Source organism: Ailuropoda melanoleuca, chromosome 8 (genome assembly GCF_002007445.2).
Source record: "Ailuropoda melanoleuca isolate Jingjing chromosome 8, ASM200744v2, whole genome shotgun sequence".
NCBI lineage: Eukaryota > Metazoa > Chordata > Mammalia > Carnivora > Ursidae > Ailuropoda > Ailuropoda melanoleuca.
Genome location: NC_048225.1, coordinates 104,853,416 through 104,923,849, shown reverse-complemented (window position 1 = coordinate 104,923,849; position 70,434 = coordinate 104,853,416). Strand labels below are relative to the sequence as shown.

The 70,434-nt window shown below is 44.0% G+C and overlaps 3 protein-coding genes across 7 annotated transcripts in view; all 3 read left to right on the top strand.

The window, feature by feature from the left end:
- SLC41A1 (solute carrier family 41 member 1) overlaps positions 1-8,903 on the top strand; it is a 21,705-nt gene extending 12,802 nt beyond the window's left edge. Inside the window, exons 5-11 of the mRNA XM_002928431.4 lie at positions 42-186; positions 330-476; positions 1,074-1,221; positions 2,051-2,130; positions 2,776-2,910; positions 3,240-3,388; positions 6,774-8,903. Of these exons, the coding sequence (XP_002928477.1) occupies positions 42-186; positions 330-476; positions 1,074-1,221; positions 2,051-2,130; positions 2,776-2,910; positions 3,240-3,388; positions 6,774-6,959 (990 nt within the window). The 3' untranslated portion in view covers positions 6,960-8,903. The remainder of the gene's footprint in view (positions 1-41; positions 187-329; positions 477-1,073; positions 1,222-2,050; positions 2,131-2,775; positions 2,911-3,239; positions 3,389-6,773) is intronic.
- A 12,219-nt stretch (positions 8,904-21,122) lies between these two features.
- On the top strand, positions 21,123-27,735 carry RAB29 (RAB29, member RAS oncogene family). Of its 4 annotated transcripts, none has more exons than XM_019809183.2 (6): positions 21,123-21,225; positions 21,534-21,793; positions 24,067-24,138; positions 25,037-25,218; positions 25,510-25,631; positions 25,879-27,735. In XM_019809183.2, the coding sequence occupies exons 2-6, from the start codon at positions 21,670-21,672 to the stop codon at positions 25,988-25,990; spliced, it is 612 nt and encodes a 203-aa protein (XP_019664742.1). In that variant the 5' UTR covers positions 21,123-21,225; positions 21,534-21,669; the 3' UTR covers positions 25,991-27,735. The 4 variants fall into 4 exon arrangements, with proteins under 4 accessions (XP_019664742.1, XP_002928478.1, XP_019664746.1 ...); XM_002928432.4 differs by having other exon boundaries at positions 21,129-21,251; XM_034667131.1 differs by lacking the exon at positions 21,123-21,225 and having other exon boundaries at positions 21,334-21,793.
- Positions 27,736-35,642: 7,907 nt separating this feature from the next.
- NUCKS1 (nuclear casein kinase and cyclin dependent kinase substrate 1) lies at positions 35,643-62,877 on the top strand. Of its 2 annotated transcripts, none has more exons than XM_034667130.1 (7): positions 35,643-35,871; positions 52,190-52,239; positions 54,674-54,779; positions 57,445-57,500; positions 59,180-59,332; positions 60,145-60,291; positions 61,602-62,877. In XM_034667130.1, the coding sequence occupies exons 1-7, from the start codon at positions 35,855-35,857 to the stop codon at positions 61,799-61,801; spliced, it is 729 nt and encodes a 242-aa protein (XP_034523021.1). In that variant the 5' UTR covers positions 35,643-35,854; the 3' UTR covers positions 61,802-62,877. The 2 variants fall into 2 exon arrangements, with proteins under 2 accessions (XP_034523021.1, XP_034523020.1); XM_034667129.1 differs by having other exon boundaries at positions 35,652-35,871; positions 60,142-60,291.
- Positions 62,878-70,434: the final 7,557 nt, after the last annotated feature.

Below are 70,434 nucleotides of genomic sequence, written 5' to 3'. Positions count from 1 at the left end.
CCCCTGCCCCCAGGCTCTCTGAGTTACCACTCCCGCATCAGGTGCAGGCCACGGTTGTGGGCTTCCTGGCGTCCATCGCAGCCGTGGTCTTTGGCTGGATCCCTGACGGCCACTTCAGTATCCCGCACGCATTCCTGCTCTGTGCCAGCAGCGTGGCCACGGCCTTCATCGCCTCCCTGGTACTGGGTAAGGAAGGAAGGGAGGGGCAAGGAAGTAGGGAGGGCTGCCCCAGAGGTGTCAGCTGGGCCTGGCACCTCCAGTCTCTCCTTTCGTTTGTTGATACCCCTCTATCTGTTCTCCCCTGCCCGGCCCCTCTGCTTCCTCCCCAGGTATGATCATGATCGGAGTCATCATTGGCTCTCGAAAGATTGGAATCAACCCAGACAACGTGGCCACGCCCATTGCCGCCAGCCTGGGTGACCTCATCACCTTGGCACTGCTCTCAGGCATCAGCTGGGGACTCTACCTGGAGCGGGGTGAGGCTGAGGCCACTGAGGGCGTGACCAGGGTGGACCCCCGGGTGGGACTGGGAGAGAGGGCAGTGGGTTTGCAAATGTGTAAGGATTTCCTCTATGTTCTTAACCATCTGGTTGGAGCACAATGTTGTACTACCCACCCCCCACCCACACCCCCAGCTAGGAGGCGTGAGGCTAAGTACTCTTCAAAGTCACGCAGGCAGCAGAGGCACAGGGGAAAGTATCTGAGAAATATATTCCTGCCTAGTCCTGCAGACTCCTACTTGCCTTGGAGGAGTAAAGGGGAAAGGCTGAAGGAGAGAAGCCTGGGATCTGCTCACAGCATGGAGAAGGGGAGGGGAGACAGTGATTTCTGGGGCTCCAAGCAAGGACACATTAGTCTCTGCCGCTAATTAGCCCCAGGCCTGGGGAGCTCTCTGCTTGGTTTCCTCATCTACCTGGACAAGGCTGGCTCTCCCTTTCTGCTGGGCTTGCAGTGAGGGTCAATGAGGTCATGTGTTTCCAGGCACCTAGAATGGCGTTGGCGGGCCGAGCCACAGGCAGCCTGAGCAGGGAGCCGCAGTGCTCACCTCCCTACCCCGTCTCTGCCTCTCTCAGATGACTGGCAATACATCTACCCCCTGGTGTGTGCCTTCTTCGTGGCCCTGCTGCCTGTCTGGGTGGTGCTGGCCCGGCGGAGCCCAGCCACAAGGGAGGTGTTGTACTCGGGCTGGGAGCCTGTCATCATTGCCATGGCCATCAGCAGGTAGGCCCCGGCCCTCAGGACACACCCTCGCCCCCCTCTCACCCCGCTGCAGACTGCCTATTGAGCCCTAGAGAGAGGAAATGTGGTACAGAGCCTAGAAAGCTCCATGCCCTTCTGTTATATGTGACAGAAACCACCTGACGCAGGTTTCCTTGAAAAGCAGAATGCGCTGGATTAGGGCACTAGAAAGGCAGCTGGATTCAGGGGCATCGGTGACAGCATTGGGGCTCTGGTGTTCTGTATCTCTCAGCTCTGCTTTTCCCCGTGGTGGCCTGTGGCTCCAAGTCCCTACTAATTCCGGTAGGAAGAAGTCTCTCCGCAGTTCCACAAGGTTCCACCAGAGAGTTTCCCTGGCTGTCATCCAGTCACATGGCTGTCCCTGACTCACTGCGGCCTAAGGGGTGTGATGCTCTGGTTGGATGGGGCTGGGGCCTGGTCACCCTTGCAGCAATGTCGCCTGAACCGTAGTGACTGAGTTTGAGAGAGGTAGTTCCTGAGGAAGAGCCAGTGCTGTGACCACAGGGGGAAATAAATACCGAGGGGGCAGAGCAATAGCGGCTCTCCCTGGGCTCCTCTAGCCAGCCCAGGGGCAGGTCCAGGAGGCGGGGGCCTGACCCCACGCCACCAGTTTGCTCTGGGGGGGCGCTGTGCCAAGTCTGAATGTTATAAGCAGCAACCGGTTCTGGCAAAGGAGGCAAGGACTAAGAGACAAGGGACCTCTGGGAGCCCCTTGCCCCCCAAGGCCAGATGGGCCTGTAGCCCCTGGAACTGAAATACTGAAATACAGCCTGTCGGTGATCTTTGTGTCACGTTGTCTTTGTCTGTGTAGTGTGGGAGGCCTCATCTTGGACAAGACTGTCTCCGACCCCAACTTTGCAGGGATGGCTGTCTTCACGCCTGTGATTAACGGTGAGGGCTTGGCATCAGCTGCCAGGGGAAAGGAGAGGGGCAGGAGAAGAGGACGTGGGGGCCTTTGTATCAGTCAGGACTCCGGCAGCAAGAGCATCCGGCTCAGACAGTTCAGTCTTGAACCAAGGGGCTGCTCACAGAGCGAGGAGGCGGGGAGGGATCCAGAGATGAGCAAAACCGGAAGCCCTCATCCACCAGGGTCAAGGGGAGAAAATAATGTTATAGGAGCCTAGAGAGAACACTTCTCTGCCCCCAACAGGGGTAAGCCACTGCCAAAAAGAGAGGGATAAGGAAAAAAAAAACACCTGAGCTCTCCTTCCACCCTCTGAGTGTGTCCTGTTGGCTCCTGTGGAACAGACCCAATGAGAAGCGGCCAGCAAGGGAGCTGGGTGACATGGTCTGTAGGTCAGCCGCTCAGAGCTCAAGGAAGGCTGAGCAGAGCAGGGAAGAGGTCGGGGGTGGGAGGGCAGATGACAACAAGCACGGTGCCTAGGAGAGGCACCAGAGTCCAGAGCTCAAACCTGACACTTGAACTTGGTTCCTGGATCCAGCACCAGGGGCACCAGTCCTGGGGACTGGTGAATGTGTCAGGCCCTCCCCACTCCTCACTCCACACGCCGTCTCGGCGCTTCTGTCTCTCCGCAGGTGTTGGGGGCAATCTAGTGGCAGTGCAGGCCAGCCGCATCTCCACCTTCCTGCACATGAACGGGATGCCAGGGGAGAACTCTGAGCAAGCCCCTCGCCGCTGCCCCAGTCCTTGTACCACCTTCTTCAGTCCTGGTAATGGCAGAGTCCCAGCCTCCTGATCCTTTCCAGCCCTGGAGGGAGGGGGCCAACAATGAGGGAACTCTCTTCAGAAACAGCTGGGTCCTGGCTAGGCAGCTTCTCCCTCTCCGCTGGGCCGCACCAGCTATCTAGACAGCAGATCCCAGGCAGGAAGACTGTCCTTTCTGGGGATGCCATGGGGACGGGGGACCTTGGAGTGGAAAGGTAGAGACCATCAGCCGCCCGCCGTCCTGGACTGTAGTGGGGCACCACCGGCCTAAAAGGCCTTCTGGGGCCAGGGCTCCTCTTCCTCACTCCTGCCCCCCTCTGTCCCCTGGTCCCAGATGTGAATTCTCGCTCGGCCCGAGTCCTCTTCCTGCTTGTGGCTCCAGGACACCTGGTGTTCCTCTATACCATCAGCTGTATGCAGGGCGGGCACACCACGCTCACACTCATCTTCATCGTCTTCTACATGACAGCCGCGCTGCTCCAGGTACGGAAGGGCAGGGGCTTGGGGAGGGCCTGCCGCAGGTACGGACGGGCAGGGGCTCAGGGAGGGCCTGCCCCAGGTACGGACGGGCAGGGGCTCGGGGAGGGTCTGCCGCAGGTACGGACGGGCAGGGGCTCGGGGAGGGCCTGCCGCAGGTACGGACGGGCAGGGGCTCGGGGAGGGCCTGCTCCAGGTATGGATGGGCAGGGGCTCGGGGAGGGCCTGCCGCATGCTCTGCCACCCCTTCCTCTGGGACTGGGTGGCCAAGAAGCACCAGACAGGGGCTCCAGAGAACAGTCCATGATTCCAGCAGAGTCACTAACATGCTGTGTGACGCTGGCCCAGTCGCTTTACTCCTCTGAGCCTCCGAGATACATTCGCCCATTGAGAGAAATGGCCCTGAGGTGGTGGTTTGTAGGCTGGTTGTAGGGTGCTGAGCAGGCGGGCCTGGGGTACCATCCCCGCTGGCCTGGCCACAGAGCTCCTCTCAGCTGCTTTGCATGCTGGGGCTTCCTTAGAAGATGTCATTTGAATGAAGGGTTTCGCAGATTGAAAAAGTGTCGAAACCACCACACTAGGTCCCCTGGACGATCCTGTCCAGCCTTGCCATTCTCGGATACAACACGCTCTCTCCCTTGTAGTGGTGGCCCGTGTTTTTTTTCAACTTCTTATTTTGGAGGAATTATATTCACAAGAAGTTGCAAAAAATATGTACACAGAGGCCCCATGTACTCTTCAGCCAGTTTCCCCCACTGCTAACGTCTCACACAACGCAGTACAATCACCAAACCAGCCAGTCAGCATCGGAACAATCCATGGGGCTTACTCCGATTACACCGGCTTTATACACACCCGTGTGTGTGTGTGTGTGTGTGTGTGTGTGTGTGTGTGTGTGTTTAATTCTGTGCGGTTCTGTCCCCTGTGTCGATCCGTCCATCCAGCACCACCGTCAAGACAGAACTGTTCCCCCATCACAAGCCCCCCTCACGCGCTCCCCTTGGAGCCCCACTCGCCCTAGTAGACATTGTCAATTTTCGTAGACTTGACTTTTGAGTGGTAGTAACAGTCCCATCATTCAAAACTTTTTAAAGATTCACAGCGAAAGCTCTTCTTTCCCACCCTCTTTCTGCCACCCAGCACCTTCCTCCCGGCCGCCCATGTAGTCCATTCCTTGTATATCCTTCAAGCTGCTTCTATATTTATACAAGCAAACGTATAATTTTTCTTGTTTCCCTCCCTTTTTTCTACACATATGTAGCGTACTCTAGTACTGTCCACACCCTGTGTTTTCACAGCACCGTTTATCTCAGAGTTCATTCCACATCAACACACAGAGAAGAGCACCCTGATTTGTTACGGCTGCATTCTTCTATCCTATACATGTACAGAATTACATTCAACTAGGCCCCTCTGGGTGACCGCTCGTCCTCCAGCCCCTCACCCCAAACCTTAGTCTGTGTGTTGGGACAGCGTAGTGAAGGCTGGGCTGAGAACCTTCCATATGCTCTTGCCCTACAGCCACACTCCCCTGCAAGTTGGAGTTAAGTGCACTCGGTGGGGGAAGCGGGGCAAGGATGCCAAGGGCCTGCGGCTGGGGCTTAGCCCTGGGCTCCCACTCTCACCTTTGCGGCCTTCTCTAGGCCTGTGGAGGGCCAGAGCAGGGCACTGAGCCCCCTGGAGAGGGTCTTCCTGATCGCTTTGCTCCCTCCGCTCAGCCATGTGTCCCTGGAACGAGGCTGGAATGAGGGGACAGCTGCTGCCATGCGCTTCCTGGGGCATGTCCCGAAGTCCTCCTGGGCACACTATTTGGGACTCTCTTGCAGCTGCTGGAAAGGGCGCAAAGTGATGGGGGCCTGGCTCTCACGCAGGCCAGGGGCAGGCCACGGGAGCACCAGGCAGCTGCGTGCAAGGCAAGGGGCAGCATGAAGGGTGCTGGAGCCATGACCTCTGGTGGCCTCGGAGGGAAGACAGGAGAACAACCAAGTTGGCCTAAAATTAGCTATCACTTCTGGCTTCAGGATCCCCCAAGGTCTCCATTTCCTGCACCTGAGCCCCTTAGGGCAGAATTTACATACCACAGTTTTTGCAAAGTACAGTCAAGAGTAAAACCCACCTCCCAAATGACTGTGTTGGAGATTTACCGGTAGAAAGCATTTCATTCTCACACAGATGCGGTCATTTAGGGAGCCCAGGTGTCGGAGTGGTGCTGAGTGTAGAGAAGATGCAGGCCTGCCTGCTCTCCCCTGGTTTTCCAGATCAAGTGCTTTGCCAACTTCAAAGTGTATGTGAGTCTTGCTAAAGTGCAGACTCTGATTTAAGAGATCGAGAACGGGCCTTGAGCTTCTGCATTTCCTTTTTTTTTTTTTTTTAGGACTTCATTCATTTATTTGAGAGAAAGAGAGACACCGAGAAAGAGCATGAGCATGAGCTGGGGAGGGGCAGAGGCAGAGGGAGAAGCAGACTCCCCGCCGAGCAGGGAGCCCGACATGGGGCTGGATCTCAGGACCCCGGGATCATGAGCTGAGCCGGAGGCAGAGGTCCAACTGACCAAGCCACCCAGGAGCCCTGAGATTCTGCATTTCTAACGAGCTTCCAGCTGTTGTTGGTGCCACTGGTCCTGGGCCCACTAGCAAAGGTCTAATGGGGATCGTTCTTGATCAGTAGACATGGAAGGGAAGCGAGGGCACAGATAAATCCAAGCAGCAGATACCCCACAATGTCTTTTGAGTTGATATGCACTCTCTGCTCTATATTCAGCTGACTTACTCGTAATTCTATTTTGCCAGGGCTCACGTTAAACGAGGCTTGCATTGTCTGGGCCCACAACAGCAGAATGGGGGGGGTCAGGAGGAAGCTAGCTTGGGATAATCAACTGTTAGTCAGGCAGCTGTGCCGGTAGCAGCCTCAAACACTGTCCTTATTCCGCTCGGCTCCACGGAGAAATCCCTGTTTGAAAAGCAAGCTCCAGGCCCCAGCCCCCTGCCAGGCTCCCGGAGAGGCCGACGTGGTGGGCACTGGAGTGACCCAAGAATAGGATGACCCAGAATTCGAGGCAAGAGGGCTGACGTGCTGCAATAAGCAGGACTTAGATGAGGAAGTCCCCTGTTTCATCAGTTCGGGAGCAGAATGTCATGCCGATGGGGGGAGGTCCAGGCAGTAGAAGCATCTTCCTCCACGAAGAGCTCTCAGGGCGCTGATTGGCTGCCCCAGGCGGTGACTGCACGGTTGATGAGCGTAAAGGGGTGGCTGGGGTGGCGAGATGAACTATCCCCGCAAGTGGACTGTGGCTCGCCAAGGCCGGGGATGCAGTGAATTGCTCTACCGTGTGGCCTCTGGCTCCCCCTGGAGAGAGGCGATGGCTATAGGCCGGGCCCTTCTGTCTCCCCAGGTGCTGATTCTCCTATACATCGCAGACTGGATGGTGCACTGGATGTGGGGCCGGGGCCTGGACCCGGACAACTTCTCCATCCCGTACTTGACAGCTCTGGGGGATCTGCTTGGCACTGGGCTCCTAGCCCTCAGCTTCCATGTCCTCTGGCTCATTGGGGACCGAGACACAGATGTCGGGGACTAGCCTGGTCACTCAGCCTTGCCCCCCACCCCCTGCACTTTCTGTTCGAATTTTTTCTTTTGTTCCCCTTCCCCCACCCCACTCCACACTCCCACCTCTTTCTAGGACTTCGCTTTGATACCGAATTCTCATTATTTTCAATGGGAATTTTTATACATTGAGCCAAGTTTGTATAGCAAGAATTCCGACAGGACAGATGGACTGAGATAAGCAGTACAAGTAGATTTTTGAGACAATCACCAAGTGCAATTTCATGGTAGGTGCCTCCAGGTGAGGTGGGTTGGGGCAGGGGTTCCATCTGGGATCTGGGGACATTGGTTAACTTCAGCAAACTCAGTCATGGCCCTAATGAGAAACCCTTTGTGATTGGGCTCTGGTTTTTTCTGTTTGTTTCTGTTTTCTCTCTTCTTTTTTTTTTTCCTTTTTGATTGAACAGAGAGATAAATATCATTCCCCCCCTCCACCATCCCCTTAAAACACACACACTCTTTTTCTAGAAATGGACCAACTTCAAAGCTCTAGTAAGGAGAGATAGTTGCTCCTGGCCCCTTGGAACCCTAGCCCTATCCTCGGTCCTCTGTCCCGAAAAGAGTGAGGTGGACTAACCATTCAAACTATACACATACCCCTGACCCAGTCGCCTGATAAACACCACCAACCCTGCCCTTTGATCTTTTTCCCATTGATCGTCACATCCAGGAAGAAATGAGCAGCGGCCTGGTCTCTCTGTGGACCCATGTCCACCAACAGGTTTACCAAGATCTACATCCTCCCTGGGCCCAGAGGACCGATTGTTTATCTCTGTTCAATCTTCAGGTCTCCTTGTCTCTCAACACTACCTTTCCCAGAGCTTGGCGGGTTGGGTTCCGAGATGAGGGACAGGGAGCGAGTACGTGGAGCATGGTTGGGAGGCGGAGGGCAACCAGGGGCGTTTCACTGCTGCCGAGGACATTTCCTGTGGTCACCTTAGCCTCCGTCACTTCCTGAGATTGCTCCTGCCGTCACGCTGTGGAGGTCAGGGTTCCTCTGTCTCGGCTTCTGCCCTCATCCATCATGCCCTCCTTCACCCATTCAGCAAATACACAGCGTCCCCAAGAGGAGCTCTTGCGGGCCTGGTGTGAAGCTTCCGCCGAACGGTAGTGACTGGGTACCCACCATGTGGCAGGTACCGTGCCAATGGTCAGGGAGACAGCCCTCAGCTCGCCTCGTTCCCCAGATACAAAGGCCTTGTGCCCCTTGCCATCTGACGGAGTGAGTGTCCTTGCTAGAACTGTTCGTGTCTGGGTCATCAGGCCGGGTTCTGCCCCTCGATGATCTCACCTCTGTGCCGTGCCGACCCCAGCGAGAGCCCCCAGCCCTCTCACTCCACCAGCAGCCCGTGTCCCTGAACTACCCTTCCTCACCTTCCCTCCACCTCTCCTCACCAGCCACCCAAAAGAGGATTCAGACCCGGTAGGCTGGACATCACGGGCTGCTGCTGCTCTTCTCTGCCCCGTACAAGCTTTGGGAAACACTGGAGCCCCTGCATCCGCCCCACCCGTTGCTCTGATCAGATCGGAAATCTGTCCACACTCGAGTGTGTGCAAATCTGCACGTTCGGATGCAGGTTTTCTCCTAGCCTCTCCATCCATGGCCTCCCCATCGGCCCTCCTCTCTGTAGCAGAAAGGACCCACCTCCAGGGGCAAGCTAGGCAGTGACCCTGGCTCCTCCCGACCCCATGCCTCCTCCTGAGAACTTGGCCGGTACCTCCAGAGACTGTCTTTCCTTTCCCTCCATTTCCACCCACGCCACCTTCTGGAGTCTTCAAATTGGAAGGAATCGTAGAGGCTATATAGCTGAGGCTGGGGCTGGCAGAGCTCATTAACACCAGCCCAGGCTTGTTTCCATGCTTCCCTCAGGCCCTCTTTTGGCCTGCCCGCCACCTCTGAACACATCTGCACACACACTGTTCTTGTACAGGCACCAAAACCAGCTCCTCCACCGCTGAGGCTGTGCCCCTGTGTTCTCCTGTCACCCCTGCCCCAGTCTCTCACCTCTTCCTCGTCTCTGGAGTTCAGCCAGGCCACCCTGGAGACCCTGGAGCCTCCTCCTTTGCCGAAAAAGCAGAAAGGTGGGCATGCCCCAAGCCCCGAGTGCGTGCGCAGAGGGAGGACCACAGGGTGTGCGGGAAAGAAAAAGAAGTGGACTTTTGTGGAAGATTCTTTTCTTCTCCCCTGATTGCACAAACTGCATGTACTTTGGGCCTGGCTGCAAGGAGCAGCGTTGGTTTACTCTTGTACCCTTCAAAAGTTACAGAACTGTGTCTTAAGAGAATTATTTATAGTTACTATAACTGAATTGACAAATGTCAACGTAACTGATAAATTATATTTGGTAAAATAAAGAGAACGTTTATTTAGGTGGTTGGTGGTTCCTGTGTGTCTCACCTGAAAGCAACCTCAGTGGTTCTGCACCCCCTCTGGAGTCCCCCCCCTCTGGAAAGGGGCCAGAGCATGACCAGAAACAAAACAGCTCTTAAAGACAGAGATGTGTGATTTAAAAAAAAACAAAACTAATAACAACACACATCAGTCATTTATTGAGAAACAATGAGTGGTGCTCTGGGACACAGACCAGAAGCCAGTGCAGGGTCCTTGCTTTCCGCACACTGAGCCCGCTCCAGTCGGGGTACCATGCTGAGGGGCACAAGCATCTGTGGGGTAAGATTCCTTCCCTGCAGAGGCTTGCCCTCTGGTTGGGTCAAAATTAGAACAGCTCTGATTTATTGAGTACTTGCAACCTGCCTTCCCTGTGCTCAGCCCTGTAAGGCCCTGGAAATGTACAGTGGACTACAAAAAGTTTGCCATCAGACCAGCCCGGGGTTCCGATCCCAGATCTTCCGCTTGCGATGTTAGGGAATCCTGTACCCTCTCTGAGCCCTGCTTTCCTTCTCTGCACTAACACCTCTTTCCTACAATTGCTAGGAGACGTCAGTGAGGTAATGCACATACAGCACAAATCTCGGTGCCTAGCACCCACTAAACCCCAAGGTACTAGTCAGTATTAAAAAGGTGGGGGATAGGTCAATGACAAGGCAATGTCAACGTGGTGACCATAGGGGTGAACGGAGGGTGGCTACAGGAGCGGGCAGGTGGAAAAGACAGCTAACCCAGTCTTGAGGGGTTAGGGAAGTCTGGGAAGAAGCCAAGGGGAATAGGAGTTAGCAGAAAGTGGGCAGAGGGAACCATACGCTAAGCAGGGAAGTGAGCTGGAGCTTTGGGGAGCCATAAGTAGTTCCACGTGGCTGGATTTTGGAGGGCAGAGAGTGACAACACAGCCTCATGGGACACACACAAACACACGTTTGTGACAAAGCAGGTACTCTGAGATGGCAGATATGGAAGAGCAGGGGCCCCGTGCAACACCCCCAGGTCTGTCTGACTCCAAAGCCTCTGTTGCGAACCCCTGCCCACCCAGGACACTTCCCCCGCCCCCAGCACGTGTGACGACCTTGCCGAGCGAATACTAAATCCTGAGCATTACTCATCTCGGTTATCAGCCTTTTTTTCTTTCAGCTTTATGGAGGCATAATTGACAAATAAAATTGTAAAATATTTAAAATAGAACATGATGATTTGATACATGTATATGTTGTGGAAGGATCCCCCCCTTCGAGTTAATGAATACACCCATCACTTCACATATTTACCCTCTTTCTTTTCTTTTCTTTTTTTTTTTTTTTGGTGAGAACATTTAAGAAATCAGTGTTTTCTAACAGGCCGGGGCTCTCGGACTAACTCTTCAAAGAAGCAATATGTTAATAAGATTTATTAAGGGCTAACAGAAAGAGGATAATTGCCTGTTATTATTTGTATGTTTGCCCACAGTATATTATACTATACCATATACTTTTAAATAATAATGGCCTCATTTGCAACTTCAATATTATTTCTAATAACTCTGCAAAATTGATGTTATCATCCTTTTACAAGAGAGAAACTGAGTCTCAGAGGAGTTAAGTGTCTTGTCCAAGGTCATATATTCACACCCAGGTTTCTCTCAGCCCACCTTCCTACCACGCCTAGAGCCAGATGGAACAGCTGGCCAAGGTGCCCTATATAGAGAACACAAAGGCATTGCTGAAATGATCAGAAATATGGTGCCTGTTATCTCAATTTTGCCCATGAGACACCTTACATTACCGCCCAATGTTAATTGTCTACTGAAATAGATAATATCTTCCAGTGGACATTTAAAAACATGCCTCCCAGGCGCCAGTCTATCCCTGATGGTATCTTTGCAACATAATTACAGGCAACACCAACCCTGACATCCGCCAGCGCCAGAGGACAGTCTCCTGAAATCCGCTCTCCTTCAGCTAAAATCCAGAAACTGACTAATGGACAGTATCATGCTGCTGACTGCACTATACTGCATTTTATTATGTTATCTAGATATAAAATCTTTTCATGTGGTTCCCAAGAAAATGACCGGCTTCGGGAAATTAAAAACAAACAAACAAATTGAAAGAAAACAGAAATTGCAGAAAAGTGAGAACAGTTTGGCCAGCCAGAAAATATTTTTTTAACCATAATTTGAAAGACTTTATGGCAATATTCATGTTTAGCTAAGTGTGGGTGACTAATACTGCCGAGCTATTGGTGACTTTTTTAAAAAAGTTAAAATAATTCCAAATGAGTTTAAATGTTATGTCATACTCAGTGCATGGCAAAAAAAAAAAATCCCTTATTTTGAACATTATAGAAATTATTTTCTCTTAACTCCTATCAAAGGAATGATGAGGAAGTAGATAAAGACCATTGCTTTAAGGGAGCTCCAGACGGCCATCGGCTGGGACTACCGCATGTTTTTCTGTCCTTGACTCTGCCACGGACTGTCACGTGTGTGAGTTTCAAGTACATTACTGAAGTTGTTGACTACCTCACAGATTATTCAGAAATAAAGTGTTTGGTTTTTAAGAGCTAGAAACCTGTGGAAAGAAGCGAAATAGTCAGAGAAAGACAAATAACATGTAATTTCACTCGTATGTGGAATTTAAGAAACAAAACAGATGAACATCAGGGAAGGGAAGGGAAAACAAAACAAGATAAAAACAGAGAGGGAGGCAAAGCATAGGAGACTCAACTGTGGGAACAAACTGAGGGTTGCCGGAGGGGAGTTGGTGGGGCAATGGGGTCACCGGGGGACGGGCATCAATGGGCACTGGGTGTTGTATGTAAGTGATGAATCACTAAATTCTACTCCTGAAACCCAATACTACACTGTATGTTAACTAACTTGAATTTGAATTTTAAAAAATATATAGGGGCGCCTGGGTGGCGCAGCGGTTAAGCCTCTGCCTTCGGCTCAGGGCCTGATCCCGGTGTTATGGGATCGAGCCCCACAATCAGGCTCCTCTGCTATGAGCCTGCTTCTTCCTCTCCCACTCCCCCTGCTTGTGTTCCCTCTCTCGCTGGCTGTCTCTATCTCTGTCAAATAAATAAATAAATAAATCTTTAAAAAATAATAATAATAAAAATAAAAATAAAAAAATAAAAAATATATAAAAGAAAACAAAAAAGAAAACTCTGTGGAAAGAAAAACTAAAGTTTCAAAAGAATAAATACCCTGTTAAATATGAAATATTTACTAAGATCTCCTGATTGTCAAGCCAAGATCCAAACCGTCCTTCTGTCTAGGTTCAGGAAGGTTGGGGTGGAAGAATGTCCCCAAGGCCCGAGGTACTCCTGGGGGAAGCTTGGAGCGCAGGAGCCACTGATCCTTCTCCCTGGTAATTCCCAAGCTGTGGAGGACAGAACAAGGCATCGTGTGCCCACCTGTGCTTCTACATTCCGTACGTCTTGCTCTGCTTAGAATCTGGGTTATCTTCTTCCTGTATCCGGGTCAAAGATGGCGGTCAGGATCACTTGGGACGTCCTAGGGCATCACTGGAATTCTCCTGCTCCCACTGGGCATGATCGCCAGGCTGCTTCTCCAAGCAAGGCAGATTCTTCCTCTTTGACCTCAATAAGTAAGAATCCTCATGTCCACTTTCAGAATGAGGCAACTTAGAAAACTCTTCTTCTGGGAAGTCTCCCTAAGTCTCCTCATGGAGCTTAATTATTAAAATAACAACAATTAAGGCGCCTGGGTGGCTCAGTTGGTTAAGCATCTGCCTTCGGTTCAGGTCATGATCCCAGGGTTGTGGGATTGAGTCCCGCATCCCTGGCTCCCTGCTCAGTAGGGAGTCTCCTTCTCCTTCTGCCTCTCTCCCTGCTCATTCACACACACGCACACTCTCTCTCTCTCAAAAATAAATAAATAAAATATTTAAAATAATAATAATAATAATTAAGCACAAGCTTTAGAGATACACAGACATAGATTTGAATCCCACCTCTTTCAGCTGGCGGTCATAATTAGCCTCTTCTGATCCCCCAATTGTCCCATTTATAGAATAGGACAATAATGCCTTCTTTGTGGGGCTGTTGGGCACACAGAAGATTCAATAAACAGAAGCTTTTATTATTATTATCTAATGTTGATTGAATTGGTGGTATAGCAAAATGAGAAGAGAAATACTCAGAATACAGCATTTGGGATGATAGGAAGGAACTAGTGAATCAAGAAGTTAACAGACCCAGATCTGTCCTGAGTATCACTCATCAGTGACACGGGTGCAGCTGAAGTTGGACAAAGCTATGCAGTGAGGAAGACCCGCTGGCTTCACAGATAGGTCTCCACTGGGTGAACACACCTGCCCCTGAGCCTGGCTTCATCCTCAGAGGCTCAGAAACTCACTCCCGGGGTGCCTGGGTGGCACAGCGGTTAAGCATCTGCCTTCGGCTCAGGGCGTGATCCTGGCGTTATGGGATCGAGCCCCACATCAGGCTCCTCCACTATGAGCCTGATTCTTCCTCTCCCACTCCCCCTGTGTTCCCTCTCTTGCTGGCTATCTCTATCTCTGTCAAATAAATAAATAAAATCTTTAAAAAAAAAAAAAAGAAACTCACTCCCTTCCAGAAATCATCTCAGGGAGGTTGACTTGGACCCACAGACTCATTCAGGCCTGTGCCTAAGACCAAATGGGCCCGACAGACATGTCAGCCTACCCAGCACATTCGCTCCCTGGGGCAAGCTACGTGGGAAGCCAGGTGATAAGAAGGTACCCAGGGAGGTTAGAATCCTAACAGAGAAGTTAGTTTTATAACTTGAAGATATAATGGTACCAGGTCTAGTTATTCAGTGGCACGAGTCTCCATAATAGGGATACCTGGCAGACAACCAGATATTCCCCGAAGATTCTGGTGTCCACCAGACCGAGCCCAAAGAGGTGGGGCCGGCATACTGTCCGAGTCTCCTCTCTCTGCCTCTGAGGTTGACCCACTTCCCTGCAGATGCCTTCAGTCAGTCTCCTGCCTGGGGACTTCTCATTAATGATCATGTTAGAGTTTAACTCCGAGAGAGCTAGGGACACAGTAGTATTTCCAAGTCTCGGTGGAGAGGCAAGGGATTGTTGGTGGGCAACTAAGGATGGCCTCTGGGTACAATCATCTCTGCCTTCCTCCCCTCTCGCAGAGCTAAAAAGACACAGAAAATTAGAACAGAATCATTTGTGTTGGAAGGCAACACCTTTATTTTACCTAAGCGACTTCCCCAGAGCCACATGGACAGTTGGGACCACACCCTCAGTTCTTTAAACCAAAATTTCCCTTCTGGCTTCTGCCCTTTTTCTATCTTCTTTCCCTGGTCCTTATTTGCAGTGGAAGGGAGGGGATCCTTCCAAGGAGGCAAATGTGGCAACAAAACTGTAAAAACTATAGTTTGGTGTTTTCCCTTGATGCACCCAGGTGCAAAGTTAACCCCAGACTCAGGGCACAAGCCCGTGGAGGAATGAGTGGCACATTGCTCTTTGAGCCTGCCAGCCTCTCTCTAGAGGGTTCCCTAGGGAACCTCGGTGTGAAGCCTTCCGGCTGAATGCTTAGCTGGGTCACAGGCACCTCACCAAGCTGTTTCCTATGCCCAAAGCAATCACCAAAAAGTTAGGATTATTTATTTCTTTTTAAGATTTATTTCTTTGAGAGAGAGTGCGTGCACAAGCAGGGGGAGGGGCAGAGAGAGAGAGAATCCTCAAGCAGACTCCCCACTGAGCGTGGAGCCCTGGGGGGGGGGGCCGGGCTCAATCCCAGGACCCGTTCCCCACGGAGATCAGGACCTGAGGTGAAATCAAGAGTCGGCTGCTTGGGGCGCCTGGGTGGCACAGCGGTTAAAGCGTCTGCCTTCGGCTCAGGGCGTGATCCCTGCGTCATGGGATCGAGCCCCACATCAGGCTCCTCCACTATGAGCCTGCTTCTTCCTCTCCCACTCCCCCTGCTTGTGTTCCCTCTCTCTCTGGCTGTCTCTATCTCTATCGAATAAATAAATAAAATCTTTAAAAAAAAAAAAAAGAGTCGGCTGCTTAACCAACTGAGCCACCCAGGTGTCCCCTAAGTTATGATTATTTAAAGGATCATGGAGTTTGGGGCCGAGGAACAGCCAGAGCCCCATGGCCTCACCTTTCCCTGGGTCTGTACACCCCTCCCCCTCTCCCCCTGCCGGGCCACTTGCTGTGTCACTTCAGGCTGCATTTTAGGTCACAAAGCATTTTTCCTCTCTATCCTGGCACAGCGGTGGAGGCTCTGGAGACCATATAAACCCTTTGCTCTTTTTTTTTTTTTTTTTTTTTTTTAGGATTTTATGTATTTGACAGAGAGAGCACAAGCAGAGGGAGGGGCAGGCAGAGGGAGAAGCAGGCTCCCCACTGAGCAGGGAGCCCAATGTGGGGTTTGATCCCAGGACCCTGGGATCATGACCTGAGCTTCACCGGCTGAGCCACGCAGGTGTCAGAACCCTTTGCTCTTCTATTTGAAGTCAAGCTCCCAAGTCCTCAGGTGATTGCCTGGTGCTGGGTCACCTCTTTCGCAAGTACTTACCAATTCATACCATAGGTGTCCCCAGCAGGCACCTGCAAGTAGTGATGGAATACATCCTCTGTGTAGGGCTCTGGCCAAAAAATGTTCTTCCAGAATCTAACCTTGAAAAAACAGACAATCCACACTGTGAGATTGTGTACAAGACAATGGCCTGGACTCTTTAAAAAGAAAGTCAATGTTATGAAAAGCAAAAAAAGATTACAGACTGATGCTGTCTGACAGAGCTGTCTGGGATGGTGGAAACGGTTACCTCTAGGCTCTTCGCTAGCCACGTGTGGCACCTGAGCACCTCGAAATCGGGCCAGGATGACTGATGAGCTGATTTTTAAATGTACGTAATTTTAATTAACTTATATGTAAATAACCACACATTGTTACTGGGTCCTATACTGGACACAGCATAGTTCTACGTTAAAAAAAGATGAAAGAGGGGCACCTGGGTGCCTCAGTCGGTGAAGCTTCTGCCTTTGGCTCAGGTCTTGATCCCAGAGTCCTGGGATCGAGTCTCACATCGAGCTCCCTGCTCAGCGGGGAGCCTGCTTCTCCCTCTCCCTCTGCCCGCCGCTCCCCCTGCTTGTGCTCTCTCTCTCTCTCTGACACATAAATAAATAAAATCTTTTTAAAAAAAAATGAAAGAAAACAACCAACCACAATGCATGAACTTTGTATTCTAGATGAGAGGCAGGAAAAAATATTTCAATGGCCGTAGAAATACGTAAAAGTACACTGTGTGTGAGATTCCTGAACTAAGGTTAATTTTCTTAGGTGTGATCATGGTATTTGGGTTTTGTAAGAAGACGTCATTCTTAGGAGCTGTGGGCTGAAGTATTTAGGGATGAAGTGTGTACTACTTCCTTCCCCATGGCTCCATACACACGAAGAGATAAAGCAGATGGGGCACGATGTTAGTCACTGAAATCCAGCTGAAGGGCGGACGGGTAGGCATTGTACTCCGTTTTTAACTTTTCTGTGGGTTTGAACATTTTCAAAATAAAAAGTGAGAAGTAAAAAGTAAAAAGGAGGGAGGCAGACAGCCATAGGAAGTGTGATAGTAACAAAGCAAGGCTTACCACTTTCCCCAGCTTCCAAACAACCGTGTTCCCAACACGTATATGCAAATCAGTTGCTTGGCACTCTGAATGGGCTTTCCCTGCCTCTCATTTCTAACTGCCTCTCTGGGAAACTGCAACTTACTGTCGAAGAAATGCTCCCGGCCCCCAACAAGGGAACTGTCTCTCCTTGGATAGAAACTCTGTGATTTGGGGGGACACCAGGAACTTGCTAATCTTCACTCTTACATCTTTGCTCCTCACATTTCTGATTTGGGAAACTTCGGGGAAGTTCTCTCACGGACAACAGGGCCCCAAAGCAAAACTTTGTATTTGAAGTCCTTGTTTACTTTGCAACATGCTGCTTGTTGTAAGTTGGATCATGATAATCGGTCACATACGGGACTACAAGTCAAGCAGATCATAATGCTACAGGTTTTGAGGGCTGCAGTGATAAAGGAAATGTTCACGGATGAGTTGACCCTTAAGTCAGGCGTTCACAGCATTTCTCAAAGTGTAATCTGGTCTAGGAATCCCGTTGGTACTACACAAAAAAACAGATTCCCCTGGATCAGAATGTCCGTATTTAACAAGTGCGTCGGGTGATTCTTACACACGCAGAAGTTTGGGAACTTGACTCCAGGGAAGAGAGGTGTGTGAGGAGCAGCCTGCAGGGTGCTCTGGCCGGCAAGGCACCCCGGGCAAAGGTGCAAAGTCAGAAACGAAACAGGGCTCTTAAAGAGTGGAAGGAACCCGGCACTGTTGAAGGGGGAAATTCCCATCTGAGATCCGGTGAGATCACGTTGGTTAGGTAGGGTGGCGCTGGCGCATACAGGGTTTTGGACAGCAGCTCAGGGAGGCTGCCAAGTGTCTGGATACTTGCAAGGCCATTGAAGGAACAAACAATGATGTTTTAGGGAACTCATTCTGGCCAGTGTGTAAGATAAACTGAAGATAAAAGGAACTTGAATCAGGGAGACCAATAAACGAGTTATTGAAGATGATCCAGGTGTGAGATAATGAAAGCTAAGCCAGGAAAGGGACACTGAATATGAAGCAGAAAGGCCGGGTGGAGAAACGTTTTTGAAAGGAGAATCAGAAGATGTGGTGACCAACTTTTTTCAAAAGGAGGGGGCTGTAAAGTGATGTGTGTAAAGTAACTGTTCATAATGCTCGAGGCCCGCAATAGCGAAAAACAAAAATAAAATGAATGACGTGATTAAAAAATGGGCTAAGGATTTGAACAGACATTTCTCCAAAGAAGACATACAGATGGCCAACAGGTAGATAAAAGAATGTTCAATGTCACTCATCATCAGGGAAATGCAAGTCAAAACCACAGTGTGATATTATTTCATACCTGTCGAGATGGCTATTATCCAAAAAAAAAAAAAGACAACTGTTGGCAAGGATGTGGAGAAATTGGAACCCTTGCACATTGTTGGTGGGAATGCAAAATGGTGCAGCCACCCTGGAAAATGGCATGGAAGTTCCTCAAAAAATTAACAACAGAACTGTCATATGATCCAGCAATGCCACTTCTGAAGGATAATTATGCAAAAGAACTGAAATCAGAATCTCAGAGAAATATTAGCACTCCCATGTTCATTACAACTCTATTCACAAATAACCAAGACACGGAAGCAACCTAAATGTCCACTGACAGATGAATAGATAAGAAAAGTGGTATATGCTTACTGTGGAATATTATTCAGCCTTTTATAAAAATGGAAATTCTACGGTAAGCAACCTAAGGACATTATGGTAATGAAATGACCAAATCACGGAAAGACAACTACTGCATTATTCTATTTATATGATATCTAAAATAGACAAATTTAGGGGTGTCTGGGCATCCAACTCTTGGTTTTGGCTCAGGTCATGATCTCAGGTGGTGGGATGGAGCTGGCAGTCGGTCTTGCCCCCCACCCCTGAGCTCAGCAGGGAGTCTGCTTGAGATTCTTTCTCTCCCTCTGCCCAATCCACGCCCCACTGTGGGCGTGCACATGCACACATGGTTGCTCTCACGAGCTCTCTCTCTCGCTCTAGATAAATACATCTTTAAAAAAAATTAAAATATGGGGCCCTTGGCTCCCTTCAGCCCAGGTCATGATCTAAGGGTCCTGGGATCCAGCCCTGTATCGGACTCATCAGGCTCTGCTCAGTGGGGAGTCTGCTTCCGCCTCTCGCTCTCCCTCTGTGCTCTTTCTCTCAAATAAATAAATAAAATATTTTTTAAAAATAAAATAAATAAAAATAAAATAGACAAAGTTATAGAATCAAAGAGTGGAATAGTGGTTGCCAAAAAATGGGGGGGTGGGAGTTACTAATCAATGGGCCTAAGTTTCAGTTAAGCAAGATGAGTAAGTTCTAGAGATCTGCTGTAAAACATGGTACTGCTATTGCACACTCAAGCATGTGTATTTTTTGTATTGCACTACACATTAAAAAATTTGTTAAGACAGTAGGTCTTATGTTAAGTAGTCCTGCCACAGTGAAATAAAAACTTTTAAATGCTGAAGGTTCAAAGCCTGAGGGGCAGGAAGAAACAATGAGACCAGTGACAAAAATGGGGAACCTGAGAAAAGGAGCTGTTTTGTGATGAGGTAGTAAGAAGGAAGCTGTGAAAAGACGTCCAAGTAGAGGCACCTTCATGGTAGTTGAACAAAACTGATTGGAGATAAAAATATAAATAAAGTCAACACTAAGAAATATAGGAAGCCAAGGACAATTCAGTAGGGAGTTTAAAGAATGAGGGGCACCTAGGTGGCTCAATCGGTTGAATGTCTGACTCTTAATTTCACCTCGGTCCTGATCTCAGGGTCATGAGATCGAGCCCCACCTTGGGGTCCACTGTGGAGTCAGCCTGAGAGTCTCTCTCCCTCTCCCCCTGCCCCTCCCGCTAGTGTGCACACTCTCCTCTCTCTCTTTCTCTGCCTCTCTCAAATAAGTAAATAAATCTTTAAAAAAGAGAGAAAGAGAGTTTAAGGAATTAAGTCAGGGATCGAGAATCAAGTCTTAGAAAATAGCCCCTTCTGGGGGCAATGGGATGGAAAGAAACCATAAAAGCAAAAGGTGGCTATCATCAGAGAGGTAGGAGGACGAACAAGAAAGCCAAGTGAGAAATAAACGTCGAAGAGTAGTTAACTATGTCACAGCCAATGGGAACTGAGAAGAGACCACCGGAAAGGGCTCTCAGACATCTGGGAAATGGGTAGCCAGCCTGACCTCCCATACCTGGGTAACAAACATTTTGGGTTAAACACCTTGAGAACCATGCTGATGTTCTTTCCTCAAAGGGTATAAGTTATAGACTCTCTATCAAGAGACCTGGGCAGAGCTGTGTTTCCCATGGCCTTGCTGTTTTCTCTTCTCTTCCTGGCAAAAGCCCAGAAAACGGAGCTATTTTGCTTGCCATGAAACTCACGTCCCCTTAACTCTTTAACTCATGATGGGACAGGTCAGAAAGGTTGTAGGCTGAAGATTTTAAGTCATTTGCCAAACTGTAGTTTAATGATTACTTACGAACAACGCAGCAACTGACGGGGGAGGACTCCCAGCGTCCTCCAGGTGACTTCCAGCTCAAACGATAGACTGGGAATAGTGGAAGTGAGAAGGAAGAACTGTCTTTTGTTTTCTACCTCTACTGCTGTGGCCGGTTATCAAATGATAATAACTGACACCTAATGGCATGAGTTTTTCTAAGAGTCAGTCTCTCGATCGAGTGTTCCTGAACCTGACTGCTACTGGGTCATATGGCAAATAAAAGAGCTAGCCTTCATATTCATAAGAGCCTAGGTTTGTCTGTCAAATTGAAGACACAGCAAATGGACTTCGCTAGGAGCATGAAGGATGCGGCTTGAGCTTCTATTAGGATAACATATGGAATCTATGGAATAATTTTTCATCTTAGTTCCATAAAACCTTTAAAGAATGAGAAATCTATCTGGGGAAGGATTTAGGCAGGTGAAATTATGTGGAATAAAGAGTCTCCAAATGAGATTTCTATTCCAGAATTACTTTAAAATAAGATTCTGAACCGTTGAAGGAGTTTGAAAACCTTGAAACTTTGCGCAGATTTTTTAAAGACAGAGTTCATAAACTACATTTCCCAGGAGGCCTCGCGGGCCAGTTTCTGCGCTCTGCTAGGTCTCTTCGCCGCGAGGTAAGCTGGAAAATGTAGTGCGCCAAGCCGCCCCGCACGTCACGCGTGCCGAGGAACGGGGACCGCGCAGCCCGGGGCGGTCCGGGATCCTGGGAATCCAAGTGTGAGCCGCTCTTTCCCCCGAATTTGGTTTGTGCCCTGCGGGGAAGACCCCACCATCTGACCCCGACTGTGAAATGAGCTGGCCGGGGTTCAGTCGTCCTCTGGCCCCGCTCCGGGGAAGTCCCGGTGGGCGAGGCACCGCTGCGTCGCGTCCCGTTTCTCGGCAGCGGGGCTGGGTGGGGGAGAAGGTGCAACAGCCCGGGGGTTCAGAGCTCGCGCCCTGTGCCCCACCCAGGCTGCGGCCGCGCGGGGAGGAAGCGCGTAAATGTTGAGTGCAAAGTTTCCCTTTCTGCTTTCTCGTCAGAACAGCCCCAGCCGGCGGTGGGCTACAATGCCGAACTTCAGTTTGTAGGGGTCCGGAGTGAAAGGGGTTAAAACAAGCGACTCCTTCCCCATTCCGCCCCCCCAATCCCGCCGCCTCCTTCACAAGTCCAGCCCGCCTGCCATGGGTTGCCGCGATCACCTGTTCAAAGTGCTGGTGGTGGGCGACGCCGCGGTGGGCAAGACGTCGCTCGTGCAGCGATACTCCCAGGACAGCTTCAGCAAACACTACAAGTCCACGGTGGGAGGTGAGGTGTCGCCGCGAGGGCCGGGTGGACCCCAGCGGGTGGGGAGCGGGGGACTCCGTGTCCTTGGGTCGTTCCTCGGGTCAGGAAGTAGGTGTCTGTGATCTTGGAGGGAGGACTTGCTGGGTGTTTGATTTGCACATGTCTCTTGCGTTTCCCCAATTCGGTTTACCCTGTCCGAGCTGACCGCCTGGAAAGAGATTGGGCGGAGGTGTGAAGAGGAGGAATGGGGAAGGGAGGTTGAGAAAATACGCAATTGTTGGGGGAACTGTGAACTCAGGTCTCCTCCTGCAACCTTCCAAGCGGTCACCCACCAAACTCTGCGTCAGCCGAGGCCGCTGGGACCCCTCGGGGAGGCCCGATTAGGTGCCAGCTGGGGCTCTTGGCCTGCCTCTCACAGCTGATGAAGGAACGGAAAGGTGTTTAGTTTGGACTTAAGGATCCTACCTTTGTTTTCGGGGATGCCTGAGTGGGAGAGGCCCCTGAGCCGCACAGTCCGATGCTCAGCAAGGCTGATGAGCTGTGTGTATTTTTGTCCACGGATTGCTTAAATAAAGGCAGCTAGAAATTATTCAAGGAGTCTGACCTACCTTCCCGCCCCCCTTTCTCTCAAGCTGCGGAGGGGGAAAAGGAAGGGAACACCAAGAAGTTCATACATTTCTTTCTAGGGATGGCCTTGGGCTCAAGTTTTTTGTTGTTTGTTTGTTTGTTTGTTGTTGTTGTTGTTTTCCCAGAAGTAGAAATGCGTTTTTGTTAAGGTCCTTAGCTGGGAAGAGCTCGTGAAGACGGAGGGTTAACAAACAGTAAGAGAGCTTTTTTTAGGGATAAAAACCTGCACTGATGTAAATTTTGAAGGTGGGTGCTGGTGTTCGTTATGAAATTTTTTAAAAAAATTAACAAGCATTAACATTGCAATGAAAACATCCTCCTTGAGAACATCCAGCAACATTTAGGGTTTAAGGTTTCAAAGACTATTTCCCTGCCATTGTGCCCCCCACTCCTAAATAATAGGAGGGCTCCTATTTAATGGGTTTGGTTCAAAGTGTTTCGCTAATTAGTTTTTAGCAATTGCTCTCCTTTAACTTTAGTAAAGAATAATGGCCCTGGCTAATTTTTTTTTCAGTGTTTATTCTAAATTTCCCCTAGCTTTCATTTATGACACAGATTTGGAAAAATGTATTTCCAAATCTGGGAAGTTACTGTTTCTCTCCTTCTCAAAAGGTTCCCCCCCACCCCGCCCCGGCCTACTCTTTCAGGCTTAGCTCCTGGAGTCTTAGCATCTACAGATTCGAGCACAGCTCTCAAGCACCCTCCATACCTTGTCTTCTTCCTTGGAATCCTCTGGGACCTCTTCCCTTGACCCTATTCCCACCCAAAATAATCCCTACAGCTTTATGGAAGGTGTAGAATCCCCCCCTGCCCGCCGCAGTGTTTTTCTCATAATACAGTTGGATTAGAAACCAACAGTGAAATTGAATGTGGAAGATGCAAAAGCCACCACACTTACCTCATTTCCCCCTTTTGCCCTATCATCCCTTCCCCTAGAAAAACCCCTAGACCTTCCAGAAGCTGTTTAACTTGAGATTAGGAGTTGTTTTCATAATTGCTCCCACCCTCCTATCCCCAGCCTTAGAGACAAGCAGTATCAAATAAATCAGTTTGTCAAGAGTGTAAAAGCTGAAGACACCATTAGAGAGTGGTGATGAATTATCTGTGCCAGAGGCACCGGGAGGCACCTGGCAGCTCCAGTCGGAAGACCACAAGAATCCTGAGCTTGGGGTCTCGAGTTCAAGCCCCACCCTGGGGGTAGAGTTCACTTAAAAAATAACAATAATGATAATGATAAAATTTTAAATGTTTTTTAAAAAGGGGGCTCCTGGGTGGCTCAGTTGGTTAAGCGACTGCCTTTGGCTCAGGTCTTGATCCTGGAGTCCCAGCATCGAGTCCCACATCGGGCTCCCTGCTCAGCAGGGTGTCTGCTTCTCCTTCTGACCCTCCTGCCTCTCGTGCTCTCTCTCTCTCATTCTCTCTCTCTCTCAAATAAAAAATTAATAAAATCTTTAAATAAATAAATAAAATGTTTTAAAAAGAAAGAATTGGCTGATCCACACTTAATGTGTGTGTGTGGGCTCATCTCAACCCATTGAGAGCTTAAAAATAAATAGATACATAGGATGGGAGTGGTGTGTCTCTACGGTTATAACTGCATATTTGATCTGAGCTTATTCATGGATTTTTTTAAGGTAAGTTTTATTCAATTGTACGTGTGTTTTCAGTGGATTTTGCTCTGAAGGTTCTCCAGTGGTCTGACTCGGAGATGGTGCGGCTCCAGCTGTGGGACATCGCAGGTAGGCGGGGAAGACGGGAGAGCGGCAAGGGAGGAAATTTTGGTTTAATCAGCAAGCTCTCAGAAAAGTGGGGTAGCAAAACCAGAAGTTTGTTTTTTGGGGTTTTTATTTTTTAAGATTGTATATATTTATTTACTTGAGAGAGAGAGAGAGAAGCACGAGCGGGGAGAGGGGCGGAGGGGCAGAGAGAAGCAGACTCCCCCCTGGGCAGGGAGCCTGATGAGGGCTCGATCCCAGGACCCTGGGATCATGACCTGAGCCGAAGGCAGACGCTTAACGTACTGAGCCACCCAGGTGCCCCAAAACCAGAAGGTTTTTTCTGGAGCTGGAATGACTGAGTTGTTCAGAGGATTCGTAAGCTGGGCGGATGTAGAGTGCTTGTAGATATTGTCCGTAGATGTTTTGCCCTGGATGAATGTGGGGGGGCGGCTAGCAAGGTGGTAGACTGTCCAGACCATAGGTGGGTGCTCTCACAGCAGAGGGAAGGTGCTTCTTCCAGCGTTTCAGCTGATGTTGGGGAGAAACAAAATCCCCGGAAAATAGATACAATAATAATAATAATAGGTGGCGTTTACTACATGCTAAGCACTTTCCTGAGTATTTGAGATTCAGTGAGTCATTAATCCTCATCACAGCCTTGTGAGAAAAGCTACTGCTTCTATCCTCGCTCCACTGATGAGAAGTCTGAAGCACTGAGAGCTTCACTTGGCCAAAGTCATACAGACAGTAAATGACAGAGCAGGGATTTGGACTTGGGCGGTCTGGGTGCAGAATCTGGACCCAGCCATGGTGCCTGTTGCCCTCCCCGACAACGAGGTAGAAAGGGCAGGGTATCCGAAGGGGTTCTGAGACTGGTTCTTGGTATCCCCTTCTCGGGGGCTCCCTCCTTTCTTTCCAGGGCAGGAACGCTTCACCTCCATGACTCGACTGTACTATCGGGATGCCTCAGCCTGCGTTATTATGTTTGATGTGACCAACGCCATGACCTTCAGCAACAGCCAGAGATGGAAACAGGACTTGGACAGCAAGCTCACGCTGCCTAATGGAGAGCCCGTGCCCTGCCTGCTCTTGGCCAACAAAGTATGTGGTCAGTCTGGAAAAATGGCCCCTCACCTCTCTCTGTGGTCAGAGAGTGAACATGTCTAAAATGCTTTCTGATTCCGGGCATCCATTTCCCCTTCTCAAGTTGGCAAAATCATCTCTACCTTCTTTCAGGGGATGCTGGGACTTTCTTTGGGAAGAATGTTGGCCAGATTTTAGATGCTGGTGTTCTAGCCATTGGTGGAAAGGTTTTACATCCAGAAGTGTCTGAGCAGTGTTCCTATTCTCCAGAAGTTTATGGTGTTGCCTTTTATCTACTCTCTTTGCCAGTGTGACCTGTCCCCTTGGGCAGTGAGCAGAGACCAAGTTGACCGTTTCAGTAAAGAGAATGGTTTCACCGGTTGGACGGAAACATCAGTCAAGGAGAACAAAAATATTAATGAGGCCATGCGGTGAGTAGTGCATGTTCTAGGGTTAGACACACAGGTTTACTTATCTTCTGCCGTGCCCCTTGGACCTTCTTTTCTTGCTTCTGAGCAAACAAGAGCAGACTGAGCCCCTAGAATGCCAGCTCCTGAAGGTCAGGGATACTCTCCTTTTTCCCGAGATAACTGGGGACAAAGGGGCATTTAAACCTCATGGCTTGACTGAATGCCATCTGGTGATAATTTATCAGTCTTTTGTTTGTTTGCTTTTTAGAGTCCTAATTGAAAAGATGATGAGCAATTCCAGAGAAGATATGTCTTTATCCACCCAAGGGGACTATATCAATCTACAGACCAAGCCCTCCTCTAGCTGGGGCTGCTGCTAATAGCGTCTGGCTTGTTTTCCCTCCTGCGTTTAGGAGGTCTTTTCATCTCTTCCCTTCGTACGCCCACCCAGCAATCTTAATAAGTACATTTGAACTGTCTCCTGCCAGCTGTCCAGGGAGGAGGACCGTCGTCACTAAGGAAAGACCTGGGACTCGTGTGTGTCTCCCAAGTTCTTACTTGCTGTCGGCTCCTGTGGCTCAGTGCCTTCTGTATAAGAAAGATCACCTTATCCCTCATTTTGTGATCTAGGATTTTGTGGGAAGCATCAGAAGTCAGCACCTGTGTTTTAAGGATCGTAATTCTCACCTATTTTTGTGTTTCTTTTTCCATTTGATGTATGTGGATATGTCAGTCTGATCTGACTTTGGAATGCGAAGAAAATGAGAGCAAAGGGCATTTCCCAAATTCATCATAAGTTATTGCTTTCAGATTCTTTCTGTCTTGGACTTTGAATTGAAACCTGTGATTCTGAGAAGGGCAAGGAGTGGGGCTGGATATCCGTGGGTTCTGGGTCACAGGAGGTAACCCAAAAGTCACTCTATTTTTGAAGCTTCTAAAGTCATAATTGGCTTTCTCTTGTCTTGGGTTCAAGAATAGTCAAGCTTTTTAAACTACCTGTTGTGTGTGATGAGAGCCTTTCTTTCCTCAAAGAAGCAGTTGTCCCATTAGGGTTTTCTAGTATCTCCCTACCAGTGGGATGGGAGCGGGTTCACAGGGTTTCTGGGTTGATGTCTTGATGCCTAATGCTGCAGGTGACATCGCTTGGCTGTGGTACCCTGAAATTGGTCTGTTCCTTACAGCCCTGGGAGTCTGAATGGAAGAGGGAGAGGTTAACAGAACAAAATCCTATGGGGCAACTTGCTTCTGAGCACTTTGGTGCCTAGCACTTACCAACCACAGGAAGCAAATTTTATGTACAGACCTTTGCCTGAGTGGGGAGAGTAGAGAGACAGAAAATCATTAAGTAATTTAAGTGCTAAATCGGGTAGGGTTTTTAGTATCAAATCACTTCTAGACAGCTTCATTTGTTGAATTCTCACAGGATGGTGATATATAACCTACCCAAAGTTATGAATATTCTTCGTGAACTCCGAGACCTAGAGTTCTTTGAAAGACACTTTAAGTACGTGTCCTAAGAAAGGTTCCCAAATCGAACTTATCAGAACCTCCTGGGAAGTTTGTTAAATTTTTTAAAACAAAATGTGTACGTTTTAAGATTTCTGGGTCTGAAACTCAAGCCTACCAAATCAAAATTTCCAGGGGTGTGGTACAGGAATGTACTGTTGTTGTTTTTCAAAGCTACCCAGGTCATTTGACCAGCCTGGTTTGGAAAACATTGCTGGAGAATTTGGTAAAGATGCAGAGATCCAGGCATTCCCTATGTAAATGATCTTGGGTTTCCCTATGCGCTGTTTGCTCTCCAGGTGATTTTGATACACCCCAGACTTTGGAAACTACTCTCCCAAGAGAATGATCAGAGGCCAAATGTCAGAAATAGACAGGAGCCAGGCCTTCAAGGGTGGTTGGTTTGTCCGTTTTTAATACCAGTTACTAACTTTTGCACAGTGTTTGAAGACCTTGAAGTTCTCTTTTGTGTTACCCTTTTCAAATAGGTTTTTATTACAACGATTCTGAAAATAAAGAGTGGAATAGCAAATTCCCTTTATGTGAAAAGAAAATGGATTTTTATTTACTGGTTTAAACCTCTGCAAAAGTCACAAATAAAGGCAAAATAAGTCTTGTATTCATGGTAGTTACTGGCTTTTAATGCGAGTTTATTAAAATACTATTTTATACTAATAATTTGAGTATCAGGGAAATGGAGACTTTGTTTTTTATTTATTTATTTGTCTAATTTTTTAAAGATCTTATTTATTTGACAGAGAGAGAGAGCACAAGTAGGCAGAGCAGCAGGCAGAGGGAGAAGCAGGCTCCCTGCCGAGCAGAGAGCCTGATGCAGGACTCAATCCCAGGACCCTGGGATCATGACCTGAGCCGAAGGCAGACACTTAACCGACTGAGCCACCCAGGCGCCCCTATTTTTTAAATTCCTTCTTTAAAAATGAAGGTAAATGTTATTCTATCTATTAATTTACTAGTATCAATTGCCTAATACTAATTCAGTACTTGATACGAGATTCCAAATACTGCTTGGAAATGTGAGCATTGTGAAAAATTGAATATGTTTTCTTTTCCTGTGTGCTGATTCAGGATTTACCTGCCTTTTCAAGCATTGCTGGAGGCTGGCCCTTCTGGATTTTCTCTCGTAAGTGGTGAGTATTATAGAGCTGAAACTAATTAAAGAAGAAATTGAAATATAACTAATTCCTCTTTGTGTCCCTACCCATGAAGAAAAGGGAAAACAATTGAAGATTTTTTAAAAAGGGGAAATATTTACATGATTAGAAATATCATTATACAAAAAAAAATTATATCCTATCATTTGGATGCTATGTCTTGGTGCAATTGTTTGGAATATGAGTATTGTTGTAGCCCTTCCCTAGAGAAGTTTCCATATTTGAGACAAGATGCCCCTCCAGCCACTCAGCTGGTCTTTGGACAAAAAGAAAACATAAGCATTTCCTGCAGAGTGTTTTTAAGAGACTCAAGTAAGGGCTGAAACAGAGCTGTGGGATTGTGACTGCCCTGGCTTTGGACTTTTTTTCAATTTTTTTTTTTTAAGATTGATTTATTTATTTGAGAGAGAGGGCATGAGAGGGGGTGGGGAGACTCCTCACACAGACTCCCTTCCGGGCGTGGAGACTAGTGCGGGGCTTATTCCGGGACCCCGAGATCGTGAACTGAGCTGAAATCAAGAGTTGGACCCTCAACTGATTGAGCCACCCAGGCCCCCCTGCCCTGGCTTTGGACTTTGAGCAGAATAGCTGAGTCACCAAACAAGCAGAGAAAAAGAGACTACAGGTCAAGGAAGGCCCCTCCACAGTAAGTGATGATTTGTTCTTTTGTTACTATTAATGAGCCAGAATTACTCCCAAAATGATTTCCCAAATTCATTTACCTTAGCTATTACTAAGGTATATTTGGGTTCCTCATCTTGTCCTATCATCTCCAGGGACACCTGGGTGGCTCGGTGGGTTAAGCGTCTTCCTTCAGCTCAGGTCACAATCCCAGGGTCCTGGGATCAAACCCACATTGGGCTCCCTGCTATGCAGGGCATCTGCCTCTCCCTGCACTCCTGCTTTCCCTCCGCTAGTGCTCTCTCTCACTCTCTCTCTCAAATAAATAACTAAAATCTTACCAAAAAAATAAAAAAAGAGAGAGAGAGAGAGATTTCTCTGTCCTATCATCTCCAGATTTAATTCTTCTTTAAGTGGTCTGTCTTCTGTCCTCAGGACACTGTTCCATCTAAGAACATGAGCTTTTTCCTGTCTGTTGCTGCCCTTTTGTAAGCAGTAGTCTGCTTTTGACATGATCTAAGACTATGGTTAGAAGATGTAAACATCTCCATGGTATTCTATAAGATCCATTGACAGATTGCCCAAGGACACAAACCTCAGTGCCCTTTTGCCCTCTACCCTCTTGGTTCACTGTACCCTCTTGAAGAAGCTTCAGCTATGTAAGTGACTCATTTACTAAAGCCAAGTAATCCCCAAAGGTGCAAGTTGGAATAGGTAAAAAGCCACTAGAAATTGCTGTGTGTTGGAAAGTACTACATGTATTTTTGCTTCAGCCATAAATACCCAAGACTTGAGAATATATCTACATATGGCCCTCATTGGTGGAAAAACCCTGCCTTCTCTCTGGCTTTCAAGCATAATTTGAATCCTCTTAAATTTAATCTGCAGAGTTTCAGTATATAACGGTATTGCTCTGCATTAGGATTCTCCAGGAAAACACAACTAATGGGAGATATGTTGTACATAAAGGGATTTATTATAAGGAATTGTCTTGGGCAGCTGTGAAGGCTGGCAAGTCCACCATGCAGACCTGATGTTCCTGTTCAAGTCTCAAGGCCGGTAGGCTGGAGGAGCTGATATTCCAGCTTGAAGGCCATCACCCAGGAGAATTCTCTCTCACTCAGGAGAGGGTCAACCTTTAGGTCTCTAGGCCCTCAACTGATTGGATGAGGCCCATCCACATTATGGAAGGTAATCTGCTTTACTCAGTCTACTGATTTCAGTGTTAATCTCATCCAGAAACACCCTCACAGAAACACCCAGAATAATGTTTGACCAGATATTTGGACACCCCATTGCCTAGTCAAATTGACTATCACCTACACTTCACAGTACTTCATTGTGTGATGGTAATTTTTTGTATCATTTAAAGATGTATTTATTTATTTGAGAGACAGAGTGCGGGGTATGGAAGGGGCAGAGGGAGAGAGAGAATCTTAAGCAGACTCCCCGATGAGTGAGGAGCCTCACACGGGGCTCGACCTCACAACCGTGTGATAATGACCTGAGCCAAAATCAAGAGTCAGACACTCAACCAACTGAGCCACCCAGGCACCCCACTCAAATCTGATTCACACTCAAAGTCTATGTGATTAAGAACTAACTACCCAGTAATGAGAATAAAGAGGAGAGAACAAATAGGAAGAGCAAGGAGATAAGCATTTTATGATTTATCATGATGTGAGGAGGGCAGCCCAGTAGCACTGACTGCTAATATCTAATTTGATATAAACTCTTCCCTCAGATCTGTGAGTTGCCTATGCTTCTTACGCTATCTTTGAAATAAGAAAGCAAATAGTTCACATTTTATGTTTGAGGAAACAGTGTCTCAAAATTTGGCTGAAAGGCAGACGGTTGAATTTGTAATAAAGTCAAGACGTAACTGCAAGTCTTCGAATTTCCCAACTCCATTCTGTCATTTAGGTTTCTGGGAAACATTTGACCTGAAAAATGTATTTTAGAGAATAAGCCCAAGGGTGCCTGGCTGGCTCAGTCCATGGAGTGTGCAACTCTTGATCTTAGGGTTGTGCGTTTGAGCCCCATCTGGGGTATAGAGATGACTTAAAATTTTAAAATAATCTTTAAAGAAGGAAAATCAGTCCAAACATTTAGAGAAACAGAACTGACCCTTTTGGGATTTGGAACTTCTGGTTTGCATTAGCCTTTAAGACCATGTTCATGTATGGAATGGAGACATGTGTGCTTCCATATTAAATTCGGGGCCCCAGTAAGTGCAGTTTGAGTAGCATGCAGTGCATTGTATCCTAAGATGTGTAATCAGCAAGTTCCACTTTCTAAGATATGTCGCCCAAATGCAGTGACTATCATTTAATTTTGAATATCAGCTCTCTTATTTGCAAGTACAGGGATTTTAACCACCATTCCATTTTCAGCTGTTGTCGCCAGTAACTAACATCTGAGTGCTGCTATAAGCTAAGTATTCCCCTAAGCACTGCACATGGATTTTTTTTTTAAAGATTTTATTTATTTATTTGACAGAGATAGAGACAGCCAGCGAGAGAGGGAACAGAAGCAGGGGGAGCGGGAGAGGAAGAAGCAGGCTCATAGCAGAGGAGCCCGATGTGGGGCTCGATCCCATAACGCCGGGATCACGCCCTGAGCCGAAGGCAGATGCTTAACCGCTGTGCCACCCAGGCGCCCCTGCACATGGATTATTTTTATTTTCACAATGACCCTGTGATAGGTATATATATGGAAACGGAGGCAGAAAAAAATTCAGGCTTTGCCTAAGGTTAGACAGCTAGCAAGTGGCAAACTGATTTTTAGCCTCAAGCAGTGTGACTCCAGAAAATGACCTTTTACTACAGAATACACTGCTTCTCATTTGTGTGTGTGTGTTTTGGTGGTGACATCCTTGAATTTTTTCCATATAACAAATGCTTAGTATGACAAACAAAAAGTCATTCATTAAGTGGGTCTACAGATTTTTTAATGCTTTAATGAAAAATTTTAAATCTCATGAAGGAAAATGAAGAAGAAAAATCCAATCCACGCATAGTCCCACAACCCAAACAAAATCTCTATTTACAGAAATCCACTTAACCTTAGCTCTTAACACTCTTTAAAGTAGAGAGGAAGATAGAAATCTGGAACAGAAGGAATATACGCAAGAAAATGAAATTAAACATTTAAATTGATTGTGGACGAGTCTTTTTCCGGCTGTGATCTGAGGGCAGGGGAGCATCCTCCTTAACCATGAACCTATCTTCAAGGCTACTCAGCCTCCAGGGTTGTAGAAAGACGAACCAGACGCATAGCCCTTCTGTCCCATCCTTTCTTATGAGTATGGTGGAGCAGAGAGTCAGCAGATTGGAGGTAAAAGTTTTATTTTTTTTAAGATTTTATTTGATTAGAGAGCGAGCACAAGCAGGAGGAGCAGAGGGAGAGGGAGAAGCAGGCTCCCCGCCAAGCAGGGAGCCCGATGTGGGGCTTGATCCCAGGACCCTGGGATCATGATCTGAGCTGAAGGCAGACGCTTAACCAACTGAGCCACCCAGGTGCCCCAGATTGGAGGTAGAAGTTTAAAAAAAAAAAGTCTAGGAGAAGTTTTTTTTAACTTCTTGGGAGGGTCTTCAAAGACAGGTGGCTTGCTATGCTCCTGCGGTCAGTAGAAGTTGTGTCTCTCTTTAGATCCAGTTGGATGACTTTCATAAAGTCACAGCACTACAAGTGCCCAGCATAGAGTAAGTGCTCAAAATTTGTTATAAATCACCCAGCTATTATAGCATAACCTTGAAGGAAATGGATCTTTGTTAGGGACGGGGAAGAGTCCTCAGTTCGCCACCCCAGCACTGCCACTTCTTAGCGTCTTAAACCCTAAGGGGAGAAGGAAAAGACTGCTTCCCAAAATATAACTAAAATAGTAGGGAAATTAAGCATTGAGTTTAAAAGGCCCATTAAATCTCATTTCCAGGGAAAAGAAATGACTGTCTTTTCTGTTTCTTTAGCTTTTTTGTTTTCATAGTTTTTCATAGTTCTATAATGTGTATTGTCCGCTCAGCATTGTCTGATGGTGCTTTTACAGTCTAGCCTACTGTATGATGTCTTCAGTTTCCACAAACTGCTTGTGGTTGAGACATGTGCCTAGGGCAGAGCATTTGGGGATGAACAAGAGGGAACTGACCTTGAAGACTGCATTCCAGGTTCTGGTAGCCCGGGAGACAGTGCTGGAGCTCCTGAAGGCATAAGTCAGTACTTGTCCACTAAAAAGTAAACTAGAAGTTCAAATCTTCAGTTACTTTCTTCATAAGAGACAGTGTTTGTTGAAATATTTAGTGAATGAACAAGCAAATGGAGGGAAGATGTTAGCTGAAGCTGAAGTGGGGGGAGAGTAAGGTATGACCCTCACCTTGGAAGAGGAAGAGCCTTAATTCAGTGGCCGTCTATCAATTGGCCTTGAACTAAACTAGATGGGCAAGGCCTGGAAGACCGTCCTGAACTTTCCACCTGCCTGGACATGTTGACTATGGCCAGTTCGTTTCATTACCTAATAAATGAGTAACAAGAATATCTCTGCCTCATCTCACAATACTAAATAAAGCCATTTTCTAAAATAATAGCAATCTGCCCTAATAGAACAACCTTCAACAAAGTCACTGATGATCACTGCACCACCCCAGTCTCTGCACTGGCATTTTGACAATCATGCTTGACTATACTATACACTTAGTCAAAATATATTCGGACACTGATTCAGGATGCTTACTACCAAAAACCCAGAAGTGTTGGCAAGAATGTGGAGAAACTGGAGCCCTTGCACAGAGTTGGTGGGGATGAAAATGGTGCAGTTTCTGTGGAAAATAATGTGGAGATTCCTAAAAAATTTAAAAACAGTATGACCATATGGTTAGAAATTCCACTTCTGGGTGTATACCCCAAAGAACTGAAAGCAGGGGCTCAAAGAGATATTTGTATACCCATATTCACACCAACATTATTCACAGTAGTGAAAATCTGGAAGCAACCCAAGTGTCCACTGACAGTGGAATGGGAAACAAAATGTGGTATATATGTACATTGAAATATTATTTAGCCTTTAAAAAGTAGAACATTTTGATACATGCTAAAACATGATTGAACCTGGGAGACATTACGCTAAGTGAGATCTGTCAACACAAAAGGATAAACACTGTATGATTCTACTTATATGAGGTTCCTAGAGTAGTCCAATTCATAAAAACAGAAAGTAAAATGATGGGTGCCAAAGTCTGGGGAGAGAGGGAATGGGGAATTAGTGTTTAATGGTACAGAGTCTCAGGAAGGTGAAAATGTTCTGGAGATGGATGGTGGTGAAAGTTGCACAACAATGTCAATGTACTTAATGCCACTGAAGTATACATTTAAAAATAATTAAAATGGTGAATTTATTGTTTGCACTTTTTTACTACACACATACACACACAAATTCAGGGAAGAAAGGGTAGAGTGACATGGCTAAAGGGAAAAGATAGCTTGTTTAATGCTTCACTGGTGGACTATGCCATTCCCTTCCTTTAGAGAAGAGAAGCCAGATTTTATAAGGGGAGATTTTTGGGAGGCAGACCGTGTTAGGTTTGTTTGTTTATGGAGTGTATCTTCAGTTGGTTATTAACAGGCTGTCTGTGGCAGGCACTGAAATTTATTTTACAATGGTGGAGTAAACCTTAGTCATTCCCATAGGGATCCTCAGCTCTGAGAATTTTAGGCATCCAACAAACGTTCATGAGTTTAAATGGAATGATCTAAGTGACCCTAGGTTGTTTATCTTGAGTCAAGCTCAAGCCCACTCCTACCCAAGATCAGGTCATCTTTCAAATTCTGAATATAACAAATACTTAGACACTGCTTACTGTGCACGGTGACCGTCCTGGGGGTTTCTCATACTTCAACTCATTTAATCCTAATAACACTATGAGGTAAGTATCTTTGTTCCCCATTTTACGCTTGAGAAAACGGAGGCACAGTGAGGTACAGTTTTACAACTACTAAGTTGTGGACCTGAGGTTCAAACCAAAACGCGCTGTGGCCCCAGAGCACATGCTTCTAATCATTATTAAGCCCCTGAAGTAATGTCGGAGACGGGGACTCTAATGACCCTGAAGTGGATCTCAAGGACCAGAATGGAGAATGAAAATTGGGAGTTAAGTTATTCCTTGATTATGATCCTGCCTTTCTGCTCCAACAGCGGCTGGGGCCCCTGAGGGCTAATGCTGAAGCCAGGGGTAAGGACTTAACGCGTTTAAGGTCAAAAATTTTGAACCTATGGAATTTCCCTCCAATTTTGAAGCAGCCCCTTAGTGACGAATCAGCTGCCTATCCCACGGGTTTTTCTATTAGTGCAGTTTCTAGATGATCAAGGCAGGCGAAATGAAGCATCATTAAACTACCATTAAATGACGTTGAACCCTATGTAAATCTTTTTTTCTAGTCGTTCCAAGATGCGACCCAAAACGAATCTGCAATTCCGGAGTGGAAACCAGGGGGCGGGCCCAGCAGCGACCATTTTTGTTTTGCGGCCGTGCACTCTCAGAGCATCTTGACTAACAGGACCCCACGGAGGAGGCGGGGCCTATCAGTGCGCGGGGCGGGGTCTGGGAGACGTGATGATTCAAACGGACTAATGAGCTCGGCGCATCTGGCAGAAACCGCCAATGACCGGCAGTGATGGGGCGGAGCCCACAGGCCCTAGTGGGTTTGGTTGCACCGCGGCTTTGGCGCATTTTCGGCTGGTTTGATTCATCCATTTTGAAGAGACGGGGGAGCGGGGGGCTCGTCTGATTAAGGGGCCCTGAACCAAGAAGCAGCAGAGTTTGAGAAGCCAGCAGCTCGGGGTTCGGCGGCAGCGGCCCCATCGGCCGAAGTTGGGGGGGGTGGGGCGCCGAGCGCGCGGGGTGGGGGGGGGCCTGGTCTTTGGCTTCTCGACTCGGTCCTGTTTCGACAGCGAACATGTCTCGGCCTGTCAGGTCAGTGCGGTCCGAGGCCTGGAGCGGGATGGAGGGGGTTGGGGGTGAGTGGTGAAGAACTGGGGGACAGAAGCCTGCAGTCGGCCCTCTCGGGTGCCACGCGCGGCCTCCTCCCTTTCGGGGCCCGCGCGCGCCCTTGAGCATGGGGGGCCTTGCTGGCGCGCGGGGCTGCGCGGGGGTGGCGGCCGCGCGCCCATGCGCGCGCTCCTCCCCGCCCCGCGCCGCTGCAGGGCTCCGGGCTGCTTTGCTGCCTCCCCCACCCGCGGCACTGGAGCGGGCGGGGTGTTCCCTGAACCGCCAGCGGCCGGAGGGGGAGGGGTGTGAAGTCAGCGCCCCCACCCAGGCCCCACCTCCTCGGGGCCAACCCCTAGGAGCCCGCGGGGGGACCGGCCGAGTCGGACTCGGGCTCGGCTCCCCACCCCACCTTAAGTGAGGAGGGGCTGAGACGCCCGTGTGGCCGCTTGTCCCCTCTGTTTGCGTGGGGGTGAGGGAACTCAGCCCTCTTTCTCTAGCGGACGGGGGTGTTCCATACAAAGGGGGAGGGGCAGCACTGCCACCCGGCCCCGCCTCTGTCCTCCAGGGTCGCTGCAGGGCCCCGCCTCCCGGATTGGGCCGGGCGTGGGCGGGACCCGTTCTTTCCCCTCCGGCAAAAGTGAGAGCTCGGGACTGGGCCCTGGAAAATAATGACTGCTGCCTCCCCCCAACTCGGAGTTCGGAGCGGGTTAACTGCCCCCCTCCCCCACACTGAGCTCGCTGTTTCCCTCCGACTAGAAATGTCCTTCCTCGGGGAAATGTCCCTGCTCAGGAAGGTGCGGGTTAACAGCACGACCCAAATCCCGTGTGGTTCTCGTTCCCGCTGCCTGTCTCTACGCACACTCGGCGTACGTGTCTCGGATGTTTTTGTAACCCTCTCTTATCCCCCCAAATAACCTAAATAATAAAGGGACTAGATTCAGATAACCAATAGACTTGATTCTGAGAATTTCAAGAAGTTTGCTGTTCCCCAGCGGACGGTGGAATCGCCCTTTGCCGTCCTCCTGGCTATTGTATGGAATGTGCCATTTGTGGAGGGGTGTGGCTTAATCCAACGTGTTGAGGCCTTTAAAAGGAGAGCTGTTGCAAATAACTGTTACTTTTAATGTAATGTCCGTGACGTTTTCGATGTAAGGAATTGGCTGCTTCGCATAGTGTTTTCTAGATAAATAGGTAAAGGTTTAGATTTAAAATGTTTTAACAGTTGTTGCTTCCCCTTCTTCATTCCAAGTTTTGTGAGAAACGGAAGTATTTTGACCTAGAGCTCTAAAGAGAGGTTTGGAACCCTGGAAAGGGTTGTGTTCCACACCGTTGTATCTCCTGACTAGATCATCCGTCTCCAACTGGTGGTGGTATGGGACTGCATACGTCTACGCTCGGGGTGGGCATGAGGAGAGTGCTAACTAACTACCTGACTGCTTTTCTGCCTTCTAATTTCTACCCGCATCTCTGATAACTCACCATCGCCACCGGGGAAGTGTTTTGCCCGCTTTCTGGCAAGGAGTCTGAATAGATTTTTCACATTATAGTATGCATACTTTTTTTTGGCATGAAAATTGATCAATGTATCCCATCAATTTATGTAGAATATTTTCTTTAGGATCAGGTTAAGTAGACAATATCGTAATAAAGATTTGATTCATCTGGATTGGATCTCCTGTCTCTGGAAGTAAATTACTGTGCGGTGAAATTGGACTATTTTTTTATACCTTTCAACTTCAGTTCACTAGGTTTTGATGACTTTTTATCTTATTGTTGTGACTTTATTATACTCATCTGCCTGAATTTGTGTTCCCAGATTTATATATTGGAGCACGAACAGAACTTTTTTTTACTTGAAAACTTTGATTTTTTTTTTTTTTTATATCACCAGGTGGGGTTATATTGAGCATGGGTCTGTCCGGTTTTTGGAGGCCTTGTGACTTCACAAATTTTTTCTTGTTCATTATGTTGTTAAAAGTATTTTTAACTGTCTATTTGCCCCTAATTAAAGAATGAAATTAATATATTGGCTTTTGGGGTCACTTTCATATTATTAATTTTAAAGCAACTTGGTTTCTGATTATATATTTTAGTAATTAAAGTCTTTGTAACTTTTTAAAAAGTTTTTAATATACTCATGACCAATAATAAAGCAGAAATAATTAAACTTGAGTTTGGTGGTTTGTTAAATTTTGCAATAAAAAAGTCCTGGCTTAGGGAAGTGCTTTTGTTCCAAGATGTAAAATGAAAAATCTGTATACCTGAGGGCATTTAACAAAAAATTAATGATAGACATTGACCAGATATCAGAATGATCAACCTGTTTAAAAACAAACCCAAAAAAACACAAGTTGAAAAATAAGTGCCAGCGCATCTTCTTTTGGGGCATGTTTCTGCCCTTTAGGGCCTATATATAATTTTGGAGATGTTTCTTGTGATCATATTTACTGTAAGTATTATTCATTTTCATTTTAATACTAACTTGAGCATTGAAAGAAGAGTTAGAAATGTACTAATGGCTACTTGACTTCAATTTCCATGTCTAGGGAATGATGAACTGATAAGCAGGAGCAGGTTTTTGCATAGAGGTGTGTGCAACACACCTAAGTAGTTTTTTTCACACAGTATTGCTGTTCCTACCTTTTACAGCATCTGACTCATTGTGTATAAATGAGAGCTCAAATATTTTAGGCCTTGGGTTCAATTTTATAGCATAAAATTACAGTCTTGGAGGTAGAAAGAAATTTAGGCTAATTCATTTTACAAGTGGCTTAATGGGGACCCGGACAAGTAAAGTGCCTTGCATCATACCCTGGATGCAGAGGTTGGGCCTCGAACCTAGATTTCTCAATTCTCAGGCCTGCTTATCCTCACCCTTTCTGAATAATCGCTTTACCTTCGGCCTGGTAAGTATTGATGCTATTGTAGTATGCGGCACTTTTTTAACTTTTCGGAGTGCTTTTCGTGATTCTTGTGAGGAAGGAAAGAAAATGCTATTACTTGTAAAAGATGAAAAAGAAAGCTCAGAGATTTACTGACTTGCCCAGACTCGAAACCAGGTTTCTCAAAATTCAGTTTAGCATATTCTCCAAAGATCCTCCTCCCTTATTGAAAATGATCCAAGTCATTCAGATCAATGTTTGCTCCTTTCTTCGGACCATAAATGTACTTGATATCTGGTGGTTTTTTGTTTAGTACTTGAGATTGCAAGGAACCTTTAACTTTGAAAGTTTAGATGTGAAAGCATAGGTTCATGCTGGTTAATATGAAATTATTTTAAATAAATGTTTTAAATAAGAGCAGTTCTGTTCAATTTTCAGAGATACTTTCTAACTAAATGTATGTTTTTGAAAAACTGAAAAGAACTTAAGAGATTAAGTCCAGTCCCTTCAATTTACCGGTGATGACTTTGGAGCCAAAGGAATTAAAGTGTATAAATAGTAGCAAAACTGTATTTAAACTGCATGAGTTTTAGCTATTCTCCTTTCTGCTAGATTTGCATTTGCTATATTTTTTATTCCACATAGAATGTAGTATAGGTCCACAGTCCCTGTGTAGTTTGAAATCACTGGGGCCATGTGTGTTTTGGAAGTTCAGTTTTTTTCAAAAATTTTGAAAGTAATGGTGCCTGTACTGTGTGCATTAACGGGCTATCACCAGTGAATTCCACAGTAGTACTTCTGTAATCAAACACCTTAATACCTCTGTAATAAAACTGAATTTTCACACTAAAAAAAATGTAACTAAAAAGCCCTCTCATTGTTCAGGTAAACATGAAATATTTGGTTTTCAGAATTTTTTGAATTCCTAAATTGTGGATTAGAGATTGTGGACCTTTAACAGAAGTACTTTTTCAGCCTTCAATCTAGAAAAGATGAAATCACGTCAAAACTCAAAAGAACTATTACTGAGCAACTTTTTTTGTGCCAAATTTTCTGTCAGAAACTTTACACATATTTCACATTCTTCAAACAACGCTTCAAGCAAGGTGCATGTTACTCCCATCTCATCTGTAAGATAGCTGAGGCTTGGCTAAGTTAACAGGCCTGGTTCACCTATGAAGAGGTAAAGCAGGAATTCAAATCCAAGTGTGACCAACCCACAACCAATGTGATCTTCCCCATGAGACACACTACCACAGGGTGTTATTCTTTCTCATGGTAATAGTGCATTTTGCCATCTTTGGAAGGGGTTACAGTTCATAATAGGACTTTGATGGGGAGGACCAACTTTAAAATGGGGGAGAAGGGAGAAAAATTTTTTGGAAGGAATAGGAGAATATGTGACAGGGTTAAAGGAATATAACTTGAGTGGGAAAAGCAGTGAAATAGTGTGACACTTGGAGGAAATGTGAACGTTGCTTTCAGTGTGTATACATTTTGTAATACAAGGGCATTTAATCTCCCTAAGTGAACAGATTTCAAAACCACCTGAAGGACACTACAAAAAAATTAATGGACCCATTTTACATACAAGTATAGATGCAAAAACGCCAAACAGTATTAGCTAACCAAATCCAATGTGTATTAAAAATAAGTATGATCAAGTAGGATTTGTCCAGGAATGAAACTTAAAATCTATAACTGATACATCACATTAAAAGACAAAAAGAGGGGGCACCTGCCTGGCTCAATCAGTAGAGCATGTGACTCTTGATCTTGGGGTCATGAGTTCATGCCCCACATTGGATATAGAGCTCACTTTAAAAAAAAAATAAAGGTCAAAGAAAAAACATGGCATATGGAAAGTTAACACCCATTATAAAACTTAGTGTGTTAAAATTAGAAGGAAAATTAAGATTGATTAAAAATTGGAGTTGATTTAACTTGACAAAGTTACAAACTAAGGTAAGTGGTTGAATTTTTAGTGTTTTAAATAAAACTAATTGTTGGGGAGCGGTAACCTGCGGAGAAAGAAACCTGGGGATCAGGCAATGTAGGCTCTGGTCTCTACTTAGGCTTATATAATGGAGATGTGTTGCACTACATTATAATAGTAGCTTGCCTTTACGAAGCATTTTACAGTTTTCATAGGTTTCTTTCAACTCTAGAAATAAAATTAATAAGGAAAAAGTAATTTGGAATAAAGAAAGGGCAGTGGGTTTTATTTATTTTTTGTGTATGGCCTGTCTTCCCCAGACACACAAAACAAGGTCATCACCGTACTGTGTAATTCTAGGACACAATCTCGTAGTCCTGTGATTGGTGCTCCTCTGGAGTTAGTAAGAATTAGAGCCTGCGTGCACAGCCAGATGGATTCCTTTGCAAACTTTGACTACTTGAACTTAATAATAATGAAGCTATGGAGTATGCTGTGAAGTGTTACTTCTGTTTGCATTTTTTAATTCTGAGATGCAAAGACAGAAATAAATATGACCTCATTACTCCAGATTATGAAGAAGTAACTTCTGGGATTGTTGAGACTAGAGCTAGCACTTAACAGACCGCCATGTTGTGCACAATAGAAAACACTGGATTTAGCATAGGACCACTTTGGTCAAACTGGGGCATCCCTTTGTTTTGGTTTTGTTTTGTTTTTTAAACTATTTCTATCTAGATTCTGAGAAGTAGAACTGATGGTTAGAGAATTGCATTGCCATATTTTTAGATAACTACTATCTAAATAGCCATAATTACAGGTCTTTGAAATACTTCAGGCAGAGAGACCACAGGTTGCTGAAGAGTGTTTGTGCTGGGTGTTGCATATTTTCAGGTGCTGCTTTGTGCGCATCTGTTTTTTGAATTGTGCACCTCTCCAGTTACTTGCTAAGCAAGGTGATCTTCAAGGAGATTTCATCTGTCAAGCTAAAATGACCCAGAAGATGAACTACTTGAGAAAGTAAACATTAGCTCTACCTAGAAATAAAAAATCCACTCTGCCATTCATTGGGCTGGGATAACAAACATGGCTGGCTGTCTTCCACAGATAAGTTGTAGCTGTAAGACTTAAAGCAATCCTCCTTCAAGTGACTACTGCTTTCCTCCTAAGAAGTGATTCTCTCAAAGCAGAGACTATCAGAAACTCTGCTGTTTGAAATTAGTAAGAATGAAACACCACACTTCATCAAAGCTAGGTCCCTTTGACTTGGAGAACTCAGTTTACACCTTCAGAGCCTCAGATGAGCTGCTGGACCCAGTTCCACAGCCAGTTTAACTTCCCTGCCAAGAAATAGGACCCACTTGTGGTCAGACCAGTTGTTAACCCCATTAAACACATTTTCCCTGTGCTTTGAGCCTGTCAAGATACTGTTTAAATTTCCCCTAAAATCTACCTTTCCCCAAATGCTTTTGTTTTCCTCTGTATGGTGAGGTACTTCACACTTCCGATGGGCCATTGCCTTCATTGTAATAAGTCACTAAACCTGACAGATTTGTGCCTGGTGGTTAAGACAACTGCAAGAGTCCACTGAGGTTCCCGAGACACCGCTGCAGACAGGACTCTACTGGGTAGTGTGCACATCTGAGGCCCCTTCAGTCTGTCCCTAAGTGCATAGGTTTTACACTCAACTTACATGTTGGGAAAATTCTAGCCCATTTTATTTATTATTTTATACTCCCTGAAATTTGCATTTGTAACCTTTAAACAATACTTTCCTATATGGAGAGAGTATGGTGGAACTGAGTATTTTTTAGGAATAAATGTCATATAAGAGTTAATATTTATTCATCTGGACTGCAACATTAGCAAGTGGATAAAAGATTTGGTAGGGGAGTATGACAGTGACCTAATAAACACCTGCCTGGCTCATCATCCAAAACTCCGTCTCACTCCCCTTTTCTGCAGAAATTAGAGACACCATCTGAAAAACCTAGGAGTGCTTTCCTATAATGTTCACTTTATTTTACTTATTGTTTTCTTGAATCTTGTGACTTTTTGAATTTTGCGTTTAGTTGTAAGTAACAATGATAACAAGATACAATCAAAGGAATAAATCTTAGCCAAAAGGAACTTGAAACTTAAGATGAATGAAACAATCATAAGAAGTTACCCTTAATTGCGTTCAGGTATCCTGACTTTTATGAACTAATGTTCTTAATGTCCTAAGAAAATTTGGCATATGAATAATCTTTGAGGAATAGAAGAATGGAGAGAGACAAATGTCCTAAGTTTTAAGGGGTAGTGTAGTGGTACAGGAACCTTATGTAGGAGAAACTTCCGTAGTCTCCATTCTGTAGAGGAGGTTGTTTTGTGAACGATCAGGAAGGAAATGTTTGAGAGGTTGTACAGGTAACAACAGTGCCTTGTGGAGTGTTGGTTCATATGGGCTGGAGTTGGAAAATTGGCCTTACTACTTAATAACTTGCAGTGTTAGGAAAGTTACTGAGCCTATTTGAGCATTAGATTCTTCAGATAAAATTGAATTCATGTTTATTAGCTCCTCTTGTGAGATTGTGAGGGTTAAATGAGAATTAAGGTGAAGTATCTGGTGCATCGTATTAACTACTGTTGTAATGATTTTAAATTCAGCATGGGTTCACAAAAACCCAGTCTCAGGTCAGTAGTCTTCCTAATGCTGGCTTTCGGGGATATCGCAAGCATTGGATTCACATTTTGTTCTTAAAATATTGGTAATTTTAGAGATGAAATTTACACAGATTTCTTTAATGCAAGACTTTCAAAGCTTTCACTTGTTTAAGGAGGTGATAATATCCAAATTGATCTGGCCAGGAAATCTTTAGAAAACCTGTCCTGACAGAACACAAGTTGGGAAAATCTATAATGAGAAAATTCTTTAAATTTGTAATTATAAGACAACTTCATGCTCTTGTAATGCTGCTTTTACTTTTTACTAGCTGTGTTTTATTTTGTGGTTCCTGGGAATATTTCGGTCAAACAAAAGTTTATTTTTTAAAAGCTTAACTATCGTTGGTTTAAACGAACCCATTTTTTTTAATTAGAGTAGAAGAATACTGTAAAAATACTGCGTTTTTCTTTTTTATATAAAAGTTTTTAAAAGATTTTATTTATTTGTCAGAGAGTGAGAGAGCACAAGCAGGGGGAGCAACAGGCAGAGGGAGCAGCAGACTCCCTGCTGAGCAGGGAGCCCGATGTGGGACTGGATCCCAGGACCCCAGGATCATAACCTGAGCTGAAGGCAGACGCTTAACCTACTGAGCCACCCAGGTGTCCCTCTCTCTTTTTTTTCTTTCTTCCCTTTTTAGAGAGTGAGTGGGCGGGGCAGGGGAGGGGCACAGAGAATCTTAAGCAGGTTCCACCCCCAGCCTAGAGCCCCAACTTGAGACTCAATCTCATGACCTGAGTGGCAGTCACGAATTGGAACCTTAGCTGACTGAGCCACTCACGAGCCCCCTGAGTTTCTCTTTCACCAGGTATTTGGACGGAGTTTCACATGAGGTCCTTATGGGGAAAATGAAGAAATGTAGGCAGAATGCTCATTCACTGTGAAGGACTTGGACCTCAGTACCCATACCCAGAGAAGGCAGATGAATAGATTGAGATGAGCCTGAAAGAATATTTCCACTAATGCCTTAAAGGACTTTGTTCTTGGCCTATGTTGATTAAGTTTGCAGATAATGGGAAGTTGAGAAATAGAAATAATATGTTGAAGGGGCGCCTGGGTGGCACAGCGGTTAAGCGTCTGCCTTCGGCTCAGGGCATGATCCCGGCGTTATGGGATCGAGCCCCCACATCAGGCTCCTCCGCTATGAGCCTGCTTCTTCCTCTCCCATTCCCCCTGCTTGTGTTCCCTCTCTCGCTGGCTCTATCTCTGTCGAATAAATAAATAAAATCTTTAAAAAAAAAATAATATGTTGAAGTACAAAAATAATATGTTGAAGTATTAGATCTTGAGAAAAGGAGGCTTTAGTTAGTGGAATTGCAACATCCAGTACATGGTGTGATATAACAGCCCAAAAGGCAACTGAGATCTTGGATTGCGTTAGTACAGATACAGAGTAGACTAGGAGGAGGAAGTTTGTAATCCTGATCTCCCTCTGTTCTCCACATACACCTTTGCAAACCGTATTATGTTGTTATGATTAGGTTGGGGCACTTCTTGATAGACTTAACTAAATCCCGGGTGGTATGCAAGGTAACGACTAGGTCAGGAGGATGCTTGAAATAAGTCAGGAGGAGGAGTTGAAGGAACCCTAGTATTGAGCCTTGAAGAAAAAAGTGGAAACTGCCATATAAAGTAAGGGCTACTCTGGAGGAGCGGTTAGATTTAAACCATGGTAATCTAGGAGGTAGACGTGACAGAACTGGTGAGTGGACTTTACAGGCAGATTTCACCTTCTCGAAGTATTTATTATTGGAGTTTCTTAGAATAGGCTGCCTTGGAAGGTCATGAGAGAGGTTCTTAGGACTCCCTTCTAAGGACATTTGTTGCTAGGATAACAAGTTTGGGATAAGATTGGATTAGATTGTCTGAAGTCCAGTAGTTCTAGTACATATAATACACCTGGTGTCGTCATCGCTGTATCACCATACCTCCTGCCCCACCACTGGCCACCAGACTTGGATAAGTTTTATGAGTGCTTAAGCTTGAAAAAATAAGTATTTTGAAAAGATAGGAAATTAGGGGTGCCTGACTGGCTCAGTTGGTAGAGCATGAAATTCTTGATCTCTGGTTGTGAGTTCAAGCCACACGTTGGGGGTAGAAATTACTTTAAAAATAAATAAATAAATAAAACCTGGGGCACCTGGGTGCCTCAGTCGGTTGATTTCAGCTCAGGTCATGATCTCGGGGGTATGGGATCCAGCCCCGAGACGGGCTCCTTGGGCTCTGCACTAGGCTTGGAGCCTGCCTAAGATTCTCTCCCTCTCCCTCTGCTCCTCCCCACACAAGCGCCCTCTCTCTAAATCAGTCAATCAATCCTTTAAAGGGGGCGGCACCTGGGTGGTTCAGTCAGTTAAAACTCTTGTCTCAGCTCAGGTCTTGATCTTAGAGTCATGAGTCAAGGCCTATGTTGGACTCTACACCCAGTGTGGAGCCTGCTTAATAATTTTTTTTTTTTTAAAGGTAGGAAATTAAAATAGGAAGGGATGTTATTCTTTTGCTGCCATGGATTATTAACAACTTGTTTTTTGTAAAGGTAAAAATAATGACTTTAGAAATCTCTTTTTGCAATCCACTTTTTATTCTAAAACAGTGGGTCTCAAACTTGTTTGATGAGGTCACTACACACAAGAACACAAACACCTGAAACAAGTTTCAGGAACTTACTGTTATTTAAGTACAGTTTTCTCTGATATTTTTGATTTGCTTTGTTGTTTTAATGCTGGTTATACACCTGTAAATTTCAGGACCCAGTCGTGGGTTGTGACCTATCAATTGAAAAACATTGTTCTACAGGATCTCATTCATCTGACTGAATGTGATGTTTACCACCAGATGATTAGTGAAAAGAGCAATGTTGGTTATTTTAGGGTTTCTCGAAACTCAAATTTCAAATGTGCCTAATGAGGAACTTGTTAAATTCTAGAAAGTTAGCAAGGTGGATTGGTTTTTTTATTCTTCCCTGCATTGACCAGAACTACTTCAGGGTAAAAATGAGAGTATATTCTGTTGATGGAGCTTAATAATGTAGCAGATGTACTAAAAGACTGTCCAGTTTGCCTTGAGGAAATGGTTTTGTGCTTTCAAGTAGTATGAAGCTTAGGGTGTCAACAATCTAATTATATTTGGAAGTTCTGCTTCCTCCCCCAGAATTTGCTTGTTACCCATCTCCATATTTTGATGTGCAGGCTTGTTATAAATTAGAGCTGGATTATGTGGTTTTAGTTTTCTCGTCTGTAAAGTTAAGAGGCTTAAGGGCACCTGGCTGGCCCATTTGGTAGAGCATGCAGCCCTTGATCTCAGGGTCATGAGTTCAAGCCCTACGTTGGGCCAAGAGCTTACTTTTAAAAGGAGGGGCGGCGGTGCCTGGGTGGCTCGGTTAGTTGAGCGTCGGACCATTGATTTCGGCTCGGGTCATGATCTCAGGGTTGTGAGATCGAGCCCAGCATCAGGCTATAAGAAAGAGCGTTTGGGTGTAGACTTCTCAGTATTTAGTAGAAAGAAGTTGATGAGTAAGAGAGTGGAAGAAACCTATTGCTTCTGAGTTGCTTCAGTTACCCACATTTGGTGCCAAAACCGGATCTTTTCGTGTTCTTTGGCTTCCCACTTTACCCTTGGTTTTTGCACTTGAACCTAAGGCAGAAGTGGGGACTTCTCATCTCATAGCCCTCCGGTGATCATGCAGGAATTGGTTTACTGTGACCAAGGTACATTTAGAATCTAGATAGAGCACGTACTTTTTAAAGTAAGAGCAGGCACTTCATTGAAGTTTCTGTGTTCCTATACAGTCGACCCCTTGAACATTGAGTTGGAGCTACGTGGGTCTACTTTTATGCAGATTTGTTCAGTAAATACAACACAATACTATAAATCTATTGTCTCATCCGTAGGATTTTCTTAATAACATTTTCTTTTCTCTAGCTTACTTTATTGTAAGAATACGTGTGACATACAAAATATGTGTTCATCGGCTATGTTATTGATAAGGCTTCCAGTCAACAGTAGGCTATTAGTGGTTTAGTTTGGGGGGAGGAGTCAAAAGTTACACACGGATTTTCCCTAAGACATACATATTTTAAAACAGTAAATCATCATGTTCAAATAATTAAAAGTGTTACTTGTGTATGTTCAAAACTGCAGTGGTATTCTGGTGGAACAGGTTAGTACTTGCAGGTAATGATAGCTGCTCTCTGTTGCTTGGGCGTGTAGCTGGCCCTCAACAATCTTGAGAGAGAGGTGTTATTCCTATTTTACAGGTGAGGAAACTGAAGCTCAGTGAGGGGAAGTAACTTGCTAAAGGACGTACAACTAGTAAGTGGCAGAGCCAGGATTTAAACTCACTTCAAAAATCTGTGTTTTTAACCTCCTATGCTATAGTGAAAGTTTGCGTTGTCCTCCCAGTTCTAGTTGTTGTCCTAGTTGTTGTCGCTCATTTTACACTGAAGGATTGGCTTAACTTCAGCATTTAATTCAAGTAATGGTATTTTGAGGAAGTAAGGATGTTTCTTTGTTTTTAACTCGAAGTAGAACTTCTCATGCCTGTAGACTTAAATATTACTCATAAACGTTGTGTTTCCATCCTATTATATCTCCTCGATTTTTAGTGTACACAGGGGTAAGTTCATTAAAAGTGATTTCCAGCCTAAGTAATGTAAATCTGCAAGTAATGGAATAGTATTTCTACTCTTGTTTTGAAGCATCTTTAGAAGGCAGGAAATGAACCAAATTATTATTATCAATCATTATAATGAGTTATTATGAATGACCCTTATTATCACAGATCCTTTATTTATTTTTTTCTTTTTCATCTAACATTTATAGATGGATGCGTTCTTTTTTTTTTTTTTTTTGGCCTAGTTATCCTTAAGATAGATTTACTTCTATATTTATGTTTTGCTTAACTTGGATTTTATAGTTTCTGTGATAAATGACATTTATTATGTTCATCAGCTAATTCTGATAATTTTGGCCATTTTCACATAATTGCAGGTAAAATATTTTGTGTTTCAAATGAGGGAGTGGCCTCTGAATTTAATTTTGAAAAATTTATATTTGATTACTTCTGTTATATCAGTATAGTCTACATGGCTTTTTTTTTTTTTGGTAGTTCTGCTTGTTGAAAACTGAAATAGAAATTGTACTAAATAGTTGCTTTTTTAATTTATTAGGTTTAATATAACTAGTTATTTCATATGGAGGAAACTAAATTTTCTTTTGTTGTTAAAGACAGTGGGAAATTAGTGTCTGATAGGCTGAAGCCTGTCTCATGATACCCTTTCCCACCCTGACCCTTTGCAGATGCCAAGTCCATTTGCTCATCAAATGCATTTCTTGATTTTGGTGTTGTGAATGTAGGAGAGACAACCCCCGTCCTCAAGAAGTTCACATTTAGCTAAGACAGAAATTCAGTAGATTGTATAGTTATACTATCAGTAAAGGATTAAAGTGTTGAGAGGGGCGAGGTTGTATCCTGTATGCGTGGGAGTGATGCAAGCAGCAATGTGGGCCAAGGAGAAGCATGACCATCTGGTATGAAATAACCTGACTGGAGGAATTACAAATCTCTGGGTTGCTTGATTAAGTAGCAAAAGATAAGGCCTTCAAAGACTTTAAGGAGATTGGATATTATCCTCTCAAGTATCTTATAAAATTAGATTTCTAACAGAGCTCTTAAATTTGGCCCTAAGAGCAAAAAATTAGAAATNGGGAGGGAGGGAGGAAGGAAGGAAGGAAGGAAGGAAGGAAGGAAGGAAGGAAGGAAGGAAGGAGAGAAAAATGTGTGGGGGGGGGAAATGTGGACATAAGACCATTATTAACTTCCAGAAGCTCAGATTAGTGAAGAAAACAAATGGTACAGCGATATGAGTTAAGATGTGTGATACACAGAATGATAGTTGACCATTTGCAATTGAGGAAAACTTTTTCCTTGAACTTTAATAATAATTTTATTTAAATTTATGGCATAAGGGTGCCTGGCTGGCTCAGTTGCAAAAGTGTGTGACTCTTGATCTCGGGTTTATGAGTTCAAACCCTGTGTTGGGTGTAGAGATTACTTAAACTTGAAAAAAAAAATTACGCATAACTTTTTAGATCTGTCCAGCAGTTTAGGCCATCAGTTCCAGCAGAGAAGGATCTGAGGCCCAGAGAAATTATGTGATTTGCCCGAAGTTCTAGAACTAGAGCCCAAGATTCCTATTAACAAAGATTCTATACTTTTTACTGTATAATTCCATTCTGGAGTATTCCTAGTGACATACTAAGGAAGTAACTATCATTAGCAAACTGTTACAAAGTTGTTTATGTTGAACCCACACGTAATCTGATCGGGAAGCTAGTAAGCCAGTATGTTTATTGCTCCTTTGTTTTCAAAGCTTTAAAGTAGCTAACATGTTTTCTCTTTTGCAAGTTAAAAATTGCAGTTCATTTTGTTGCTCTTCATATGATATACCCTTCACCATTCTGGTTACCCTTTGCCATTCTGGTTACCCTTCGTCATATAGTCTCATAGAATATATCTATTGGTAGATGGTACCCAGAAATTGTACCATTATTGTAGTTGCAATCCCACCAGCATGGATAAACTAGAATTACTATGCCTGCAATTTCAGAACATGTATATTAACTGTTAGAGATTAAGATTTCAAACTCCCTCTTTGGATACTTTCTTATTCTGGTTACATGTCCCATTTTTCTTGATCCTAAATAATACAGAACATAGTCATAATACCAGTTTTCATAGTTTCTGTCATTAAAAATCACTATTTTGTTAAAACACAGTAGACTTTTAACTTTCAGCCCCCCCAAATAGTCTTTTTTTATAGAAAACATTTTATTTTGTTCTTTTTAAATTGTGATAAAATCACATGACATTTACCATCTTAACCATTTTTAAGTGTACAGATATATAGTGTTGCAAACATTCACACTGTTATGCCCCCAATCTCCATACATGTCATTAACTCACTCTCCCCTTCCCCTAGTCCCTGGCATCCACCATTCTTATTTTTTTTTAATTTTATTTATTTTTATTTCTTTATTTTTGAGAGAGAACATGAGCGGGGGGAGGGGCAAAGGGAGAAGCAGACTCCCCACTGAGCAGGGAGCCTGATGTAGGACTCTATCCCAGGACCCTGGGATCATGACCTGAGCCAAAGGCAGACACTTAACCGACTGAGCCACTGAGCCATCCCTCTTTCTTTTTCTTTTTTTAAAGATTTTTTTTTAAGGTTTTGTATATTTATTTGAGAGAGAGCATGCACACAAGCAGGGGTGGGGGGATCTCAAGCAGACTCAGCTGCAGGGCTCACTCTCCAGACTCTGAGATAATGATTTGAGCAGAAACCAAGAGTCGGACACTCAACCGAATGAGCCACCCAGGTGCCCCAGATTTTAAGTAGTCTCTACCTCTCATGGGGGGCTCGAACTCAAAATCCCAACATCAGGAGTTGCACACTCTACCAAATGAGACAGCCAGGCACCCCCACCATTCTTTCTGTCTCTGGATATCTCATATAAGTGGAATTGATAGTGATGTTTTTAAAATGAACTTTCGTAATACAGTGGTATCGTTTGTTTATAGAATCAGCTGCTTTTAACAAAATATATTTAGAGCGTATTTTATAGTTTTGCATTTTGACCTACTGAGGCAGTATGATGAAAGATAATTCATTGCTGGTAGATCAAAGAAAAACAGAAGGCAAAATCCCTTAAGAGCCTATCTTCTTCAAAGCCAAGGGTATGTCTGTACCTTCCTCCACATCTAAGCCCCATGTTTTCAGAATTCACTCCTATACCGTTCATTTTCACATATTACATAGAAATCGTATGTATGCTTGAATTCTGAGCATCCTGTCTTTGGATATAAATGGCGTCTTAATCTATAAAGTCAGGACTATTCCTCTGCTCAGGGTTAAGTGTAGTTGGTGGCATGTTTCTTTTAATGATTTCAGTTCATTTATTCAGTATCTAAATGGTACAGTACCTCGAAGGCTCTTTTGAAAGCCAGGCTATTTGGATACTAACATGGAAGCTTTTATATATATTTCTAAAGGAGGAATTTTAAACGTTTAGAGTATGAAGTAGGAAAATGGACATTAAGATTGGTTCAAGTTGTTAAAGATGCCTTACCTAGTAGGAAGTACTTAAAATCATTGAGTCAAGTAGATACCTAAATTTGTGAGACTTTATTTTTTTAATTATGGACCATTTAATAAAAAACATCTTCTGAATGGATCAGTTATTTGTTTCTTCTATGTAAGGCTTAATCTACTGTCACCATAATTTGTATATTATAGTGTAACTATTATATATAAAAATCACTCTGCCTTGAAAAAATGCAGTAATAATTTTATCAGGTATACACGTGTATGTGTATATAGCATACATGTGTATGTGTGTATAGCAGTAAGAATAAAAATGTAAAACATTTACAGTTTTTGGTGCACATGTGATATTTCTGTGTCATTAATGAATACATGGGGTAGTTTGGCTCATTTTGCTGTTTAAGCGTGTTCTGGGAGGTGGGAGGTTTTGAGGGAGAGACTGGTATTTGAGCTATCATTGAGATGAGTTGTAGGAGAATTGTAGTTTGAAATACTTCTGGTTTAAACTAGGCTTTTCTGTAACAACATGTGAAGGTGTTTTTTGGCTGAGGTAGGGGCTTGTTGAAAAATAATTTTCACAGAACTAGGTCTAATTTTGTTTATGAAAAAGGAACGTGTGTTTGAATATCATAGAAAAGCCCTACATTTTTATGATCTTAATTAGAGTCTCTTCTTTCTACAGAAATAGAAAGGTCGTTGATTATTCACAGTTTCAGGAATCCGATGATGCTGGTAAGTTTCATGATTTCAATAAATTGTAAATTATGTCAGGCTCTGTGTCACCCAAAACAAAAGTTGAACTTGCATGGATTTTAACTTTCCTTAGTGAGTCATTGGTAATAAATACTTAAATAATTTTTTTCTTCTCTGGTTTTGGATTCCATAGTTAAAATGTTCGGTAATTCGGATGCAGTATTTATTAGTTGATAGTGTCTCCAGCTATAATCACGGCAAAACTCATACCTTATATTAGTTTAAGTTTTTTGTGTAATAAGGTAGGATGAGAGTATTTTGTGAAACATCTTGGATTGTTAACTAATTTATCATGGAATGAATAGTTTATCTTTTTTATTATTTTTTTATTTTTATTTTTTTAAGATTTTATTTGTTTATTTGAGAGAGAGAGGGAGATCACAAGCAGTGGGGAGGGGTAGAGGGAGAAGCAGATGCCCCACTGAGCAGGGAGCCCAATGCGGGGCTCAGTCCCAGAACTGTGAGGTCATGACCTGAGCCGAAGGCAGACACTTAACTGACTGAGCCACCCAGGTGCCTCTTGTCTTTTTTTTTTTTCCTTAAGATTTTATTTATTTATTTGTCAGAGGGAGAGAGCACAAGCAGAGGGAGTGGCAGGCAGAGGGAGAAGCAAGCTCCCCGCTGAACAGGGAGCCTGGGATCATGACCTGAGCCAAAAGGCAGACACATAACCAACTGAGCCACCCAGGTGTCCCTGAATAGTATGTCTTAAATCTTAGGTGTAAACGGTTTCTTTAGAATATGTCCTTACTCTCATTATTTTCCAGATGCATGTACTATTTTTTTAATCTAATTTTACTTATAAAAGTAATATGTGCACTTTGGGAAAACTTAGAAAATGCAGAAATGTAAAGAAGAGTAATAACATATAATCCAACCTCCCAGAAGAAATACTAACGTTTATTAAATGCTGCTAAATATTTGCATTTATTCATTTAATCCTTAGTAGAGCAGTCCTATTAAAATGGGGAATACTGGGGCGCCTGGGTGGCACAGCGGTTAAGCATCTGCCTTCGGCTCAGGGCGTGATCCTGGCGTTATGGGATCGAGCCCCACATCAGGCTCCTCTGCTATGAGCCTGCTTCTTCCTCTCCCACTTCCCCTGCTTGTGTTCCCTCTCTCGCTGGCTGTCTCTATCTCTATCAAATAAATAAATAAAATCTTTAAAAAAAAAAATTTAAAATGGGGAATACTGTTATTGCTTACAGATAAGGAAATTGAGGCAGAAATATTTATTCAAGGTCCCTTGGCTAGCAAATGGTCATTTTAACCTTTTGTTTAAAAATGTAGTTGAAGTCTTGCTGTTGAACTCTGGGTTCTGTCCCCCTCCTATCCCACTCCTACTTATGAGTATATTTCTCCTGTTAATAAAAGTTATTTGAGAAACTCCTATTAATGGTTGTGTGATATTCCATAATGGAATTTATAATGTGTCCAACCATTTAATACTTGCTGAAGCTTCAGACTACTTCCAGATCTCTCCCATGTTAATATAATGGTGTAGTAAACAGTTTTAGAAACAATCAATTTTGGGGGCACCTGAATGGCTCAGTCATTTGAGCATCTGACTGTTGATCTTGGCTCAGGTCACGATCATGGGGTTATGGGATTGAGCCCCACGTCAGGCTCTGCGCGGGGCGTGGAGCCTGCTTGAAGGTTCTCTCCCTCTCCCTCTGCACTTCCTCCCTTTCATTATGTGCACCCTCTCTCTAAAATAAATAAGTCTTTAGGGCCACCTGGGTGGCTCAGGTGGTTAAGCAACTGCCTTCAGTTCAGGTCATGATCCTGGAGTTCCAGGATCGAGTCGCACATCGGGCTCCCAGCTCAGCAGGGAGTCTGCTTCTCCCTCTGACCCTCTCCCCTCATGCTGTCTCTCTCTCTCTCTCTCAAATAAATAATAAGTCATTTAAAAAAGAAGTGATCAATTTTTAAGATTGGATAATTTTCTTTAGTTCTATAGGACTTTTGAAATTGGAGGGATTTTCCTCAAGTGTCACAGTGTGCTGCATTTAATACTGCAGTTTAAAAGTAATTTTCTTGATAACAGTAATTGTGTTAGGATTGTAGAATTGTGGGTTCTCTACATTCTAAAATGCTTGTATTGCTTTATTACTGTAATAGTTTTCAAGTAAATAGGAAGATGATGAAACATGGCAATATCTTTAAGAAATTAAAATTGAAATGGTAAAGAGATATTTGGCTATGTGTATATTAAAGTAAACACATGAGGACTAAAAGGGACTGGGGTAGAAAACAATTTATTTTTTAAAAATGAAAGAAAATTATTTGGGAAATCCTGCCCCCTCACCTTTCAACAGCTTGAGAGATATTTATCTCCAAAAATAAGCAGTGGTGATTTCTACATGTAAAAATCATAATATAGTTCATTGAATTTGAAAAATGCTCTGTTTAGATGAAGATTATGGAAGAGATTCAGGCCCTCCAGCTAAGAAAATTCGGTCATCTCCCCGAGAAGCTAAAAATAAGAGGCGATCTGGAAAGAATTCACAGGAGGATAGGTAAGAAGCGTTGTTAATCTGTTCCTGCTTACTCTGGCCCACTGGAGGTGAGGGTGGTCTCTGATTTCTGAATTGGTGGAATCTCTGTTTACTTTGGGAAAGTGCTTATTGTCCATTTCATGTTGTTTTGTGTATTTCTTACTATCTCAGGCCTTGCTTCTTGAGTCTGCACGTTACCCTCTTTAAGGTCATGAGGCTTACTTGAACTCAACCTGGAATCCAAGGTGATCTCCAGGAATGCCTTTGTCACTGCCTCAGACCTCCGAACATAAGCAGAGAGATTGTTTAAGTATGTAATTTGTTACCTAATATTAGTATTGATGTTTTCATCGTAGTGATAGCAGAATGAGTGACCTCTCCCTTTCAGTCACCCGGCACTGGCAGACTCGTAACTAAAGCTTTTAGAATCTTAAGTTGTATAGCCTGCTGAGTTTTACTGTCTATAATCAATTCTCCTTTGTTCAGATACCTTAATCATTCATGGGGGTGTTTTTTTTCCCCTTTCCTTTAGTTTTATAAACAAGTTCACAGGAGTCGTGATTTTGACTGTAATTGCTTCATGAAGCTAGGATATTATAATTTTTGCCTCTGCTATCACGGATCCACACACTCTCATACTGTGTGTAGCGTAACTGTTAAGACCTTCTTAATGGTGGTGATGATGGTGGTAATGATGGTGATCTCTACCATTTATGATTCTTTGCCAGTCTCTGTTATGTGCTAATTTATATTCATTTTCATTCAGTACTCGTAACACCTTTATTAGGGTACTACTAGTTTAGAGAATGGTCTAGCGATTTATCCAAGGTTATCCAGCAAATAGACCAACAGGTTTTGGAACCATGTCTGTTGGACTCCAAAGTCCACGTCTTAACCATTAGGCAATACTACTTCCAAATACTACTGTTACGTAGGAGAGTTCAAAGAAATGAAATCTTATCAGTTCTTCCAAGATACTTACCTTGAAGTACTAAAATCTTATAAAGCCCCACACGGAAGTCTTTCCATTCTGAATTCACGAGATGCTAAATTTGTAGAAATAACAATATTTACCTCCAATATTTTCTTTACTGGAAAATTTCAGAGACGTGGTTTTGATGAAAAATAAGACAAAACTGTGCTGTGGGAAGACAAGTCTTCCATGGTTTTGTAGTTTATCTCTCTAATCCAGTTTTGTATAGCAGCCCAATTTCGATTCTCTTTCATTATATTCATTTTTTAGATTTCTCTTAGAAATGAATTTCTCTGTCCCTTGCTGCCTGTTAAAATGTCTCATCAATATAATTAATATCTAGCCTAGACTTTTCCTTGTTCTAATCATTTGGTTTTATTTGTCAGGAGTGGCTGAAATACGGTTTTATTGCCGTTTATATTAACTGCCTCATACAGTTTAGTCCCTCAGACCGTTGTTGTGTTGAGGTTTCTATTGGCCTCTACTTAAGAGTTGAGCTTTTACTTGACTTTATTGTAATGGGACTCAAGGATTAATGGTCCCTATAAACCCAATAATAAAAGAACTAGAGAAAGCAGTCGTTCTTCGTCATTGTGACTTGTGAATTCGGTGCTTATTTTGCAGAAAAACATTTAGAATAGTCACAGGTTCCAGAATTACAGTGTGTTTTAGATTGCTTAGTAACGAAATATATTTGGTTTTTCTCTTTGTTCAGGAATCTTGGTTTGGTAGTTTGTCATTTGAGTGTGGTCTAGATTATAGGAAATACCAAAAGAGATTTACAAGACCTGCTGTTTGAAAAAGCTATGAAGGCAATTTTTATGTATGAGCGTTTCTTTTTTTTGTTTATTGGAAACAATTCTCATTGAATCATAAAATTTTAGCACTGAAGAGTACGAGGTGATTTGCTTGAGATCATACAACTAATTAATGACAAAGACAGGACACTAGAACCCAGATTCCCCAGTTCAGATTTGTAAGGACATAAAGTGCGCATCTTTGTGACTTAAAAAAACTGTTTTATTAAACTTTCCATTGAACTTTGAAATACCGTCTCCTTATTTTACTTTGCAGTAATCTTGAGCTGACTCGTATTTTCTCCATGATACAAGCAGGTCTATGTGTTGGTGTTTCTGATGTATTACCAATATTGGCGGCAGAAAATATAAGGAGATATAGTTAGTTGATTTATTTTCATTTTGTTTTAGATAAATTTTCAGGGATATTGTAATTTATATAATTGCACTCCAGTTTCCTCTAATAATTGTGTTCTAGGTGTTTTTTTGCGTCTATATTTGGTGCTATCCATTTATTTGCCTACTTTCCCAATATTCACACGTTATGTAATTTGTTTTTAGTATTTTTGTACTCTGCCTCTGAAAACAGAATTGTTTTTTATTATTAAATGTTCTTGTGAACCAGGCCTTATCCACAGGTGAGACATTTTCAGGCCATGTTGAGATACCTTCTTTTTTTCCTTTGGGTCTTTGAAAACAGTATTTTCCGGATGTAGATAAAATTGTGCGTATGCATTAGCATGCCTGGAAAGTTAGGGAAATAATAGAAGCAGTTTCACTCCTCAGAATCTGTTTGACTCCTACATCTACAAAAGAGGTGTTCTTCAGTGGTCTTCCCTGTCAGAGACACTGGGATCTATGTTCTCTTAGATTCTGATCTAAGATTTTTAAACTTTTCCCCTCCTTCCCTTTCTAGTGAGGACTCTGAAGAAAAAGATGTGAAGACCAAGAAGGATGATTCTCACTCAGCAGGTAGTAAACAGTTTTTAATATAATAGGTGATTGATTCATATCTCTATTCATTGGACATTTTAATAAATGGTTTTATAATAATGCCGGGCACTGTTGTAAATACTGGCATTACAAAGAGGTTGCCATCTTTGAAGAGTTCAATGCTCGTGGCTTACTACAGTCTCCTGTGAGGGTTTTTGTTAACATGCTTACACGCTCTGTCCCATCCCAGGATTTCTGATTCAGTGGGTCTCATTGGGACATTGGGGCTTTGTTTTTTAAAAATATTTACAGATTATTCTCATGCATAGTTAACATTGACAACCACTTACATGAACAAATAACAGACATCAAACTAAATAGGTTTTGTTGTTTTTTTTTTAAGATTTTTATTTATTCATTTGACAGAAAGAGAGACAACCAGCGAGAGAGGGAACACAAGCAAGGGGAGTGGGAGAGGGAGAAGCAGGCTTCCTGCGGAGCAGGGAGCCCGATGTAGGGCTCGATCCCAGGACCCTGGGATCAGGCCCTGAGCCGAAGGCAGACCCTTAACGACTGAGCCACCCAGCGCCCCCAAACTAAATAGATTTAAAAGAGCATATATAACACCAAGAGACATAGAACTCTAAGGGGGGGGACAATGATGAACTCTGGGGTAAAGAGCAAGCAAAGGATAGTTTCGCCCTTACCTGTTTCAGCTGGCAAGTAGTCCTTTGAAACAGTAGCCACAGAGAAGGCTTTCTCAGTAAGAATTTTAACACGAAAGCATTAATAGAGACTCCATGGCCAAATGAAATGTTAAATCCTGATTGCTTGTTTGTATTTATATTTCTGAATTTAACTCTTCTCAGTATTGCGTTGCACCGTGTTGCTCCCAACCACTTTAGTTTTGACCTACACTCCTCTGCTTTTGCCTTCCTGGGTCTCCCTCTACATGAGATTGCTGTTAGCTAATATGTGGAGGGTAGACAAAGTTCCACTGAAGTCACTCCCCTGAGCTGTTTGCTTTCATTCCTTTTCTAGCCTGTTATCTGACTGCCTAAGTTGAAAAGACATATGTTTTATAACTTAGAACAATACCATTGGAAGCCAGTCTTCCCCTTTTCTATTTAAAAATATTTTTCTAGGGGCACCTGGGTGACTCAGTTCGTTAAAGCTTTCGACTCAGGTCATGATCTCAGGGTCTTGAGATCGGGAACTGCTCATCTGTGCGGAGCCTGCTTTTAGATTGCCTCCCCCCTACCCCACCCCGCTAGTGTTCTCTCTCTCTCTCTCTCTCACACACACACACACACACACACACACACACACACACACACACACACAATTCTAACTTTAGTTTCTAAAAACCATGAACGTCGATTGAAATGTAATTGATCATTTTCGGGCGACACAGTGATATACAAGTTTAAAATACATTATAGGAAGCATGTATTCACACCTAAATTCAGCTTTATGACTACTTAAAACTACATGCCTGCGCTATTTTCTGTGCAGTAATGAGGACATAATCTTTTTCAAGTTCATTTTCTTTGAATTTTAGCTCCTCTTTTATGTATTTCGTAGGAATTTTTAAGGATAGAATTTACCCCATTTGAATGAGGTAAAGCTGCAGGTTCTGTCTCTTCTTGGCTCTTCTAGTCAGCTGTCAGATGAATGCACAACTCTTTGATCACTGCGTTGTAACTTTGATATTACAGAGGACAGCGAAGATGAAAAAGAAGATCATAAAAATGTGCGCCAGCAACGACAGGCAGCCTCTAAAGCAGCTTCCAAGCAGAGAGAGATGCTCATGGAAGATGTGGGCAGTGAGGACGAGCAAGAGGAGGAGGAGGAAGCACCATTCCAGGAGAGTACGTGGGTCTTGTTACTGTCTTGTTACTTGGGTCGTGATCATAGTTTGTGACCTTTTCTTCTGCGTTGTTGTGGCCGCTAAAGGTTACAGCCAGTGTCTCCAATTAGATATTTGCTATTAGAAGAAATGGGTGTTTTTGATACTGGTTGATACTTTAAAAGGTTCACAGCTCCTCTTGATTGTGATGTCCGTCATTTGAACTCAAGTACTAAAGGAACAGTTGTTAAAGTAACAGTTACATGGTGGGCGTTGTGATCAGGATTTGTATTTTGGCCTGGGAGCAAAAGGTAGAGACCTCCTCCCCCGACAACAAAAAAAAGTGTTAATAGCAGAACATAGGTGTTTCACACGTTACTCAGATTAATAAACTATGTATTTTTGCTTTGTATTTAGCTTTCTCATTTCATTTATTCATAGTTGGACCAAAAACACTAAATTGTTTCTGTTTCATTTCCATGGTCTCCCCAGTACTACAAGGGAACTATGGAACTACCAAAAGTTATTTGCTGGGAAAAAAAGAAGCTATGTGATGGCTTCAGTTTTTATTCATATTAAGTTTTATCTCTTCCTGTTTTCAACCGACTCTTTGATCGAGTCAGTGCTGCATCCCTGGTGTGCGTGCTAACCCCGCTCTACACGTGGGACTGGGGATGACTCCAGCCAGACTGGCCACACAACTGCCACCAGAATCCAAGAGTGTTTGACTCCCAGATCCCCTCCTCCTGTCATGCTTAGCGCTGTCTCCCTTCGTTCCCTTGGGAGGATGTATACATTAAGTTGGACTTTGAAATTCTTCTTTCCTCTCAGAAGATTCCGGCAGTGATGAAGATTTCCTAATGGAAGACGATGATGATAGTGACTATGGCAGTTCAAAAAAGAAAAACAAAAAGATGGTTAAGAAGTCCAAACCTGAGAGAAAAGAAAAGAAAATGCCCAAACCCAGGCTAAAGGCCACAGGTGAGTTGTGCACAAGTGAAATTAAATGGCTGCTTTGAAAAATTTCAAGAACCAATCAACTTTCTCTACAGAAATTCTTCATGAGGGCTTGGCATTGGCCACATGCCTCACAAGAATAAGAGAGCTCTTCAAGGCTCCGTTCTTCCACACTGGGAAGGATCATTTGTTTATTAGTAAGGCCTGTGGCCCCTGCAGGAGTTCGGCGGCGCAGCCCCATCCCTCGGCTGCCCCCTCGTGCAGCAGGGTTGGCAGCGACCCGGTGCCCGGCCCCACGGCAGGAACCCCACAGCAGCAGAGCCGTGCCTGCGCTTTCCCCGCCCGTATCACAACCCCAGCGGCCAGGAAAGACCTGACCTGATGCAAATGCACACCTGTAACCACAGGTTCCAGGACTGCTGTCTGATCCTTATACCATCCTTTGTGCTAGAATAAAACCACACTTGGCAACATGGATTCATTTTCTTGGAGCCATTGTGGGGGTGCCAGATACTGTCCTAGTCACAGCTCGTTTGTCAGGAAATCAGAAAGCTAGATTTGCTATGTTTTTTTCCTGGCCGATAGAACTGGTGGTTTTTACATTTCTTGCTCATCACTTCTTACTGCCTGGAATCGTGGAACTGTCAAAAGTTCCTGGGGCGCCTGGGTGGCACAGCGGTTAAGCGTCTGCCTTCGGCTCAGGGCGTGATCCCGGCATTATGGGATCGAGCCCCACATCAGGCTCCTCTGCTATGAGCCTGCTTCTTCCTCTCCCACTCCCCCTGCTTGTGTTCCCTCTCTCGCTGGCTGTCTCTATCTCTGTCGAATGAATAAATAAATAAAAATCTAAAAAAAAAATATTAAAAAAAAAAAAAAAGTTCCTTGATGAGGGCACCCAGCTGGCTCAACCGTAGAGCATCGACTCTTGATCTCGGTCATGAGTTCGTTGGGCATAGGGTTTACTTAAAAAAAATAAAATAAATGACACATCCTTAGAAAAAAATGTTTTAAAAATTTGATGACTTCAGTTTCTGTTCACATAGTTGTATCCATTCTTTTTGACCCGCTTTTTTAAACATGACTTTTATCATAAACAGCTTGTGTTCACAAACCAATAAGGATGGTATGCAGTTTTGCAGCATCCTGTTTCTTTATTACAAACGTTACTGCATATAACAGTACCGTAGTGCTGGCAGGAGTGATTGGAACCAGTGCCTACCTTGATTTTTAGTCAGTTGGGGTATGGTCTTTATTTGTTTTGTTTTATAGCCAATTTTTATTCAAAGATCTTTTCTTCTCTTCCCTTCCCCACATTGGTATTTTTCTTCTTCCAGTGACACCAAGCCCTGTGAAAGGCAAAGGGAAGGTGGGTCGCCCCACAGCTTCAAAGGCATCAAAGGAAAAGACTCCTTCTCCCAAAGAAGACGACGAGGAACCAGAAAGCCCTCCAGAAAAGAAGCCCTCTGCAAGCCCTCCACCTGAGAAATCGGGGGACGAAGGGTCTGAAGATGAAGCCCAGTCTGGGGAGGATTAAAAAAGTGATAATGGTTTGGGGAGAGATTTTATTAAAAAAAAGAGAAAAAAAAAAGAAAAAAGAAAAAGGGGGAAAAAAGAAAACCTACTTAAGATAGAACATGGTTTTGGCTATGGCTTGACTCATGGGCTTTCAATGCTTTTTTTCCTTTTCTTGAAAATAACATTCTCTCTTTCTCTCTCTTTTTTAAGAAAACCATTGTAAGTTTAATTTACCTTTTTGTCCCTTGGTCCTCTCTTTGCCATCACCCCTCTTTCCCACCCCTTCCCAATGAAAGCCATGTCAAAGTAATCACTGGATTGACTGCTTCACCTTTTTATTTTTAATGGAAGGTATACCACAGTTGTAAAGCAATAAGATTTGAGATGAACACTATGGAAATTTTGCTTTTTGCTAAATGCTAGCAAGTCAAAGCGTAATCAAAAAACGTAGAAGGGTTTTAGTTTAAAATGATTGCTTCTTTCTCTACCTGGACTTAAAAAAATCAGTTGTCATCTAATACAAGTTTATATGTCTATATACATAAGTATAGATGTCTAAAAAAATCATGATGTTAAACTTCCATTGATGGGGCAGGTAGGACATAAAGATGAATTCTAAATTGTTACTAAAAGTATTCGTATTTTTTATCTTGGGGGCAAGGCAGGGAATGGTGTTACCTGACCTTGTTTGAGGGTGTGGTTTTTTGGGTTTTGGGGTTTGTTTTTGTTTTTTTTTTTTTAATTTCATCACTTGTTATCTCAAAGAGACCCGGAGCCAGTGATCCTTTTATCCTGCTACAGCCTTTCAGGAACTTTAAAAGAACAAAAAAAAGGCAAAAAAAAAAAAAACAAACAAACAAGGGCCACCAAAACTTAAATCACTCTTGATTTCCTATTTCATTCTCTAATGGTTCATGTTTTTAAATATATATGTATCTATTCTGTTTCTTGGATAAAATTTAACCAAGGATCAAAAAAAAAAAAAAAAAAACCCTAGAATTTAAATGGCAAGATCTATACACCAGAGTGGATTTCTTCTTAACTGACAATGTTTAGGTTTTAAGCAAATAAAGTACCAATTAATGTGAAACTCAATCACAAAGACTTGAGATTTTTCCTTTATGAAAATAGAAAATTGAAATTCTTTTATGCCAAAAATGTGCATTCAGGTCCCATGAACCATGCTCTGTTTTTATTTGGGGATAGAACTTTTTTTCACATACCTATCTTCCCATTTCTTCGTAGACACATGAAATGCATCTCTCAGCTTCCTGCTCCTACATAGGACACCACTCCATACCCCCTCCCCAGAGCCTGCTGGCTCTGCTCTGAGACATGATTTCTCCTGGCTCTCTTCTTCACTTTACATTCTGCACTTGACTGGGAGAATGGTAAATGCAACTCCCAGACTGTTCGATTTGCTTTTGTCTTTCTCCTGGTACCCCTGCTTACAGCTCACGTTGCTTAAAGCAAAAGTTTCAGGGGCCCAGGGCCAGAGAGACCATGGGGGAGGAGCCTATGTGCCACGAGAACAGACTTCACATGCCTTATGAAAGTAGTCAGGAGATAGTTCCGTAGGTTTGATCCTCCGCATCCTGATACCATGAGCTCGGGGGAGCAAGGGTTAGGGGTCTTAGTGTGCTAATAAGTCGAAAAAATAGTGAAATCTAACCTCTGCTTTTTTATGTAGGTGTGCTGCTTCGATATCTTACGCAGTTTGCTTTCTGTCTTTTAAGTTAGAGCATGTTTTTCTCTCAGACAACATGGCTTTCTTGCAGATGTTCCTAGAACAAAGGGTTATTTAAGGAATATTTTTACTCTGATTTTTAAGACACTTTAAGGACTATCCTTACTGTGGGACTTTCTAAAATAACACCCAGTGGCAGAGTCCTTTCACTGTTGCGCACTGCGCATGCTAGAGAATGAATTTGGAGGTTTTAGTACTTGGCCAAAAATGCAAACCTTGAACTTAAGTTGCAGTTGGATTATTATCTTTCATGAAGGTTAACTTTAGAGTTGTGACTTTTGTAATGAGGGTGTTAAAGGTTATTCTGTTGGCTTTAATGGGTTTGTTTGGGTATCCAATTTTAACAAGAAGGTTCGTGTTCATCTAGTAAAAGGCCTCTCAGTGTTTCCACCATGCACTTCTGTTTTTAGGGGTTTATAATAAGTCCTACATTCCTAATATCATTTGGACTTTTCTTAGATTATGTTTCGTGAAGATGGGGGGCGCTCTTTTAAAACTTTAGCCTCGGTATTTTATGTAACACGGTCTCTTTAATATATTACTCTGCACTAACATCTCTGATATATGCTCATTCTTTAGAAGCAGTCCTGTCTTCTAGGTTACTTGTGTGCATTTGCTTGTGATCCCTTTTTAAAAAATTAATTCATGAGATTGAAAAATGTCTTATATATTTCTAATGGACTAGACAAAAGGATCTGTGTCCCCAGGTGAGACAGGCTCTGAATGACCTTTTTTTTTTTTTTCACTTTTTATTATTGATTTAAAACACTCTAGTCTTCCCCTCAAATCATGCATGCGTATAGGAGGACAACTGTGGTGTCTCAACTGGAAACAGGTGCTCAATAGTCAGGCTTGGTAGCGACGTCAGGACCAGGTGACAAGCTAGAAGCTAACAGTGACTGGCCATTGGCACCACCCTTGACTCAACTCCCGTTTTTCCCTCTAGCGTGCCTATGGTGACGTGCCGAGAGCGTCGTTCACGGTCTTGTTTGCAGTGCTCAGGAAGTGGGACCTTCTCTCAGAAGGTGCTTGTGGTACCTGAATTCTCTTAGCTCTGTTAGGCTTACCTCTGGAACATGGATCTCGGCAGCTATGCTGACTGACACTACATTCTAGTTCTTGCGATTCTGTGTTTCCAGACTTCCCTCCCCAACACCCACAGCTAGAAATGGGTAGCTTGCATCTAATTAAATCCGTAACTTGCTGCTGCTTTTAGCTCTCCCCACCGCAGGTGGGAATCAGTGGAGCGGGCCCACAGGATACATTTCAGTGACAGTAGGTTTGTCTTGCTTTCTGAAGCCTCTCTCCCTTTCATAGCCCCACTCCCTGTGCAGTCCACGAAGGGAAAGTGATGGGTGTGTCCTCCTTTAGGGAGGTAACAGTGCAAGTGTTTTCCTCTGGAAGAATAGTAGTCGATTTCCCACGAAGGAGCTTGGATCCTGTTTTTTTTCCCCCCACAGTAACTGGTTTGTTCCATTTCAATCCTCAGTTCATACTTATCCTTGGCACTAGTTGAAAGAGCATTTTCTTATAGGTAATGCGAATCAAGAGTGGAATTTGAGGTTATAATCCAGTAAAGTTTTTGACACTTGTGGATATGGTCAGCTAGACTAGATGCTTTTTTTTTTTAATGTTTCTTTTATCCATGAACATACAAGTTAACAAGTGGATTTTAGAGTACTAGTTGGGAGAAGGAGGGGCTTATCTTTAAACCAGTTTAAGAGATGCTTTGAGAGTAGTAGGAAGGCAAGAGCAGAATTTACCAGGAGCAATAGAGAAAGCTTTATAAAAGATTATGTGGCCATTGTTGCTGTTCTGAAGAGTGGGGGTTTGGATTTGACCAGTTCTTTCTGTTTCTGCATCACCAGTAGCTGCACTGTGAAGAAACGATCACCTTAGGAGTTTGGAAAGGACAACACCTGGGCTCTGCTCTTTAAAGGCATTCAGACAGATACTTAAGCAGAACAAGTAATAAACATTTCCTGCTGCGGGATAGGGAAAATAGAGCAAGCTGTTTGCTCTTGGGGTCAGAAAATTGTCTTTTATCTGCATAGAGCTGGGTTTATTTGAAAAGGGACTTAGTTTGAATATTGGGACATCAAGCTATCTATAGCCAAGTTTCCATCTGCAACCCATTTTCCCTTCATCTTGGGATGAACGTGACACAAAATGACTCTTTGAATCCCAAATCCCTAAGTTACACTTTTTTTCAAAGCCTAATTCACAAAATTCACAGTGGTGCTGACTGTGTATTAACCACTATTGGGAAAAGTCCCGTAAACCTGCCTGTTGCCATCCAATGGAGGGACTGAGCTGGCGACAGCGTCTGAGCATGCTTTGTGTGGCTAGTGGAATGCCACCATTGTGCATACACTTTGTACATCAAGGGTGAAGGGAGGGTTTTCTAGATTTATGGGGGGAGGGTAAAATTAGGATTTTCTTTTTTTTTTTTTTTGGTTGTTCCTTTTTCAATGGGGTGTAGGGGTATAGTACTCAGCTTATGCCCTAAATAACATGTATAAAACCCCCAGAAGTATTGTGTGTGTGTGTGTGTGTGTGTGTGTGTGTGTGAGTGTGTGTTTGTATATGTCTGGCAAGTAAACTTCCGTCTTCGGGAAATTAGTGAATTCTTCTTTTCCTCCAGAAGTATTTGTTACAAGATTTGTAAATAAGAGCTCTAAGTAGAGTTTGTTTACCATGAACATGTTGCAGCAAACCTTATACACCTAATTCCTGCAAGATTTAAGGAAAGACTTGAAGACTTGCCAGGTGAAGGAAGCAGCAGCCAAGTTCTCAGTAATTGTTTGCCTTGATTCATCTTTCAGGCTTCCTTTTTGCCAGTTCGAAAACTCCCAGTCTTCCTTGATTTTAGTTCTTAATCTTCTACGTTCTGAGCAGGAAGGATTATAGAGAGGAACCTGTTTAAATGTATTTAATTAGTCCGTGGGCTGAGACGGGGGGGGGGCATCCCTTTCTTAATACTACAGTGTTGCTAGATACGGGATCAGACACCAGGGGGTTGGGCGTCCTTGCCATACCTTCACGGTGCTCACATCTGCAGCGTGGTACTAAGGAAGTTGAAGTTTGAATGTAACCACTTTATTTAAAAGATTCCTTTTTTAATTTAAATGAAATGAGGTTGAAGTGAACATGATTTTGTTGACCATGTTCGTGAATTATAGATGCAACATGCATTGGTAGACTTGTGTGATGGTCTTTTGTGATACTTAATTTTTACATATCCCAGTCTCTGTATGTATCTGCATAGACAAAGAAAAAACAAACTCCTGCTTTCTTTCATTGAAGGGTCTCCAGGACTGCGCGTCTGCTCCTGAGCTCTGTTTTGAGTATGTGTATCCTTTGCTTGTATTTTGTATTAAAAAAATAAGAAAAAGAACCCTTTATTGTTGAGCATGTTGGCATTGTCCCCTTTATTTTTTTCTCTTCTTGGGACATACGAAGCAAGTTATTCTTTTTCTGTATCTTTTTTTCTTTTGTAAACTTTTTTTTGTTTTGTTTAAAAATGGCTTTATAAAAGGGCTTTTATAACCCAGATGTGTGCTCTGTGTACTTCTTAAAACACTCTCAAGCAAACACTAATTCTACAGTTGATCACCTCGACCTGTCTGCTCCCAGTCCAGCCTGACTCTAGGGGCAACTTGCTTCCTGAATGAATTCTTTAGACACTATCACTGTTGTTGGTGACAAGAAAGGCATGTCTTGTCTCAAAAGTCAAAAGGAGTAATTAATAGTTACAGAGTATGGAATGAAGAGGTAGTAGATTTCCTAACTTCTGATAATTGGGGGAGCACTGCACTGGGTGCGTGAGGATTCCTAGTTAGCATTTTCCCTCATGTTCACATCCAAGGTTATGAAGTTGTGGAGGGCAAAATCCTTTCAACAATAATATATGGAAGAAGATAATACTTATATTCAAAAAACACATTTGCATTCAATTTCAGATACCCATATGAGCAACACTAGCCTGCAATTTAGAGCTAAATATTACTTAGATACATGGTGTAAGATCCATCTTTAGGGCGCCTGGCTGGCTCAGTTGGTTAGGCAACTGCCTTTGGCTCAAGTCATGGTCCCAGGGTTCTGGGATCGAGCCTTGCATCTGGCTCTCTGCTTGGAGGGGAGCCTGCTTCTGCTCCCCCTGCTTGTACTCTTTCTGTCAAATCTCAAAAAAAAAAAAGATCCCTCTTTAGAATTGGGCTGATATCTTAGCTATCGGGGCTTTTATTCCTTTCTACCTTTCCCCTTGTTTTACATTCTTGCCTTGTCATCTAAATATTGTAATTAACGTACCAACTCAGCTTGGCTTTGAAATTTGCATGCTGTTAACACTCAGTGACTAGATAACTTTCTTACAGAGTTGTTTATCCCAGGTCAAAGTTGACTTCAGAAGAACCAGCCACTTTTCCTCAACAATCTCTAGGTGTTTTGGGGTGCCTGGGTGGCTCAGTTGGTTAAGTGTCCAACTCTTTTTTTTTTTTAAGATTTTATTTATTTATTCGACAGAGATAGAGACAGCCAGCTAGAGAGGGAACACAAGCAGGGGGAGTGGGAGAGGAAGAAGCAGGCTCATAGCGGAGGAGCCTGATGTGGGGCTCGATCCCATAACGCCAGGATCACGCCCTGAGCCGAAGGCAGATGCTTAACCGCTGTGCCACCCAGGCGCCCCAAGTGTCCAACTCTTGATTGCTGTTCAGGTCATGATCTCAGAGTCATGAGATTGAGCCCCGTGGAAGGCTCCTTGCTGGGCTTAGAGCCCGCTTTTTTAAAGATTCTCTTTCTCCCTCCTTCTTCCCCTCTGCCCTTTCCCCCTCCCCTCTCCCTCCCTCACGTGCTCCCACTCTCTAAAAAAAAGAAAAGAAACTAGGTGTTTTACGATTAACATACTGAATTTCTGTTTCAGTACAATGCTGGAGAAATGTCATCTGGTGTAAGGAATTTCAAAAACCATCAGGAGGACAAACATCAGAGGCATAAATGGACCTGGAGCTCCCTCCTCTCCTGTCCATGAGCATTAATCAGCAGCCTGTTATTTAACACTGCAGACGTACAGCACTCCACAGTATATGGGGAGTTTCTGTCTACATAATACTTCGTTGAGTTTCCCCAGCAACTGCCACTGGCCAGATTGTGTTCCTCCGGTGTCATGGCGCATGAACTGGTTCAGGTAGGATGCGGTTTGCCGGGGCTGGTATTAGGCTACAACAAGACTTTGAAATCAGGTCTAGCTGCGTGTGCTTTGAGTTGTCACAGTTATTGTTTCTAAAACCAACCCCCACTATCTTGTACAAATGGACCCCTTGAGCCCCCTTCCTGATAACCTTTTGACCATTTTGCTGTTCATCTCAGGAGCGTTGATAACATGTGCCAGTCCAAGAACTAACATCAGAGATTTAAAAGGAAAAATTTCTTTTCGATAAGATATGAAAATTTGTTGTTAATTTACCTGAAAGTCCTTGTGGCCCCTAGATTGAAGCTTCAAGTTATTAAAAGCGCTGATTTTCGGAGTGTCTTAAGATAGTGACTGACTATTGAGGAAAGTGGTGGTCATCTCGACACGGCCTTTCTCCTCTGCCAGTAGAGGGCAGTGTCTGTCCTCCAGCTACTCAGCTAAAGGAATCACGGCTCCCCCAGCTCGTTTTTATTTATTTTTATTTTTCTTATTGTTATTATTATTTTTTTTTTAGTAAGCTCTAGGCCAAATATGGGTCTTGAACTCACGCCCCTGGGATCAAGACTCACATGTTCTACCGACTGAACCAGACAGGCATCCTCCCAACTCACTTTTAGATACTGTCCCCTTGCGCTCAGCGTCCTCTGTATCAGGACACCCTCCCACCTACTCGCATTAGAATGGTTCTGTGGTCTGCCTGCCCACCTCACATCCTAGTGTACACAGCAGTGGTCTGTTCTATAGTCTAAGTGGGAGATGGGATCTCTTGATTCATGCACATCAGTCTGCTTATGTTCTCTTTTCACAACTCCCAAAACCTACATGGATAATATCCCCAAAATGAAAGGGTATGTTGAGATTTCAAAAGGCAACTGTGAACTCTCAGCCCTATTTTGAAACAGGTGTTGTCTTTTGAAATTGCTCTCCATCTCACAAGCCTTGTCTCTTGCACAAGCAACACGAACACATGTTCGCATACGACGAATACTGAAATTTGTTTTCAAGGCAACCTGGTACCTTTTGTTCCTTTATCTTGATGGCATGCTTCTCATTCCCTCCATTATCTTAGTAGAATGGACAGGTACCCATTTTGACATGTTTTGGCAATGGAGAAATCAGCCTCACTCATGGGTGTGCCCCTGTTTCAGTATGAAAGTCCTGGACAAATATTGTGAAACAGAGAGCATACTAATTCTGGGGTCAGGGAATGAGAGGGTGCACCCAGAGTTTCCATACTAGTGAAGCAAATGAGTACTTAAAAATATGATAACAACATGTTAGAAATAATAGTTTGCCTTGATTTAGCTCTCAGACAGCACCTAGAAATGATTTGTCTAAAAATTTGACTTTAAGGGATAGGTTGTGGAAGATTGTATATATATTACTATTATTGGTAATGTGTTAGCTATTAATAGATAATAATATAGGGGCACCTGGGTGGCTCAGTTGGTGAAGCGTCTGCCTTCAGCTCAGGTCGTGATCTCAGGGTCCTGGGATCAAGCCCTGGTTGTTGGGCTCCCTGCTCAGCAGGGAGTCTGCTTCTCCTCCCTCTGGCCCTCCCCCAGCTTGTGCTCCTTCTCAAATAAGTAAATAAAATCTTTTTAAAAAAATAGAAATAGGGGTGCCTGGGTGGCTCAGGTGGTAAGCGTCTGCCTTCGGCCTAGGGCGTGATCCCAGGGTCCCAGGATCGAGCCCCGCATCGGGCTCCCTGCTC

Excerpts from the sequence above, each read along its gene's own strand:
- RAB29 (XM_019809183.2), top strand. The coding sequence starts at position 21,670 with ATGGGTTGCCGCGATCACCTGTTCAAAGTGCTGGTGGTGGGCGACGCC. Across the intron at positions 24,139-25,036 it reads CCAGCTGTGGGACATCGCAG|GGCAGGAACGCTTCACCTCC; the intron begins GTAGGCGGGGAA and ends CTTTCTTTCCAG. Across the intron at positions 25,632-25,878 it reads AATATTAATGAGGCCATGCG|AGTCCTAATTGAAAAGATGA; the intron begins GTGAGTAGTGCA and ends TTTGCTTTTTAG.
- NUCKS1 (XM_034667129.1), top strand. Across the intron at positions 52,240-54,673 it reads TCAGGAATCCGATGATGCTG|ATGAAGATTATGGAAGAGAT; the intron begins GTAAGTTTCATG and ends TGCTCTGTTTAG. Across the intron at positions 54,780-57,444 it reads AAGAATTCACAGGAGGATAG|TGAGGACTCTGAAGAAAAAG; the intron begins GTAAGAAGCGTT and ends TTCCCTTTCTAG.